Raw genomic sequence first — 71,570 nt, forward strand, 5'->3', positions numbered from 1 at the left:
TAAAAGCTAATTCAAAATATGAATGCTATAATAGTTTATAAACAATACTAAAATAACACTGCTTTAAAAGATGTTGAATTTTAAGCACAAGACAACTTTTTTTAAATTTTGTTATATTTGGAGTTTGACAGCCTCCGGGCCCCACCCACTGAGCTTCTTGGTGTTTGACAGAAGAAGACAAAGTCATACAAGATTGGAACAACAAACAGATGAGCAAATGATTACATGACGATAGTTGCATAAGTCATCTTTCATTCACTGATTCGTTTTGATTTGAAGTAATGATCCTTGTTTTTGTCTGTGTGCTGTATTGATTGATGTCTTGATTAACATGTCGGGCTGCGTGTAACCAGGTACCTGCTGTGTGCTATGCAGCCCCAGTGTCTTGTGAGGCCCTCACTCCGTTTTTACCAGCCTTGAGCACTGAGCCGTTGTTTGACTTGGCAGAAATTGGGCCCTCCCAGGAGCCTTACCACAAAAGAGGTTCTGTTATTCAAAGGAGTTTAAAATTGAAAATTACCCTGAGGAGAGAAAAGGGCATGACAGAATACTGCATGAATTATTTTTTAGCCAGTGATATCTTCTTGGCTGGGCCAAACAGATTGGTCTCTGATGGGCACTTGGAAAGAGAAATGAATCAACTGGCACTGTCAGAGAATACGAGTGGCCTATTCTCTATATAGTGTTTTGGGGTCATTCGATGGGTTGGTACAATTTATCCTTGATTGTCCTGTGTGTGAAGAGATTTCCAGGATTTTGAGTATGTTTCAGCATAATCTCATTAAACTAGAAAAAAGGAAATTTTCTGACCATGATTTTTTTGTGCATAATCGAACGAGACGCAGGATACATTTTCTTGGATTATAAATAATGGTCAAAACAGTCTTTTTGTTTATCCAAACTCAGATCATGTGTTAGGTTTAATTAGTAGCCTATGGTGTGTTTAATAATTATACGATTTAATCTAATTGTATATGACTAATACAGGTTTTCCCATAGACTTAATTACGTTTAATGGTATGCATTAGTAAATTTTCGATATGTCTTGCTGATGAAAAAAAAAAAAAAAAATCATCTACCTCAGATGCCATTTAATTGAAGTTGCATATTATTTACAAAAAAGTTGAATTTAGGTATATTAAACTCAACTTGCAATCCTTGAAAAAAATTCACGAGCGACACTTTTTTAAGTTGCCATATTTAAAAAAATGAAGGTCCTGTATTGTTATCTCGATTTCCAAAACCTTTAACATCATGGAACCTTTCCATTGCACAAAAGGCTCTTTACAGTGGAAAAAAGTTTGGAAAACAAAATGGTTCTTTTAAGAAACTTTCACTCAAAGCTCTCACTGAAAAATTCTTTGGGGGAACCCAGGTTGGTTCTTCTATGGTATCTCTGTGAAAACCCCCTTTTGGAACCTTTATTTTTAAGAGTACGTCTGTGTGAATAGTCACTTATGTTTTGGATTCACGCTATGTGTGAATTTTTGTTTTATAAGATAAAACAAGAATCAAATGTGAATCTGTTTGTTTCTTCAATGCTTAATTATTTTGGCATCCATCATCTAAACCTCATCCAAACAGGAAAGGAAACACATGAAAATCCCACAGTGATCCACCAAGTCCTCTCATTCTGGTTTTCCTGCCATCCCAGATAGAGGCCTTAAAGTGACTCTTTTGTCAACATTAGAGGAGTTCTGGTTTTTAAAAGTGTCAAGATCAAAAGGCACTTCTAACAATACATGTTTTTCTTATTGCTGAAGAGACCATGTAGCTTTTAATGTTGCAAAGCAATTACTGTAATTTAGAACAAGCTTTACAACTCTTGGATGTCTGCAGAGGCTTTGAGGAGAAACCGCAAGCAAAAAAGAAAAAAGAAAAAAAGAAGAAGGAAAAAAAAACGAATGACGATAAAGGGGACTGCATATAAGTACGAAGTTCTTTTTGCGGAAGAGTAAATATAAAGCTAGATTCAAGGGTCTCTCATCCATTCAAAGGGTTTGGGGCTGAACAAATTAAAGGGAGCGTCGCTCAAGCATGTGTTTACAGTGAGAGAGGAGGAAAAAGAGAAAGAGAGAGGGTTGGGGGGAATGGAGTAACATGTCTATGAAGTTGTTCCAAATATCTCTGACAGACAGTGTGCTGTCAGCACTCCATTACTGATCAATTAGAAAGAGGCCATATTGTTAGACTATATGGGATAGGTTGTCACAATAGTATCTACTTGTTACAATAGTCTTTTCTGCAAAACCTTAGGTCACACTATATTTTAAGGTGATGTAATTACATTGTACTTACTCAAATAAGTACTGAGTAATATTAATTAACTACATGTACTAACTAGAGTTAGGGTTAGGTTTAGGGTTAGTTACTTGTAATAATGCATATTGCAATTAAGTAGTAACATGTAACTACTTCACCTTAAAATAAAGTGTTACCAAAATTAGTAACAGGTAAAACATAAAAGCAAAACATACAGAAAGGAAGAACATTGGTTTGGACAACAAATATTGTAACTTTTATAGCATTTAAATGCCTAAAATCCTCAAAAATATTAATATATATATATATATATATATATATATATAAATATTTTTTTTTTTTTTTTTTTTTTTTTTTTTCATAAAATGACATTATATATATCTCCCCTATGTAATGTGTTTGTGTGTGTGTGTGTGTGTGTATATATATATATATATATATATATATATATATATATACACTCAGTGTATACAGACGGGACTATCTCTTTATTCAGCCAATCTTGGGTAGCACTTGAGAAACCTATATGGAAACAGTCTTGTTTTTTTTTCCAATTCTGTGAGGTGCCACTAGTTGCATCTTTCATCTTTAGTATACATTTTTAGCCTGACTACGTCAGACTTCGTACTTCCGCTCAATTTCATTTCGCTTCTGTACTCAGTCTGAGACAGCGTCGTAGCTTTCCGTTTTCCTCTGGCCTGAAAACAGCCGGGCCAATCAACGAACAGAGGGCGGGCTGAGAGCCGTGACGTAGACGCTGATTGTACCGTGGATGCGTAGATTTACTTCACATAATCTGCAAAAGTCGTTCACAGCCATGTTCACTCCGGTATTTCGCTCAATGGTTTTGGTTTCGCATCATACATGTTTTTACAGTGGAAGTTAGATGCGGCTAAGCATGTGCATAACACACGCAATAACCAAACGTTATGTGATTGGCTTACGGGTAACCAATGATTTTAAACTTCAGACAAGCGACCCCCCGCGAGAGAGAAAACACTTCTCTATTATGCCATTCCAGACTCTGTCTACGAAGAAAAGCGAAGTAGCAGAGTTTGGTATTACCAGGCTAATACATTTTATATATAAAGAGGAATATTTAAGTATAAAAAATAGAGAGACCTACATCCTACATTTATTTTAAATTGTTCTTGACACACAGCAGAACAATAAAGTACACAAATTTTTTAACGTAATAGACCACTGAATGTAATTTATTCCAGAAGTGCTGCCGTTTCAGGTCAGAGCTATTCTTCAGCCTGCCTTGGCGGTCTCTGTTCCCCTCTACACTAGTGTGGACCACTCTGAAAGCCTGTCTGAGCTGACCCTGACCTGCAGTCATTGTTCATAGAGCTTGGTATTCCCCTCGCAGCACGCTCCAGCCTCTAAAGGATGGCCTTTTAGGACCAGTGTTCAATTCAGTCCCCCCTACATTCACTTTACCAAGCATTGCAGGCTTTTTCTTTAACTTGCACTTTTACTTTTACACAAACTCACATTTAAGTCTGTGTAAATGGTTTTATTCGCACTACCTTGCACTATACAAGAATTTCTCTTTGTTTGTTCCTAACTTGCCCTACCTTTTGCACTAATTTGACACAGATGGGACACGCTCTTAACCAAGAAAAGCTAAATCGATCAATTATAGCCATGTTTTCTGGGTCAGTGAAGTGTAAGGGGTCACAATGGAAGGCTTCTGGTAATCTTGAACAATGCATAGATATTGACAAGTGACAGATATTGATTGTCAGTCGCAGTTTGACCTAAATACACACACATGTCTGCATTAACAACATTGCAGATATTCCTCTCAGAAGGAAATTGTTTTAAATTTGAAATTATTTGAATTTTTTAGAAAATCACTCATATCTGGCTGCATTTACAATATACTGTAGCAGGAAACTGTTAAATGGTGAGGGTTTCGCCTATGCAGGTTTTTTGGGATACAGGGAAGAGTAGTGAGCAGGGAAGAGGTGGAGTCACATTTACAGAGGAAGTACCCTGTCTGGCATTAGCTGTGGAGGGTCTGTTCTGTGTTTGTTTATTTGTCTGAGATATCTAGACCCAGACCCTGGACAGTGTCAACACATTCAGCCACTGATGCTGATTCAACTTGAAAGTGGTGAAGGCAACCAGATTATGTTAGACAACTAACATGTTTTATAACAAATTTCAAAAAGAACTTCTGTCTGTTTAGGTGGTCACCTAACATATTTTGTTGATCCTGGAACAATATTCCTGTCTCAAAAATTTGTCCTAACCCTGTCCCTACCCTTAAACCTTACCCTACCCATTACTTATCCCTAAAATCAGAGGGAAATGATAGGTGAATAACACTGAAATGTTGATCCAGGAACATGTTGTACTTGGTGAAAACATGTTCACACTGTTTATGTACAACTACCATTTAATACGTTTTTTATACTAGAATATGTTTTCATGCTTGATTGTTCAAAAAACATTATTTTTCACATATTTTACATTATTACAACACCTCTCTCCCCAGTCTGGCTCGAATGCGCCATCTATTTCCTGTTTCGATGAAGCCCCTCCTTCCGAAAACTGATGAATGGTGATTGGTTAGCTGGCCCAGTGTGTTGTGATTGGCATGTCTTAGCGGGTATACAGGAAATGTTTTCTAACATTATAAATGTCTTTAACTGTAACTTTTGATCAGTTTAACTCATCCTTGATGAATATAAGTATTGATTTATTTGATTTCTTTCCCCCCAAAATAAAATTAAAATTCTTACTGACCCCAAACTTTTGAACGGTAGTGTTTAATGTTACAAAAGCTTTAGATTTCAGATAAATGCTGTTCTTTTGAACTTTCTATTCATCATTGCATCATGAAATAAAATTGTAAATAACTGTTTTCAACATTGATAATAATCATAAATGTTTCTTGAGCATCAAATCATCATATTAGAATGATTTCTGAAGGATCATGTGACACTGAAGACTGGAGTAATGATGCTGAAAATTCAGCTTTGATCACAGGAATAAATTACACTTTACTGTATATTCACATATAAAACAGCTGTTTTAAATTGGAATAATATTTCACAATATTACTATTTTTGCTTGCATTTTTAATCAAATAAATGCAGCCTTGGTGAGCAAAAGATACTTCTTTTAAAAACATTAAAAAATCTTACTGACCCCAAACTTTTGAACGGTAGTGTATATAATTAACTTGTGTTGATTATCTCAGTATTGTTAGTTTAGTGAAACCACGTAATTGTACAGAATTCCACAAACTGCACATGTTCTTTGTGGCTCCGAGTGCATGTTTTATAAAGGGGTCAATCTAAAGCTTTGAAACTATGTTGAAGATCTGAGAGCTGTTGATTTGAGACTGAACAATATGGTTTACACAGTTGTACAAAAATGTCAAAACAGTCCTAATTTTTTTATGGCACAGGAAGGGCGTAACACGGTATGTAATATTTACAAAGTTCATTGGAAATAAACAGGAACTACAGCTGTTGGTTTAATCTCTTCATTCCTGCCATTGTGTATAGAGCCAGAAAATGGCATCATTTCACAGCCAACATTCTCAGCTATGAAATGGACTTACTTGAGAATTTCGAAGGAATGTGAAGTCAAACAAACATACATTTAAAGTAGCTAGGCAAATCTGTGTAAGCGGGTAAAGGTATTCAACGTTCCCACCACGAGCTTGTATAAGCCCCTTAATGAAATGCACTGTGCAGTGGGGCCGAGCGACCGCCTTCTTGACTGATGGAATCACTCATACCAAGAGATTAGTCAAATGCACACAGGGGCCTTGACCCCGAGAAGTGTTGTACGCTCTGCCCTGCACCATACCTGAAGTGAACATGCAACAGCAGGCACAGGGTCCTGTCTGAGCCTTTTTTATGGATCAGAGCAGGATGGCTGCACCATTCCGGCATCAGCCCCGGTCAGGAATGCTGAGCTAATCTTCAGGTGCTGGAGCAAATTCCAGCCTTCACTTTCTTTCTTCTTTACAGGACCTTGCCACACAAGTTAACAAGCTAAAAGTGTTTGTAAGTGCTTGGGGCTTGATGAACACTGTGTACCAAGATGACTAGAGATATAATGTGCAGCTGTGTTTGGACGTACAGTAGACATCAAACACTTGGAAATAAAATTCTAAAAGATTCTTAATGTTTTGATGTTAAAATGCTCTCAGTTTAATCTGCAGATTGGCTCTGTTGCGCTTTTAATGGAATGGTTCACTTCAAAATGAAAATTCTCTTATCATTTACTCACCCTCAAGTTATTTCAAACCTGTATGGATTTCTTTCTTCTGCTGAACACAAAGGAAGATATTTTGAAGAATGTCGGTAATCAGACAGTTGGTGTACCCCATTGACTTCCATAGTAGGAAACACATACTATGAAAGTCAGTGGGGTACATCAACTGTTTGTTTACCGACATTCTTCAAAATATCTTCTTTTGTGTTCAGCAGAAGAAAGAAATTCATACAGGTTTGAAATAATTTGAGGGTGAGTAAATAATGACAGAATTTTCATTTTGAAGTGATCTAATCCTTTAACATTTGCTGTTAGTTGAAGTGGCCTGACAATGGCATGAGTTCTGGGCAGGACAATGTCCTAAAATGAGTGGAGTGTTTGGAAATCCAAACTACCATCCGAGTACCGTCGCTCACTATACACAGAATACGTGTGATCGCTAATTTGAAAGTGAAAAACGGGCGCAAATTCAAAAGTGATTTCACTACGTAGGCTACAATAACTACCTGCCCCACCCAGTGCTATCTGTAATATGGATGTTGTCACAAGTTTATTTACCGGTGTGAAAGTTTCACTGTGACATCCTTAAAGTGGACTTCCTGGTTCTAGTGGTCTTTGCTGAGGATCTGTGCCGATGGCTGTCGTGTTGACGAGGCCTTCACAGGGGATTGTCTAGTTGACAGGATCTCTGCTGACATTCAGGGATGCGTTGTGGTCGTGTCAAGATGTAGGTCCACCATCTGATCTGGATATGGACCAGATGCGGCTGACAACGGTATAACCTTGGGATAAACAGAAACTAATATTAGCATAAATGCCATTCTTCTTATGATTCCTAACAATCCTTTAACATATATGAATTATAGAAATGTGATAATGTGTTATGTGTATGCCAGGTTAAAGAGATTTGTTTTTGATCTATATTTAAACTTACATAGTGTGTCTGCTTCCCGAACAAGGTTAGGAAGACTGTTTCAGAGTTTGGGTGCTAAATAGGTAAAGGATCTACCGCCCGCAGTTGATTTTGATATTCTAGGTATTATCAACTGGCCAGAATTAGATGTGAAGGACTATAATGCGTTAAGAGCTTGCTCAAGTACTGAGGAGCTAAACCATTTAGTGCTGTGTAAGTAATTAGCAAGATTTTAATGTATGCGTTTAATAGGGAGTCAATGCAGTGTTGACACAGCCGGCTAATATGGTCATACTTCCTGGTTCTAGTAAGAACAAGAAGAGCATTACAATAGTCTAGCATTGATGTTATGAACGCATGAACTTTTCTGCATTTGTCATTGAGAGGATATGCAGTAATTTAGATATGTTTTTACGATGGAAAAACATGGTTTTACAGATATTAGAAATGTGGCTTTCAAATGAAAGATTGGTATCAAAGAGCACACCTAGGTTGCTAACTGACAACGAAGACTTGACAGAGCAGCCATCAAGTGTTAGACTGGAGATTTTTAGTCCAATTATTAAAACCTCTATTTTTTCAGAATTAAGTAATAGGAATTTACTAGTCATCCATTATTTTATTTTTTATATATCAACTATGCATTCCGTTAATTTTGTGAATTGGTAAGTTTCGTCGGGGCATGAAGAAATATAGAGCTGAGGATCATCAGCGAAACAGTGAAAACTAAAGCCATGCTTCCTAATGATATCTCCCAAGTGTAGCATGTGCAGGGTGAACAGCAACGGTCCTAGTACTGAGCCTTGTGGTACTCCATACTGAACTTCGATAAAACAATTCTTCATTTACTGCTACAAATTGATAACGGTAAGATGATTAGAACCGTGCCAATTCAGTTCCACTAATTCCAACGTAATTATTGAGTCTATTCAAAAGAATGTCGTGGTTGATTAGTATCAAATGCAGAACTAAGATCCAGTAACACTAATAGAGAGATAAAACTATGATCGGATGATAAGAGCAAATCATTTGTTACTCTAATGAGAGCAGTCTCACTGTGATACGGTCTAAATCCTGACTGGAGATCCTCGCAGATATAATTTATTTGTGAAAAAAAGGGAACATAGTTGTTGAGTACTTTTGTAATTTTTCTACTTAAGACAAAAACAAATTTAATTAAAATAAAACATTATTTGGGTTCAAAATGTTTCATTTTTAGAAGCAAATGCTAGTCATCTCTTTTTTTTCTGGAGTCATGCCTTTAAGACTTATGAGCTTGTTCAAATTTTCTTTAAATTGTCTGCAACATCCAGTTCAGAAAAATTTCATTTGGTAATTTGTTTACTTATGTCTTAGTGTTCCTTCCTTTAAAATGTCATTAGTCATAAGTTTGATTTTTCCCCATTGTAAACTTGACATTCCTTCTTGAAGTGCCTACATTTTTTTTTATCATCCTACTTTTTGTTTGCTCAATGTAAAAATATAAAATAAAAACATTTATGATGTGTGAATGCCACAATGTTCCATATTCAGAGCTGCCATGATATAACCTTCCAAATAAGCAGTAATGAAGGCACATATCCAACATGGAAGCCTGTCGCTACGGTCAGTTTGTGGTCAGATGTCTTCACAGGCACTCTCTGTGGTCTGCTGGCGCAGGGATGAGCAAATCCTGTTGGTGAGTCATGGGACTTTGCAGAAAGCTTCATTCCTTCCCTTATCTCCGTTGTTGTTGCCAGAGTTTTCATGTTTACAACTGGACAGCTGAACATCTGCTGTGAGGAGTCCTCCTTCACTGTGAAACTGACTCACTCAGTCAGAGGCTTAATATCAAGGTCTGAGTAACTGGCTTCAGAAAGCAAAACAGATCTATCTATCTATCCATCCATCCATCTGTCCGTCTGTCTGTATGTCTATCTATCTATCTATCTAAGGATTTATTTTTATCATTTTAAACAAGGCTTTAAAATTTAAACCAAAATCGGCCAGTATGTGCATTTCATAAAAATTTAATTTTCTTATTCAATTTTTCTTTCTAATTGCAATTCTATGTTAATTTTGCTACTATAATTCAAATTTAATTTAAGAATTGAATTGTAATTTAAAAGGAATTCAAATTTCGGGACATCTGGTCAGTGGTCACCATCGGCACAGATCCTCAGCAAAAAACAGCAAGAACCAGATAAGACTAATTTTGTCTCCATACTGGCGTGATGAATCCAAACTTCAAGCAAAAAGAACTGGATGAATGCTACAGATCCACAATTTGATTTCTGATTTGTGATGCAGCCTGAATCATCACACCGTCTTCGTTCATTGGCCAGAGGACAACTGGCCCCCCGACTGAGCCTAGTTTCTCCCAATTTTTTTCTCCATTCTGTCACCTGATGTAGTCCGGGTCGCCTCTGGCTTGCTTAGTCGGGGACACTTATTATTCAACAATATTATTGTTTTGACTGCACTGACACTATTTGATGAGAACTGAACTGAGCTGGACGATGACATCACTGTTTTCTGCAGAACTGCTTTATTGATGAAATGAACTAATTTGATAATGATCTTTACAACAGAACTGAATCAACACTGAACTGACTTTGAGCAATGACAACACATACATTCATTTAGAGCCGCTGTACAGCCAAAATGAACTCTGTGTGCATCATTGAATCATTCTCCTGTTATCACTGTAAAGCTGCTTTGAAACAATCTGTATTGTATAAAGTGTGACTTGACTTGACATGCTATGGATAATAATGTCTCACCTTAAATGTTTTCATCACTTATTAACATGCAAAAGCAAGTGTATGGAATTATTACTGTTGCTATTTTTTAAATGAGACATGCCTATAACATTTATGAGGTTTCCCTACCTGCAATCCACAAATCCCAAAGGTTTACTCCACCCTTAACATAACATTGCATCAGATACATACCACGTCTGGATCTTCTCACACTCACACACATTACAGCGGCATGAACTTAGCATTGGAGGCAATGTCTTCTTTTCCTGTGAGTGTCTATGTGTCAGTACCGATACGGCAAAGGCCTGCTGCTGTTGAAGCACACACTGCATATCTTTCTCATTGGCTCTCAGCATGCAAACAGCTGTCCAACTTCCCAATCTAATCTTGACCCTGGCCTGGTACTCGGTCGCTTGTCTGCTGGCCTTCACATCAGCTGATAATTGTGGTCAACATGAGGAAGTGGCTGAGATAACTGAGGGATTATTCAATGCTTAAGGGCATTAGGTAAGATGTGTGGAATCCAGTCATTACCTCAGTCATTCGCGCTTGAGCAATCCACACCCAATGCCACCTTTTTTGGGCAAATGGCTCATGTCATCATTGTGGAACTGGAAAAAACAGCATTAAAGATTGACATGTGCTTTGTAAGGTGGGATTGAGCTTTGGCAGTTGTTGAGCTTTGGTTGCTGTAGAGTGGGTAAAACAATCTGAATCACCACATTATTATGCCTCACCTTATTATTGAGTAAACCGGGATGAGACGGGTCAGGGACAATGAATATGAATGTAACATTCAAAGGCAAACATTTCCTAAATAGAAACTGCTCTCTTGTGGTGTGCTTGTATGCCCTCTTCACAGCATTCTTGTTTCTGTTTTCTCCCATTAAATAGTTACCTGTGGTGTGGTTCTGGCACAGGGCGTTGGAATGTTCTGTATGCACCTGAAAATATCATCAATCAAAGTATTTACATTAAATCACACAATGGGATCCATATTAAAACAGAGGCTTTTGTTGCGTTCGCTTCCTTGGTGGTAGATTATGGGCATGCTTCCAATCTCACATAGAGCAGCCTTTGAGAGTGGAAAAAATTAAGATGGTATCTCGAGCCAAGGCATCATCATCAGAGGCATTGGAGAACCGCACGCTGTGTGTGGTTCTCTTTCCCTCTTTGACTCAGCGCTCTGTGAAATTCATTTGAATCGGGTGATAACCGTAGCCTTTGACTTGTGTTGTACCCCCGAGGGGAAAGCCCAAAGTATGACAGATATCTAGTCCCGCAGAAGTCCAGCTCTCTGTTCTTTGATGCCGTACTGTCCTTGGGTCCCTCACTGCTTTCCAATTAACATCCCATTTTGGTTTTATCGCTGTGTGTTGAATCAGATAACGGCGGAAAATAAACATTCTCCTAACATAGGAGTGCATATCTCCAACTGGCAGTAACTGTTTCTAAATGTTAAAAGGCATGACATTGCTTTGCTGCTGTCTCTTTAAGAGGACTGCGTTTAATTATTATTTTGGTAATTTGATTAATCTGTTGATTATTTCTTTGATTACTTGAATAAAAAGCAACATTTTGCTGATTTGATTGAAGAAGAAAAAAAGTATTATTTCACATGCTGTCCTTTTTATAATTACATTTTATTATTTTGTTACAGGTACTGCTCTTATAAAAAGACAATAGATTCATCCCATGCAGTTAATGCACTTATGTACTATTCAAAGCAATTTTTGTGTTCACACTTAAAATTCCAACAAGAAAAAGTGCATTTTAAATGCCCTGAAAATACACTTACTTAACTGAAATGTTGGACACCTCACGCACCTCTTTTTTCTTTTTGGCGCACAGACCTGGCAAATTAAGGAAATTCTTTCAGCCCTATTCAGTCAGCATGCAGGACAGTCTTGGATGCACTGTAACCTGTCGTGTGTGAGAGCTAAAGATTCAGGGATTCATTCAGTTTAGGTCAGTCAACGTTTCATATATAATTCACACAACTCAGGCCTTTATTAATGAGGCTTCATCCACGGGAAAGAAGCAGTGTGCACAACTGTAGCTCACTTGTCAATTTTGCAGTTAGACCTACACATTGTCTCCAGGCACATTTTGATGATATGATGCCAAATATTCCCTTCCATGTAGACCATTCCCTCCATATATATTGACTTTGTCCACATTCATTAGCGTAGAAGAGCATGTCAAGCCTCTGTGTGTCTTTTCATCTGATCAGGTTGCCTTCTCTCTTTGTGTCTTTGTTTCTAGCTTCCTTTTAACCAATAGGCGTGTCACCCAAGAGCGACATTCCGCTACTCTTTCCACTACCCTTCTCTCTTACAGGTCTCTTCCGACATCAGTTTCTCCTCACAAAGGTCTTCTTTCTTCCATCCGTGATGGAGACGGCAGCATCTTGAGACGCCCACAGTCAGCATCTCTGTTTTGGTCAAATCATAAAAATTCCCTAAAAGCTGAACAATGGAAAACAATAAGGCACCTGCAAAATAATGAGCCCTCAGTCAGCCGTGATGAGGCACGCAGGCATGATGGTTCGCTTTAAAGTGGCCAGCGATGAATGTACAACCACACCTGAAATCCCCTCCAATGGAATTCCCCCTATCACAAACACACAGTATGCTCGGCGATGCAAATATGCCCTAATTTGCCCCCATATTTTCCTTGTGTTGTGAGATCAGAGAGTCGCAGGCCTTTGTCTGTGAACTTGAAGGCAGAGCTGTGCTGAAGTTTCACTTGTACGCGTCATTGTCACTATCACCATCAGCGGTTTCAGCCCTTGCATGCACCACGTCACATGAATGCAAGCAGAAACTCTGCCTGGCTGAACAAAAGGCCAGCTGTTTGCTCTTGGCTCCCCTTTTAACTGCGGTGTACGCGCGGGGAATTACTCACAAGTTCAAGTCTTCTTTCTGCCTTTCTTCCGTTCTCCAAAGGTTAAAATAATCCTATCCTTCAGAACACTGCCACAAAGCAGCTTCATTTAGCTCAGCCAATGGCCAGACCTAAGCCAACATCAACATAGTGTTTGGCTATGACGGATATTAAATGAGTTTTGGATGCCAGACAGAAGGTTAGGGGTGGTTGACTGTGGGCTTTCAGTGTTTAGTTGCCCTTTTTATGCCATACACTGTACTATCAGCTCTTTCACAGTGGTGACTCTCTCCTAGGTTCCCTATAGAGGTGACCCTCGTTGATCCCTGATCCCCCGGTCGGTACTAGGTAGAACCATGGCACAAATGGAAGCTTTGTTGGCTTGAATGTACGCTAGTGCTCAGGGAGTCAAGGGGTCAATGTGGAGGGGAGGAGGGAGGTGGAGAGTGACAAACCTTAAGTTGTTTCCTTGCAGAGTAAAAGGTGTTTCCTTCGAACATGGCAGTTGGGAATGATCTTTGACCATTCATTTTAGATTTAGATTTGAGCTTTAAAGTCAAGCTTTTTGGTTTTGTTTGTTCGTTTAAATGTTTGAAGTAGCATAAGTGTGCAGACGTTGGAGAATTGCTGGATTAATGAACCTTCTGCTCATTGGGCCACTCAAGTATGCTTGCAAGTTCTCAAGCTGTTTTACCCTGGCCTGTAATCCCTCTCTGAGTGTTCACAGGCCTTGTGCAGGTCAATTCTAGGGTCAACATTTCTGTGACAATAAATTGCATGTTTTTCACTTCTTCTTCTTCTTTTAGAATTCAGAGCAGGATAAATTTGTAGTTATTCATTAATGCAATAAAACCAAATGCAAATCTAACACTGCCTGTTGGAAAACTATCTAGTATGTCGTAGCACTGCAAAAATAAAAAGGGGAAACACACAGGGAAATTCTTGATAGATTTATACAGCTGAGTCACAGTTACTCTCGGTAAAAAAGTTTACAGTCGGTAAGATTTGAAAATGTTTTTAGAAGTCTCTTATTAATAAGGCTGTGCAAAAATACAGTAAAAGCAGCACTATTGTGAATATATTATTTAATATATTTTAAAATGTAATTTCTGATGGTAAAGCTGAATTTTCAGCAGTCATTACTTCAGTGTCACATGATTCTTCAGAAGTCATTCTAATATACTCATTTGAAGCTCAAGTAACATTGCTCATTATCAATGTTGAATGTTATCAAACAGTTGTGCTGCTTAATTGTGGAAACCATGTTTTTTATAATTGTTGAATGTTAAAAATACAGCAGTTATTTGAAATTTATTTTTTTAACAATGTGAAAGTCTTTACTTAATGTTTTATGTACATGCATTTCATGTTTTATAAAATGTTGTTTTGTTTGAAAAAAAAAAATCATGCAATTTATTAACACAGCAACACTGTTTTAGGAACTGCCCGCACTTGGTTCACTTCGAGTGCATGCAAGTATATCCATATGTTTGCTTATGAAATTCTAAACATTTTTACCCATAATTATGTCCACTTTAATGACAAATTATGGCAAGTATGTGTCTATATGTTGTTTTACATTCAATTTAGTCCCCATAAATCTCTTAACACCTGTTAACCTCAGATGTTGTGTACAGATTGTATTGTATGTATTTTGCAAGTGAGATGGTTTGAGGTGTTTTCTTAACGTGTGTGTGGCTTCATGAGTTTGCCTGCAGCGTAGCTATGGTGCTATTAACATTCCAGCAGTCATAGCGGCACCGTTAACACTCTGCTGCATGACGGGACAGCTCTGCCTGTACCTCTCTACCTGCTGCTCCTTCTCTCTGAACGTCGCTCTTTTTTTTCTCACGCGGAACACCCACCTACACAAACAAATACATATAAACACAGACCAATCTCCATAACTTAGAAACTAAAAGCGAAATATTTATTTTTGTTACATGTGGGTGTCAGTTCTGACTCATATCTATCTTGTGCTGTCATTTTGAGAGGACTTCTACAAACAAGTAATTTTTCACACCACTTCATCTGTCTCTCTTGACAGATGCAAGACAGGTACATTTCAGGTAATTATCTGACTTGGGTTATGTGGTATGTTTTGGAAAGTGCTTGTTGTTTTGTACCAGGATTTGTCTGAAACGCCCTGACCATTGGTAGGTGTGCTGGTCTGGTCTCTCTGTTTGCCTAAGGTTTTTTTTAGTGCCGCATATTTAGCATTTATACCTGTAGGGCTCAGAAAAGGCAGTACTTGTTGATAGTGCTTTCAGGGGATCCACTCTGATGTAATCAGTCTCTGTGCCTACATGTTGTGCAGTGAGAGTCCTCTTGACTCTGAGCCAAGAATGTACTAAGAATGACAAATATTGAAACCATTGCATTTATGTGCAAAGTGTTAACTGGTGTATATATAAGTATATACTGATACTGTCTCAATTTGTTGATCGATATCTCAGTGTGCGGTTTAAGTTAAGGCAGTGTGTTCTCTTAATTATGTTAACTAAGCGCTCTTGCAGACTTGCAGAACTTCAGTAGTTGCACGTCTTGTAATTATGTGGGGTGGTGCAGGCAGTATATTCTTTTAAATGCATGCAGAAGTCAGACTGTCAATGAACAATCTGTATTGTAGTTTTGATACGCTGTTAAAAGCAACTTGTTCACAAGGATGCAAAGTAAGAATTTATTTTAAAGTTACAAAATATTTAAGAAAGAATATCTTTATTTTACATAATCTGTACAGAGATGACATCCGTTTAACTAAATGACTTTGTAACAACAGCTAAGAAATAACTCTTATTAAATAGAAGACTGGAAAATTAAAGACAAGGAAGAGATTGTTTCATCGGTTTGCTGTACATAGTATAAAAAATTAGACAGAGCTACAAATGGAATCCATAATGTTGTACCCTGATTATTAGGCCTCTTGAGAAGGATAATAATTATTATCAATAATTATTTTACAAATATTGGAATGGCCTTGCCACCTTATTATAATAGCTAAAATATTGGCCTCTTTGGTACAATTAATTAGGTACAATACATTTTTCACAAAATTCAGTTTTACTATAAAAATAACATTTTCAATGGCATTTTTTTTTTTTTTTTTTACTAATCCCGCAACTTTTCAGTGCAAACATCGTAACAATCATCCGCTTTGGAAAGCAAGCGAAAGATCACATTTCAAGTATTGATAAAGATTTAAAGACAAGCAGGAAGAAGAATTCAGTTTGACATAGTTCAGGATTACTATACATTGCATAGTTCGTGCGGCACTTTATATTAAAAGGACTATGGGCAAGGGTAGGTCCACCTCTTTATACCCTTTTGAAGGCTTTGCATTATGCAAGTGCTTTAAATTGTGCATTTCGAGAGTTTTCGCAAGTGCTGTACTCCCTGTAAACCAGCTGGACAGAATGGAAGCGGCTCCGTGGAATGCACACCGCTGCAAGCGTTTGTCAGTCACAGAGCTGTGCAGATGAAGGAAGTGGTGAAGTTTGTGCTGTACCGGTTAGACCTCAAGATCTAGTTCAGAAGTCGGCCGCAGTCGAGACGTGCACACATTAGTAGAACAGCAGAAGTAGTTTCAAGATGATCTTGTCCAGAGGTGTTTGCAGTTTGAGTAGAAGCCTCACAATGGTTTAACAATGCCGCAGACAACTAGAGTCATCGCTAAGGGAATGCCTCTGACAACGACTGGGATGATGACTTGCACTGATTTTGAAATCTCCCCCTCAGCTGGAATGATTTGTCATGTTGTCTTAAACAAGCTGTTGAAGTGCTGGTGTTCTGAAGTAGAAGGGACATTGAGATATGCCAGTGCTTGTAAAACAGTTTCTAAGTACTTGTATCAAAGTGTGACACCAGTTTGTCTCCTTTTTTGCAGTCGGAGAGGAAAGTATTGAGCCATTTTTTTTTAAGTCTAGAAATGGCAAACTAGAGAAAAACCAGGTTGTTGTTCCATTTCCCTTATCATCCCAAAGCCTTTTTGTTCATTAGAAGGACCCACCTGTCATACATCTGATGATCTACTGCTTGATGCACACACACACACGTGCGTGATTGTACTTTGTGAGCGCACAAATATTAACACAATCTATATGCATGTGGTTCAGAAAGACTGTCACTGCTTACGTAACATGTCCTAACATGGATTTTGTTCAGGCACAGCCACACTCCTCCACAATCATGTTAGGCACGTCGCGCTTGACGATGTTGTACTCATCATCGAAGTAGAGCATGGACATGGTGCTGAGTTTGGTAGGTATGCAGCAGGAGTTGACCGATCCAGGACTCATGCCTCTCAGGCGGTACTGGTTAACCACAGCCGTGTGAAACGACGAGGCAGAGCCCGGAACACCTGCCATGTAAGCTGGGCAGCTGCCTTCACAGTAGTTCCCATAGTACCCTGCTGGCGCGATGATCCAGTCGTTCCAGCCAATGAGCCGGAAGTCAATGTAAAACTGCTGTCGGCAACACAAACCGCCATTGTTGCCGTCACACTCCAGGCCTCGCTTTCGGATGCGGTGCTTCCCTTCTGCCTGCTGGGCGCGAACCACCAGAAAGGGTCTGTGTGAGGGGTCGCTCGGGTCCACCAGGATGGGCAAAACGTTGGCAGCTTCGCATCCCTCGCAGTGGATGTCGAGGTCCTGACGGCGACCCCCTTTCGCCAGCATTTCCCTTACAGCCTCGGACACAGGGAAGGTGTGCCAACCACTGCGTTTCAACTCCACACGTTTTTCCATCACGGGCCAGTGCATGTTCTGCCCACCGGGCTCATAGTAGTGCACTCTCACTGTCACTTTCCGTCGCAGTCCCTTTTCCTGAGCACCTGGCAACAGCTTGAAGTACAGCCACAGGTGTGCCTGCAACACGTAGAGGTTCTGATTCCCCTCACTGGAGATCAAGAAGTACAGGCTGGACTTAGATGGAGTCACATCATCTGTAAGAGACCAAATAAGTTTGTTAATGGTAGTTCTTTCTTACAAAACAGTCTTGTTTATGCCTTTTGTCAGATTTGAAAAGGCACAAACAGGTTGTGATTCTGCTGACGGCTACCTCTCCTTAGCCACATTCACTGACATAAACCCCCCAACTTGTCAAGATTTACTAGATGCCACAGGTCTGGGCCCAAGTCCAATTGGCCTCATGGTTTGGGCTGAAGATGCTGGACCGGGTGAAAGGCTGGGGGTTGTCGGACGTGGGGCTTGCCCCAGGGGGTTCATTGAGTTCACAGGGAGAACTGTGAAAACCCAGAGCTTCTGGAGCCTCAGAGACTGACAACACAATGCTCTGTGAAAGGTATTAGGAGAGTGCTATGGCACAGCCCAGCATTGAGCGTGTGCCCTTCAAATGAGAAGCATTATGAGGTATTTACATGACACTGGCAACTAGTGAATTGCGTAGTCCAAGATGCAAGAGTTAATTTATGTGTGTGTGTGTGTGTGTGTGTGTGTGTGTGTGTGTCTATAAAAACACACACACATAAATTAACTCTTGCATCTTGGACTACTATATATATAATTTGATTGCAAAGATTTATTTGACCACCCAATAAAATTAGGGAAATCCAGATATATTGAAAGCTGCACATGAATCATGTTCTCCGTAGCCCTGATTTGAATGCCAGAGCTGTTTGGCATGTTTTGAAATAGTAAAACAACCATGCTTGCAAACAGATTAGTTTGGTTTAATGTCAACAACTTGCCACAAAGGGTGGCTTCTTCATTTCATAGCTTGATCTCACATACAGTAGCAGTGGCTTTACATGCACTTGGCTCGCCCTGCTTTTCAGAACATTTTAAAAACGATTGTCTTGAAAAAAAATTCTACAAACTAATCAGTAATCATTTTATCACACCATACTGTGTGACTTAATTTTCCAGTAAAAGCGTTATAATAGTTATTCTAGCTGTCAAAATTTCTGATAAACCCTAACCAAGTTTGTAAAGAAAAACTGAAAAAAATCCAAAACACATATAAATTTGTATATATACATTTATATTTTTTGAACAGGGCTGTCAAGGTTTGTTTATATCCCACAGTGCAGAAACACAGTCAAAGTTTATCTGACAGAGAATCAAGCCCTGGAGAGGTGTCAGGTGTGAACAAGTACGTTCTATGATGATAGGGAACACATTCACTGAACTGATTACTCCACCATTTACCTTGTTACCTGCTTTTATATGCCCCCTGGATACAAATATACTTGTATGGCCATGTGCTCAAGTGTTTCAGAACCTGCCTCAACAGCTCCTGCTTAAACTGAATTTAACAGGGCAAGGCTTTGTCCACTTTGCACTCTTCCATGGCAATGCGAACAGGGAGACAAGGTGCAGTATGTGTTGTGGCATACTTTCTCTCCATCAATATCAACACACTTACCTACATCAGAATTCTTTCACTACATTGACATCTTTGCATTTGCATCAAATAGCTTTTAATTTAATAAAAACAGTCAAAACATTACAATTATTTTATATTTTTAATGAGAGGAATTTAATGGTTCAGCTGTTAATTTCAAAATATTTAAAATATTTTTTATTTTTATTTTTTCAGTATGCTTGCTTCTTCTGCATCCTGTGGTTCACAGTCTGCGTTTAACTTTGATCTTCTCTGAGCTAGTTGATTGGCAGACCAGGTAAAAAGGTAAGTTATCTAATCAGTCAGCATGACAAATATTCATTTCAGCAATGCATTTCACATTTCACAGTTATTTCTGTTATACTGTAGTAAAACGCTATACAATTTTTTTAGCTTCCACTTCCCAGGTAATTATATATTTTATTTAATTGATAGACTCTAGATTTGTAGTCATTTCTTAACTTAACAATGTGTTTATTAATCAATTAAGCTAAAAAGCCAATGGCCTACAAGACACCAAGCATGCAGAATACTGTCAAAATAAGCAGTCAACAGTACTTTTGAGAAAATGGACATTATGTTTGTTTCTGTGTTTCACTTAAGATTAATCTCGTGTTAATTCAACTGCTTGTTGAAGATCAATAGATCAAGACCATGGCATGCTGCCTGATTAGATTTTGACTGTCAGCCAATCAGTTAGCTCTACAGGCTCTAATTTCCCTGCTTGGATCAAATGTCAAAAAACAAAGATTTTCTAAAGAGATCAATTTGGCTCTTTGACCTTATGGACACTGTGCCACACTGAATAATGTCTAATAATGAAGTCTTAATATCCCGTGTTGAACTGGTCCTGAAGAGTTCAGCGAGTCCGAATGGTTACGCTGACAAATGAGAAGCGAGCATCTACCGCTCCGCTTCTGTGGCTACGGGACACCAAATACTTCTGAAATGGCCCATAGGACAGTGTCAATAGAGACCTGAAATTGGCAGCCGTCCTCTCCTGTACCTTGGCAGTCCTCTTCTTATTGCTCTCCTTAAGCATGGAGTGAGATAGGAGCCACCTTCTGGCTTGCCATCATAGCGCATAAGAGCAGGGAAGAGCATGCAACACGTGAGGCAGCCCAATTGCCTGCAGCTGCAGTGATTTGCACATTGCATACCTCACAAATTCCTCTTTTTGTACCTCTGAGCAGATTCAGAATAGATCTAGGGTTGTCCTAATGCTATGCCCTGGCTGGCAGCCTTCACTTGAGGGGTTAGTGCCAGCTGGCCTTGAGGCAGATGTTCAGTTTCATGATGCATTGCTGCTCAGTGGTTCAAAGGTGTCGTGAATAATAGGGGACACTGAAAAGAGGCCTTATAGAGCTTTGATATTTGAAATGCATTTTCAGAGTAGGATATAAGAAGGCCATCCCCCCACCCCAGCCTGTCACCCACAACGACTCAAATGTCTCATGCATTATTCTGAGTGATTTCTTTTGTTGTTTTTGTTCCCAATGTTGACATATTGGGTTTAGCAAGAACGCACAGTACTCGCTCAATAATTGCTTTCTTTTGTTGCGCTGTCATGAGTGTGTTCAGATCATTCTTATTGGAGCAAAAAGTCTGAATAATGTCCAAGCTAATTGTGCTGCAGTGTGTAAGACTAGAAGATGAAGAAGCCAGTTTTACAAGATTGAATGTGCATCAAACCGAGATATTGGAAAATGTATTCAAAAAATTATAAAATATTTACATATCAATTATCCTTCCTAATAATGACGACAGATTACTGCTTCTATCATATAAGTTTGTTCATGCAAATTTACAGAACTTAATGTGCAAAATGTTATCCATGTTTTTTAACACTTTACAAGCTCCATACATTTCCCTGTAAATTGAGCTGAACCGCAGATCTATAATAGATGAACTGGAATGACAAGAACAGTTTTAGTGTTAGATCGTCATCTGCTTGGAATAAATTGGACTTAAGAACAAGGCATATATCCAACATATGTAATTTTAAGAAGACTCTAAAACAGATGACAATTAATAGTATTACACCAGTTAATTTGTGACTGTTATAGGTATTGACATTTTTGAATGCTGTATGTGCATGAATGTGTATATGTGGATAAATGTATATGTGTGATTATGTTATATGTATGTTATATTTGTGTATTTTAACTGTACACACGTTTCAGCACTTTTCTGGGCCCCAGGAAGACTAGCAACCACATTGTGGAAGCTAATGGGGATCCAAATAAATAAATAAATAAAACTGGTTCAAAAAATGAAATCCAGAGCTTCATCACTTTGCTCTTTTGCACTTTGCAGGGTTCCCATTCCTTTTGACCAATGAATTTCCATGACATATTCAGGTGTTCAGACAGGGTTACTTGCTGCATAAGTGTTTTTAAAAGTAATTGAATATACATTCACTATATTCCCATTACTTTTCTGACCATTTCATAATTACCTCAAATTTCCAGGTTATCTATGACCATGGGAACTCTTATTTAAGTGGTATAAATTCCTTTGAAGTAAATACAAAGGCATTAGTTTTATTCATTTTAACAAGTTTTTTATTGCTATATTGTCTGTTATTAAGGAAAAAGGCATGGCATGTCCTTGCCCTCTTATTAACAAATTATCTGTAATGCTTTGATTGCCGTGTTTTTTATGCTCTTTTGGCGTTCCCGAAGATGATCCAGGAATTTAATTGCCTCAACACCCACCTAGCAAAATTCATCATTTGACAAACTACTCATTCTTTTCTGTCAGCATATCTAATTGTATGTTAAGAGAGGGTCATGTATTCTAATTGCTCCAGTTACATAATCATACACATATTAGATCAAGGATACATGTCTCATTAACCCTCAAAGACCCACAGTAGCAAAATTACAACACTTGTTTAAAGCAATTCAGTAATATTCAGTACTGTAATTTACTACATCACTGCAAAAACTGTCATTAAAATCTTGTATTGGCTAAATTATAATCACAGAATGCACACACATACATGCCTATATATATATATATAGAGAGAGAGAGAGAGAGAGAGAGAGAGAGAGAGAGAGAGAGGCATGTATGCGCGTGTGTGTGCATTCTGTGATTATAATTAGTAAATCTATTCTTTTTTATTATAAGTATTAAATATAAATAGTGCAATGCATGAAACTGGAAAATATGTTCCCTATGACGGCAGTAGGCAGTGGTTTTGGAACAGGAACAGACCCACTGAATGTCCCAGCTTACTAAAGTCAGACAAGGAGGTCACCATGGCATGTACTGACACCATGGTAACACTTTATTTTAATGTGTCCTTGTTACACGTTACATGTATTCACTATAGTAATAACTACAGATTTGGCATAATTACATGCAACTAAGCCTAAACCAAACCCCAATCCTACCCTAACCCTATAGTAAGCACATGTAGTTAACTGCTAATACTTTTGGTACAAAGTATTGATAACTATTCGACCAGCAAATGAAATATTTGATCTGTAAAACATGTTTGGTGATTGATGATTACATCCTCTAAAATAAATCCCCTCCATAAATTTAAGTTACAGCCAAGAAATTGAAATCTTTGTACTTTGTGCTCAACTGCAGTGAAATGTTGAAAGTTTCAGGTATTCCAAAATATGCTTAAATATGATTTCATAAGTAATATAATACACAATATCAATACTTCTACAATTAAGGTAAAAGTAGCCATGCAGCATGCTATTTCTTGTACACACCTGACTCGGCGAAACTGATTATTTCCGACGTTTCTTCTTGCACCTCGTTGTAAGCAGCATGTCCATCTAAGTTGGGAATTTCAACCCTCCCGTCCTCCCTAACTTTACCCGCGTGAAGTTTGCGCAGCGCCGTTACCATGGCAGCTTTGGGAATGGGATGCGTGATATTTGGTCTCTCTCTCATCTGCAGTCGGTTCAATATGTGCCTTTTAACTGCCTCCAGAAAGTCCGTGTCCATTCGCCCCGAATCATCCGAGTGCCCAAGTCCACAAGAGACACACTGAGACTCCTGAGATACTGTCTCAGCTCCCAGACCACACTGAACTGAGAGCATGCAAGCCATTAAACAGGTTAGAGAGAGGATGTAAATACTCATTTTCTTAAATAACGTGTCCATACAACAAACAAATCAGTTCATTAATTCAATTGATCTATAAACAAGACAGAGTTGTACTTCCAACAACCTCCTTTGACAGATCTCCATTCATCATCATGCTCGCGGTCATTTTTGAGAGACGTTCACAGAAAGTGTAAAGACGGTAAACACATTGATTAATAATGAGGGCTAGTCGCAAAAATATCAGTCTTAATTGATGCCAGTTAAAAAGCGCGAAAACTCCGCATCTCCGGGGTAACTGACAAATTGACTTGTGTGAAGAATCAAAACAAACCGGCTATTAGTCTTGTATTCCTTTTTCAGTGTAGTCAAAACTCTTTCTTGTTTGAAGACAAAATTGCACTTTCCACCGAATGTCAAGTGCTCGTGCTCCTCTTCTCTCTGTAATAGTGTTGTGAATTGTGTATGTTCTCTCGTATTTCTTCAGCCTCAGGAGGGATGTTGTCCTTTGGTCTTTTCTCTCGTGTAATCACGACACTAAAGCACCTCGCGCTGAAACTTTTTTATAGTTCAAACCACGTGGGACGCCCAGCCAACTGGACGCGAGAGATTAATATACGCCAAAACAGGTTACGCTATTAGCGTGCTGCATGACCACTGGATCTGCAAATGATAGGCTATAGCAACCTTTTTCACATTAACCTTTTCATTGTCAACATACAAGACTGCAGTGTTTGTCATAACTCAACTTAAATCTGTTTCTTTCAAAAAAGCAGCACAATAGGCTACATTTAAGCATAATATCTAAAGTAGGCTATAAGCAGTTGTTGCTTTTGACGTCAGTGTTTTTTTTTTTTTTTTTTTTTTTAAGTAATAAAGCAGCACCTGTATGGTTTGATGGTGATTATAATTGTCATTCATTTTAGATTCAATTTATAAAATATGCACTTAAATGATGGAGACGCTTTTGCAAGGCCTGAGACAATTCTTAAGAAATTTCTCTCAAGTGTCGCTTTGTTTGGCAAATTAACACACCGGTTTAAAATTTCAGTGTTAATAGACTTTTTGTAATGCGTGTGGGAGCGGGATTACCACGATGTCAAATTTTGTTCTTAGGTGATATGGTGCCATCTATCGCTTCAATAAAAATAAATACATGTTACATTGTCTAGGTAGGTACTAGGCAACATTAATCCGTATACATTTGAAAACGGCCTTTTCGACTTTACATTTTAATTCTGAGCTTTTCTCTTTATCAGAGAAAATCTTTAACAATTTTGTCGTATAAAATAATGTAATATTCATAGGTATCATATTGAATATAGCGTAGGCTACATATTTAGTAGGCTAATAATGTAGCCTACTTAATATTTATTTAAATAATGGTTCTGGTTTCTGTATTTGTAAAGTAAATTGTTTAAAGAAAAAATTAATAACACTGCTTTTGCATTTGTAATTCTTGTGTATTGATGCCATCTCTCTGCAAAAATAAACAACATAAACACCTTTTTGTGAAGTATACAGGCTTTGTGCCACTGCAGAATATATAATTTCTGTGCCACTTCTGCAAAGATGACTTAAGTGGCATCTTCATATGGATTATCAGCATATATAAACACGTTTTACCCACACATGTGGTTTGTCCTAATATATAACAATTGTTATTAATTCCCAACAGAATGCAGATCAATACTATTTAAAGATGACACATTGTCTTGTGTTCAGTTCTTTGATGCAACTTGCAACTTGGATTTTTCATAATGGAATACCATTTACTTGGTAAATTATCCATTTATATTGTGGATGAAGGATACTGAGATGGTCTACATCTGTTTTTTTGTTTTGTTTTTTCATTAGAATTAATTGATTGAATGTTGATCACATAATATACTCAATATACAAAAATACTGTATAGAATAATCCCAAGAGTTAAGATGATTGTTGAATATGCTAAAGATTTATGCTAAATCTGTTTGATTTGTACATTTGTTGAATTTTTGTATGGCGTGACTGGCATAGTTTGTCTCCCTCAAGTGGTAATAAATACTACATGCATGTAGAAATGTATGCACAGGTAAATTAATTTATAATATATTATATTTGGTATGATATATATATATATATATACACAGTCAAACCAAAAATTATTTAGACACCAGATGTAATTGTGTATATTTTTTTACTAGTGGGTGCAGGACACTATAGTTCATTTATGGAAGTGAGGATAGCAAAATAAAGTAAATTGTGGCATATTATAGCCAAAAATTATTCATACAGTGGACTACCAGTAGAATTGATAAAAAATTTGGGACCAAAAATTATTCAGACACTTTGACCTGACCATGTTTTGCTTAAGTGTTTTTTCTTTAATTGCTAATGCAAGATTTTTACACCACATACTGAACAAAAATAAGCAGTGCTGGGTATTTTGTTGACCTAGATTGGTATTATCTAATTGTGTTCTTAAATTTAACAGCTGACAGCTATTCAACCTAATTCATTTGTGAGACAGTCTAACAGAAGGATGGCCAAAACCAGTGGAATATCAACTGATTTGATAACTCTACGTTCTTGTCATATTTTATTACCATTTTCGAAACTATAGCGAATAAACTGTGATATTGTGAGAAATGAAGTGAGAAATTTTGGTTTGACTATACTGTATATGCATAATTTATATATTTTTTAAATATATAACTATTTTAATTTTTTTTAGCTAGCATAGTTTATTTAAAACAAACATGCTACAGATTTAGTTTTCTAGGAATATCTGTTCTTAAACATCGCTAGATTATTTTTTAAATCTGAAAAAAAGAAATAACAATGATAACATAACTATTGCTGTAACAAATTTGAATTGTTGAGAATGGATTCCACATTACTCGTGTAATGCATTACTTATTAAAACATTTAAGTGCAGCCATCTTGAAACAATGTGAAGGCAAGAAAATAAATGGTTGCATGATGCTACTCTTCTGCCAGCAATATCCGTGGATCTTACAAAACACACAGAGAACATTACAAAATGTTTTGTTCAATGTAATGTAATGACAATGTTTGGATTGAATACTATCATATAATAAAATACAAATCAGCAGTTTTGACCGGTATTTCACATTTAGTTAAGATTCTTTCACGTAAAACTTTGATACACAGTAAAATATTGGTAAATAAGGCTAACCAATGAAGTGTGGCTTTTACAGAAATGACACATTCTGTAGAAGTTAAAAGCCCAAATTGGTGGTTTTTCAGAGTAAATGTGAATCACAGTCGAGAAATATCGCCGTCTGTGTCAATGAAACTGTACCTCAGCACCTCAGAGCGCAAGTATTTACATTTTTCAGGGAAATCAAGCTAGAAATATCGAACTTATAGTTGTTGATTATTGTCTATACACATTAAATTGGTAGGAGAAAGTATTGTGCCATACAAAATGACAAACTTCACCTTCAAGGTAATAATTACAGACGCTGTAAAGAGTTTGTACATGACTGAATTCCATTTTAATGCAAACGTTCTCCTGCAAGGATATGGGTATTGTTGCTAATGCCTTTCCTTTTCTCACAGAGAAAGTAGAATGCACTGAAAACATCAGATTTATGCCACTGTCATATGCCACACTGAAATCATATGCTGTCCTTGTAGGGGTTTACCACCCAGGACTAACAGCAAGTCAGGCATATGGAGAAACATGGCGTCCTCGTTTTCCTCTGTCAGGTCACCACTATTTCCCTTCTTGCGAACAGCCTCCTGATTCTCAAAGGTGAGACAGCTTCCTTTTAGCTTAGTGTCTTTCAGTGCAGTACTCAAATCTGGTAAACACTTCTTATTGTCCATGTAGAAAGTCTGGAGCTCAATACAGGGCTCTTGCATTGTGCTGTGGGATGGTTGGCACTTGTTCTTAAAAGGTCTCAGCTTGTTATTGATGTTGTGAGAGTAGGGTATTTCCCTGAAAAAGATGTTGCTTGGTGCTGTTGGCTGGAAACTCTGGCCAAGGCCAATGCTGCAGTGATGGATCCGGCACAGAGAGGCAGATCCAGGGAACAATGCAAGCTTCTTCCAGGTCTCTGTCTTCAGGTTGAACCTCCACAAGCTGTTCTGAGGGGAACTCTGGGTTTCCCATCCACCAAAGATGAGCATGCTGTCTTTGAACAATACAGCAGAGTGACCAACCAGCCTGGAGGGACCAGAACTGCAGAGTAAGAAATATGTGTTTAGATGCTTCTGATTAGTTTTTCCTCAGTCGCTTTGGCTCATTTTTTGAAACAGAACTAACATTCTCTAAACTGTAGATCCAATTGCAAAACTGTTTTATGGGACATCTCAACTCTATCCAAAATATGTCGTGAGTCGTACAGGTTAAAATGTTTAGATGTTTTTTTCACTATGGAGTGTATCCTGGAAATGTTCGTTACATACAAATGTTTTGTTCTACTTTTTTGTTGATACTGACTGCTTATCTTACTATACAAGTATGTCAGTTTTGTTTAGAGGAATGCTATTGTTTACCACACTGAGCTTTTTTCGATTCAATTTAATTGAATGGATCAGTTTACATGTGACGGCTCACACGATGAAAGAATGTTTAGAAGTTGTATGACAATTTTACTGAGAATAAAGTCATTGTGATCATGAAGCCAGGGAATTTAAATGGATATTACAGGCAGAATTGAAGAATGAAGGAACGATGGATGTTAATAAAGAAACTCACTGGAAATTGATGCGGCTCCAGGTTTGACTGGAAAAATTCCAGCTCCACAGGTCCTTCTGTTCTCTAAGACCCTGCAAGCCACCGAAGAGGTACATACAGTCCTGGTGTGTCATAGCTGTGTGACCATGTCTGGGACCAGGCCCACCTTGTGCACTGCTTAGTAGTGACCACATCCTGGAATCTAACATGTAGTAAATATAATTAGTTTGGAAAGGTCATTCAGCTACATGCAAATTACAAAAATCATCCCTGAGGTGGATAACAGTAAATATTCAGTCTTACCAAAAAGCATAAATATGTAATAACACTCACCAAAATCAAATTTCCAGAATTCTTTTGTTGATCCTCTTATATCAATGTATCCACCGTAGACATACATAAATGACCCAAAGATGACAGCACTGTGCCCTTTTCTGTTTGCTGGTGTCACTCCCTGCAAAAACAGTTTACTATAATAAAAGGACCATCAAGTGTTTCAGCTGTAAGTCTTGTAAAATCAAAGATGTTTACCTGTAAAGTTTCACTCCCTGTTTTCCAGTTAATCCAACACTCTTTAACTGCAGATAATATAAAACTGAAGAGGTGAACAACTAAGTGACATATTGCTGTGGTAAAACAAAATCTTCATTTATGCAATTCAAGTGTTGCTGTCAGTAAAGCAAAAGGCGACAAAACAAATAAAAAAAATCTGAAATTCAGATTAATTTTGACCAATTAAATTTGTCATAAAATTGTAGTACAAATTGTAGTAAAATTTATGAATTTTCTAGTGGACCCCACTGAATATGCAATAAAAAAATACCTGTATCAAACACCCAAAAAGGAATTTTTGAGTTAGTATACGATGAATCTTGCATTCCTCCGAAGACATAGAGAAATTCCTTAGAAGAAAAAGTAAATAATTATATGATTATAAGAAATATGAAAAATGAAATCTATGTAAATATATGAAAATGTACATTTTACAATGCCACATTGTTCCTCATAACTGGTGAACACCCAATCCCCAACTGTGAGTTTGTTATTATTAATAAATTAATTTATAATTACCTGATGTGCTACCATGGTGTGCTCCTCCAGTTCTTCAGGTGCTTCTTCACTATTACAAGGAAGCTCGGTCCACTCATTACAGACTAAAAATATAGACATTTCCCCTGAATTATAATCAGTCAATGCTGCAGGAACTAACCATTGACTGTGCAATAACAAGTGCAAGTGTCCAAAGCAGCAGACAGACACAGATAAATAACAATAACATACCCACATTATATTTCCAGAAATCTCTCAGTGAGCATTTTTCTCTACCACCTAGTAAGTAAACATGTCCTCTGTGGGCACAAGAAGCATGCTTGTAACGATCAGATGGTGCAGGGCAGTGCTGCGGCACTGGGGTCCACAAGCAAGCACCGCTCCCCTGGTTCATGCTTGGGCTTTGAGAGTCTCATGGGTTAATCCCTGTGAAGACAAGCATGAAATACACAAGGGCTACTAATGAAGTCAGGTTAACAATACTTGCTAGAATAGCAGACACAGCAGAACAAGAATATTGCAATGAAAGGAATTTTTATTATGGGGTTAGGTAATACATTAGGTAAGTGTTGAGCAAATATTTGACTAGAAAATAGGTATTTAGTAAGCAACATTGGAGATTTTAGACCATATAATGTAAAAAAAATGGCTTTTATATAAACAGTATAATACACAAAAGAGAAACATACATTTTGACACAATAATGTTCAAATTGTCTATTCCACCATTAAAAATAGAGCCACGGAATTGATTGAATGACTCGAAGTGACTCTCACCCAAAATAAGTTACTTGTTGACACTACTGGCATAATGTATACTGTATGTATATGAATATACACAGTATAACCAATTATATGCTTACCAACTGATAAGGGAACAGATGTTATTTCCTGTTCTTTCTTTTTTTGTTTCTGTTTACCGACAACAAAACAATAGCCTACAGTTTCCGATGTAGGCCATGTATCTTCTCACTCACACTCTTTTCTAGCTTTGTAGAAGAAATTGTTGAAATTGTAATGTTTGGTTATGGTTTAATATCTAACAAAGATTTTTTTTTTTATTAACTTTTTGAAAATGAAATCTCTTCCATCTTTAACACCTCACATTAAACCTAAAAAAATCTAAAATAGCCTAAACTAGACATGTTAGGCGACGTTTAGTAAGTAAATTCATCGTATTAGTCTTAAAGTAAACTATAAAGTAAATACAGAAGACCTAAAGGTCCACGTTTATGTTGCCCACCACCGCGTGATCATTCTTAACTGTAAACGCCCAGTCCGTTATATATCTAAGTTACTATTATTGGCATTTAAAATGGGCACGTGAAAGTAACTAAGATACATTACCTAAACGCTTTACAGTGGTCGCTGAGTAATTACTTGCATACGTAAGTTATATAAACAAGAAGTTTAGCCTATATATGTGACTTGTTATTAAAGAAAGTGCTGAACGTGTCACATGACCGCGGTGAAGATCTGTTTAAAAACTGATAGCAACGAGTGGATAGAGGTCGTCGAGAGAAGCGCAAATGTTTGTTATTTTTTGCCTTTTTGCTGACTGTAATATAACCGTTTAGATTGCGTTGTTTACAAATGTAGAACAACTTACCGCTAAAAATCGTCGGTGAATGTCTGTGTCCTCCCATTGATCTTCATTGGAAAGATTTTGTGAAGTATCGCTGCCAAACAAGAGTACAAGTACAAGTAGAAGAGAAGGAGGGGCGAAGAACCTTCTGTTGCGTTAATTCTCTCTCAAGAGGGTCTCGACTGTAACCCATAGACTAAAAAAAAGGAAAAAGAAAAAGAAGAAGGCTGTACACTCGCGAGCACACGAGCTTGTAAACTCTGAAGCAGCCTGGTCTGTGAAACCGGGGGATAGAATATATGACCAGTCTTCCATTTCCTTGCATACCAGAAATGAGGAAATTTGCTTACCACAGCCAGAACATCCAGGATACAATACAAACATGCTGAAACCTGCCATGAGGACCTAGGAGTATGTCAGCATCGGTCACATGCTATTTCAGTAAGAAGAGTGTCATAGCCTCACAGTTCCCCACCAACCAAGAGGTCTTGGCTAAATGCAGACATTTGCTCCCATGATGCCAGGCATACAGACAGAGCCACTCTGCTGTGGATGAATGAGAGGGTCATGTGAAGACACTTTTGTCATAATGCTGTGCACTGACTTCGGTTCTTCATTCAGCATCATTATACTTTAAACACGTACCAGGAAATGACTCCATTCTTGTACTTAACACTACGCTCTGCAACTGGATCCTTGATTTCCTGACTAAATTTCCACTGTCCACTGAGGACTTCTCCTGTAACCACAACACCTCCCTAGTGAAGAAGGCCCGACAAGTACTTCACTCTCTGGAGAAACTCAAAACCATACAGTAGACTAGTCTTTAGTTTAGAATCTGTTAGGCTCACTTGTATTTAAACTGTCTAAATTTTATATTGTTATTCGTCTGTATATGGTATCATTATCATTTATTCATTCATTCAAGTTCAACAATAGGGGGCATCAATAACCTATTTACTGTACGGTATCTTTGCTATTACCAGTGGGTAGACTAGAAATAATTTACAACATCAACTTGCAATGTTAATATTTTTCAGATAACATTTTAATAACTCATTTTAATAAACTTTTTTTTCTTACACAATATAAATAGATCTTTATAAAATATAATATCAGTTTTTAATAGTTTAGGAACAGGGCCCTCATATTTGGTAATCCTTGGCATAAAACAGGCTATTTTAAAGTCACTATAAAATAAAATTGACTACAAATATTTTTTCTGGTATATGGCAGTATTTATTATAAATTATTTATCCATGCATTATAATTATTATTAATTATTATTATTTCAAATTCATGTCCCCTCATAATCTTTAATAAATCAAAATAACTTCCCTTCTCTCTTGTAACGACATCTCTTCTCTGATGACGTGTTCACTGGTGCAAGGGCGTGACAACTTGTCACTCACATGAGATCATCACAGCAATAGCAAACAACAATGGTCCATACCAATTAACCCCCGATGGGGAATAAAAGTCCCACCCATCCTTAATTTTTCTTGATCAAGAAGCCGTTTTACTTGGATACACATCACAATAGAGAAGATAAGACTATTGCAACCTCCGTTTCATGCAGACTTTTAAAACCAGTGTGTGTGATATGTTATATAGCTATAGTTTTGTATATTAGGGTAGTTTCTGTGACAGTTATTCACTACTTTTGAATGGATAAAAAAATAATTAGCATATACGAAGCATTATCACACCTAGGCTATATTTTAACAGTTTTTGTTAACATTTGTTAGTCTTAAGGTCAACACTGAGGTAAAATCATGCATGAAGATTGCAAACTTCTGTATAAAAGTTGAAGTTATGAAAACAGTATTTTTCTATTAAAGTCATACCATTTACTATACACTGACTCTCTAAACATAACATACATCACAAGTTATGGCTGGTATCTCTAGCAGCATATCTGTTCATTACATCATATCCTGTTCATTCCTCCTCTCGAGGGCGGGGTCTACGGTTAATGACATCATATCCTGTTCTTTTGCATGTCCAGAGGGTGGGGTTTATGACACCAGCAGCTTCAGCTTCAGAGGAACTACAGGGTGTATCGGAACTGGCGATTAATGCGTTCCACGAGATAGCAGAAGAGACTGTGGAGGACAAAGTCACCGAGAGGTAATGTGTATATTGTTGGTCCTATTTATCCATTCCTTTGCTCGTTTTTGAAAGCTAGAAATTATCTTCTACGCCAGCTCGAGCTTTTGTTACTGTTCGACAGTCAGTTACTAGAAGTCCATCTGTGCATATTTCAGTCTTTATGAAAAATGTCAGTTGAATAAGACAGCCGTTATAATTATTTTGCGAGTTGGACCCAAGCTGATGACAGATCACGCGAGACGGGCGTTTTTGCGGATGTTGCGCGTGTTTGATTGATGTGGAGGTTTATTTTCAAAGCACCAACGTTTATGTTCTGCTTAGCCAAATATTAGTTTGTAGTTGGACCAAATATTAGTTTGTAGTTATTGCTAAACTTGTATTTCCCATAAGTAAAAAAAAAAAAAAAAAAAATAGACCTAGGTATATTATTTTTGTATTGTGGCTTTTTTGTCTTTCTGTTGGATACCGTTTAAAACATTAAACAATATATATATATATATATATATATATATATATATATATATATATATATATATATATATATATATATATATATATTATTATTATTATTTTTTTTTTTTTTTTTGGGACACCAAAGTGTTCATGGAATGTTTCACTTCCATTTGTGTATGAAAAGTGTTAATTTTACTTCTTACTAATCTTTCAGGGACTTCTGAGCCTACTATATTCACCTAAATAATATATAATGGTAAAAATGTAGAATGCACTACATACGTTTCCCTTCTTTTTTCCATCTCAACTGTTTCCTTTATGTTTACACAAAACAGTCCAGCTCTGAATCGTTTTGACTTGCTACCCATTATAGTTGATGTTTAGTAAACCATATTGCTTTTTTGACCATTAATGAAAGATGGCTGTAAAGATGTGCTTCTCTTTCTCAGTAGTTTGATTATTATTAAATATAGATGCAGATGTCCTTGTATCTAGCATATTAACCTTGAAAGCAAGCCTGCATGTAGGCTGACTTGAGCAAAATCTCTAATGTCAGCTACTTTGGTTTGTTTTTATTTTAAATTCTGAGTGGTCACAGTTTTTACCAGTCACTAGGTTGTTTGGGTGTGACCTCTCTGGCAATAGTGTCTGTTCCCTTATCACCCTTCAGTATGGGACTTGTAAAGTCATGGACCAGTTACCACAATGTTTTTGATCTTTACATTTATTATTATAGTATTTTATGCGCGTATTTAATCAACTCCCTGTAGTACCTGACCTGTTCATATTTCTGAACTTTTGTATACCTTTTAATACCTTGATTGATAGCATCTTGCTTGACATTAGCTTGGAAGCTACAATGCTTATTTAATGAACAACAATATAAAAATACGTATACATTCTTGAGCAGTGCCACACATTGAAATAACAGTTTCTCCTTAGGTTGATGGGGCTTGTTCAACAGGTTTTTATTTATTTTTTAGGTGGCTTGCAGTGCACTTGAATTGGCTAGTTTGAAACAAGTCAAGCCTCTGGGTTCAATACATGTTTGAAGCTTTGCTAATTTTTTTTCTGTACTTTGTTCCAGACAGAATCTGTCTTAAGTTTCCTCAATTTACTTAGCTATTTAATAGTGTTCAGCATTAATTAGGTCAGTGATTCCTAACCAGTTGTCTGTGTAGCATTGGGTACTTGAGCAGGTTTCGAGTCTTGAGCAGGTTAGAGTCCGAAAGATTTTGAGACTTTGTTCCCTGTAGTCTTGTTATATCATTAAAATCTGGACACATGTTTACTTGTAGGAAATATTTCATACTTTCTGAGCTCTCTGGTGTTTACATTTTACTATTTAATTACTTTTATATCTGGATTTCTTTTATTAATACATTTGCCATCAGGTCTTTCTCAAATATAGTTTCTGATGGTCCCTGAACTGCAAAAAATGTGGAAAAAGCTGAAGTGTTAGAAAGAGAGTCATTGCAAAAATGGCCACTTTAATAATATTGATATCACTAATTCAATCAAAAAGGAACACACATCTGCTTTTGTGTTGAACGTGTACTAGAGGCTTAGGCTATTGCTGATGTTGTGTGGGTATTTAAGAGAAAAATAGGTTAAGAAAGACCAGATTTGATGTTGAGAATGGCTGTAGAATAATCATTCATTGTTTTGTCAGTAATCACCTGCTCAGACGCTTTTTTTAAATGTTCCTCAACAAAATATCCCATTTTAACAGTGAAGTCATGTGTCTCTACTCGGTTTATGAATAGGATAAAGTTTAAAACTTAATAGGATTAAACCTAATTCTAGATGATTGAGTGAACATTCTCGCTATCTAAGTCATAATGTTTCAGATGTCATGTTGATGTGAAACTATGTTGACCCTGTCGGTGTAGAATTTCATCAGATTACTGGGGGAAAATATAGGCCGAAAAGTTGAATCATTCATTGTACGCCCCTCTTTGTTGATGCATATATTATGTTTTATCTATAATATTGTATTTAAATACCCCGTTTGCAGGTGTATAGGGCTGGGTATTGCCAAATTCCTCACAATATGCAATCTTTAAAAAGTATGGGGTTGGATTTGTTTTTAAAAAGCCATGCTCACCAATAATATTATCACTATTTAAAATGGCTGTTTTTTATTTTAATTTTAAAATGTAATTTATTCCTGTGATGGCAAAGGTGATTTTAAGCAGCCATTACTCCAGTCTTCAGTGTCACATGATCCTTGAAAAATATTTATATTTAGAATAGAAGCATATTAGAAATCATTCTGAAATGCTGATTTGGTGCTCAAGAAACATTTCCCCACACATTGTGGGTTTTTGAACGTATTTTCAGTTCACATTCATGAATCATGTCTTTGTGTCAAACTTGTTTGTTAATGTTTTAGAGCTGGGCTTCTTCCCCTGAAAAAAAATCTGTGGTAGTGATTGCTTGCTGAGGTGAATCAGGGTATTTTTTGAAGAAACCAACCTAGTCAAGTTTATGAATGTCATCAGTTTCCCTTAGATTTGTTTCTCTTTTACTATGTCATGTGATCTTCTGATAAAAAAAAAACAAAAGGTTGGTTAAAGGGCAAGTTCTGCTTTTTATTATAGGCCGTCTCATACCAGCATCATTAGTATGCTCTGTGCGCTTCCTTTTAGGCAATAGGTGCTGATTTGCCACATTCCCCAGCAGGTAGCAGATCCTGGTTGGCAGTTAATAAGTTAAGTTAATGCAGATATTCTCGGTGTTAAGGAATAGTTCACAGAATGTTTTTGTTTGTTTTTTTACACGCTTTGATGCGCTGTCGATATCTTCTTTAACAGACGCGATGGCGGAATCTACAAATCTCAGTTCTCCAGCGGCAGTCATCTTTGTTGTAAACGAATTCACTCTTTGGTGAAGTGGATGGTTCATTACGTTATTGTTGATAATCTGTCCATCATCGTATAAAGCCCGCCCTGACAATTTGATTGGTCCGAACAGCTCTGGTTCGAGCATAGTTGCTCCACAACGGATCAAGTCCAGACCGAACTTCCCGACCTCAAATGTTGTGGGCGGGGCTAAGTTCGGCGGGCATCCAGGCTATTGAAAATAATTTCTGGAATGTTCTGTAGAATTTTTTCTTTTGTGTTCAGAAGTCTGGAATAATATTAGGGTGTAACCTGACTTTTAATTTGTGACAGTAATCTTTTTCTTAAACTTATTTTATTTTGCCATAATGTTCTGGTGTTCTTAATGTCATGATCATTCACTTTATAGGCTAGGCTAATTCATTATTCTTGTGTAATCTGGATTGCAGAGGGTCATGATGATGAACTAGTCATACCAGCGGGGAATGTGAGGCCAGGAGCTGGTTCAGTAATTTGTCTCTTGGGTTTGACTTTGTGCTTCTAAATGCTCCCACATGGGATGTTTCTCTTGCCCTGCATACCCCTTGAGAGCCCAATGGAGTCTGTCTCTGAGTATGTGTTAAAAGGGTTTGAGATAAACAGAGAGGGATCTGCTGTGTGGTTCAGTCCATCTTTGTGAATCTACTTGGAGGTCTCTGCCAGTGTTTTCTTTAAAAAAATATTTGCTACAGACTTATTTTAAAACTTTTATATACGTATAATTAAAGGTCATATAATTATCGGTTTTGCCAATAATTGGGAAAAATATCAATAATCTCAATTATCGGCAGATGCCTTTTCACATTTGCTCATTATAGTAACTTAAGTGTAAGATTCATTTAAGTAACAATTAAAAAAAAATGTCTGTTCCCACTTCCCAGATTGGTTGCATAAGGTTTTACCTGTAATTTATTTGAATGGAAAGGTCCTCATGTTTGCCTAACAGCTAAGCAAATAGTTTTCCCTCCCTGTAAATGAAATGGGGAGATACTTGAGACGTTTATTTCACTTGCTCTGGAGAATGTTTTCACAGTGCTGTTGAAATGAAGTCCACCTTTCCCACAGAGCAGGGAGTAGTGGCAAGTTGGAAATTATTTTGCTACTCTTACTTGGTTATTCACATTATAGAGTGAAAATATTATCCAATAGCAATGTGTAAAGAGATTGTCCGTCAGAAGAGATTTACCTTTCTCCATGCTCGTTCTGGATAACAACATGGCTGTGGCGTCCCAGTTCAACACCATAGCCTTTATATATCTGAATGAAGCCTCTGTGTCCCAGCTCTAGATGGTTAGTATTCAGCAGAGATGCTCACCTTGAGTAAGAGGGAGAAACAAGCTCTTTGGGTGACAGATTATTTGCTTTTCTACACAGATTTAGCACATTTTTTAGCACATTATCAAATCTGACAAAATATAGCAGATCCTGGTTGGCAGTTAGGTTAAGTTAATGCAGATCTTCTCTGTGTCGAAGAATAGTTCACAAAATGTTTTTGTTTTTTTGTTCTTTTGTTTTGTTTTTAACTCGCTGTCATATTGTTCCAATTCCAGACCTGTTTGGCTTTCTTTTTTCTGTGAAACACAAAATTACATTTAGAAGAATTTTATATTGAAAATGATGGCCAGAATGTTCTATAGATTTTTTTCTTTTGTGTTCCTAGGGGTCTGGAATAACATGAGGGTGTAACCTGACTTTTAATTAAAGTACTATGCGTAGAAGGCTGTATTGACAGATTGCATTGACAGCTACCATTCTTTCCTTTCTCTCTCTTATTTTTATTTCAAAATTGAACCTGCATCTCCCAAATGAGCACCACAGATCAACATATTTAAAGGCTTCACCTATTTTATCAGTAACCGACAAATCAATATCTAGACCTTCTTTTATTGCCTTTTCTTTGATTCTACGTCATGAAAGAGCTTGAATAACAGAGCATTATAGGAACTACGGTGGCTTCAAAAGCATGCGTTGATGGTTACATTCTCCTCCAAGTATTCAATGTTTAAAAGAATGCTTCTTTTTGGAGGTTCAGACATAAAATCGTCTCAAATAAGATTGCTGATGACCCTCTGCAATCCAGATTACTCAAGAATAATGAATTATAAAGTGAATGATCATGACATTAAGAACACCAGAACATTATCAGGGAACTACACTAACCTTTTCCACTGGTGGCACTTGCGCTACTAACTTTTTCAGTTACTGGCGCAAAACATGATTTGGTCGCACAAATTATTTATAGTAAGCCGCTCTGGATAATAATGAACAATAATGAAACTGTATTGCATACAGATGTGCTTTTTATTTTACTTGCCATCTTTTAAACCACATGCCTTCTTGTTTTTGTTTTCTTTAACATTGGTTGGGATAGATTTACTGTAATAGAAAATACAGTACACAATAAAGTGCAAAATGGATTTCAACATGCTATGGTTGGCAAAGATGGGCAGACTCCTGAACTCTTAAGTAGTGATGCATCGATGTGAAAATTGTGGCCGATACCGATAATAACCGATATTAATATTGCTGTTATGGCCGATACCGATATCTCTGTATAGAAAACAAATTTACTGATAATCAAATAAAGAGATATTTTCCAAAACACTTTTTTTTTCTTTTTTTTTTTTTTTACTTTAGAAATGACTGATATTGGGCACCTTTACCTGTATGCAAAATATGTCACATATAGGACACACATGCATTATATTGCATTGCATTAAACATAATGTGTGCTGGTCAACTTGTCTAAAATTAAGAAACCCCCAGAAAACAGTGAAAAAAAAAACAGGAACATTGTGTACAATTAAGACTACTTAAGTAAGGCTACTTAATTTATTATTCCAATATCCAAATATGATACTAAATAGCACAGGGAAAAGGGCTTCTATTCGTGACGTGCTGTCTTTGCGTTCGAACATTGCACATTTTAAACAGGACACGCATTAGCTGCATAAATGTTAGCCAATACAATATGAAAGTAAAATAATGTCAAATGTTTTTGAAACAAAAAGCCTGTTGAATTGCACTACTTGAAAAAAAAAGGCATTGCATTAACCATGCTTGCATTTTAATGCATTGTATTTTTAGGGCTTGCATTTTTATGGCCTGAAATTCAACATGGTTGAATATTTAAGCTGTGAATATTTCAATGAAAAACATTTCAAACACATTTTCATTATTAAAAATTCAATAATCCATATTTATTGGATATCCATATATATCCATACCTTTCAAATTTCACTTCCAAAATATTCAAACTGTTTAAAAATACAACCTATAATATTCAACAGGCAATTTTCGGTCCATTTTATTTCGCTTTGCAAATTCGCTTCCACAAATTCAGTGGTTCAAATTCGACAGTAAATTCAAAGGAACTGCAGGAAAAGCAGTAGATTACCGAGATACTCTCCATCTGCTGTTAGTCAATCTCACCAGCAGGAGGTGCAAAAGCGCTTGTTGTTGACGAAGACAGAGCAACAGTTAGAGCAAGTCATTCATTCATAAAATGATAATGATTATCTGTGTCAGTATATATGCTGAAAAGATGATAAATACACAAAAGCTGTGTTGCCTAACGAGGGCTGTCCATCATTTAACGAATTTTAAAAACACGGATGTATAATAGGCTACAAAATGCTTTCTGGCATTTTGACAGAAAAAACAAAACAAAACAAGCAAGAACAAAATTTAAACTATAGCCCGTCAATTTTCATTTTACAGTTATCTTCTCTCTCTGTGTGCGCGCGTCCGTGTTTGTGTGAGAGAGAGAGCTCGCGCAGCTACGGAGCCCCCCTAGTCCCACTTTGGCAAAAAAAAAATTATTATAACTATCTTGTGGCCTCAAGATAGTAACTCGTGGCCTCAAGATAGTAACTCGTGGTCTCAAGATAGTAACTCGTTGCCTCAAGATAGTATCTCGTGGCCTCAAGATAGTATCTCGTGGCCTCAAGATAGTAACTCGTGGCCTCAAGATAGTAACTCGTGGCCTCAAGATAGTAACTCGTGGCCTCAAGATAGTAACTCGTGGCCTCAAGATACTAACTCGTGGCCTCAAGATACTAACTCGTGGCCTCAAGATAGTGTATATCTCGTGGCCTCAAGATAGTAACTTGTGGCCTCAAGATAGTAACTCGTGGCCTCAAGATAGTAACTCGTGGCCACGAGAAAGTGAGTTTTTTCAAGGCGAACGTTTCCATGTTAATGTTTCCATGGCGACGCGTCACGCGATTGACCGCAGCCACAATAATACTGTATGACAGATGTGTTGCTTTTATTTCACTTTTCCTTTTTTATTCAAAATATTCACAAACTTGCTTGGAAACATTAAACATTATGGAATTTCATTGATCAATTTAATGGAAACATTAAAAGGAACGTTCCTTGAAAAAAATCACTTTCTCGTGGCCACGAGTTACTATCTTGAGGCCATGAGTTACTATCTTGAGGCCACAAGATATACTATCTTGAGGCCACGAGTTAGTATCTTGAGGCCACGAGATACTATCTTGAGGCCACGAGTTACTATCTTGAGGCCATGAGTTACTATCTTGAGGCCACGAGTTACTATCTTGAGGCCACAAGATAGTTATAATATTTTTTTTTTGCCAAAGTGGGACTAGGGGGGCTCCGTACGCAGCACTGATACAATGGTACGTTTTATCTAACGGTCGCGGGGCTGAAGCCAACTTGTGTTGAATGCTCAGAGCACGTTATAAAACGTATTCTTAAAATATACATTTCTGTTTTAATAAATGCTCATAGTAAATCATAGCATATTGCCTAAAACATAGATACAAAAATAATCAGTGATACATTTGCGACCCATTAAAAATTAGGGTCGCAATGGCATTTCAAAAGGTGGTCGCATGGGACGGTATTAAAATTTCATATCACGATTATAGTGACCAAAATTATCGTGATTATCAATATTATCACGGTTTTGTTAAAACGAGATGAAAGTGTTCAAAAAGAACTGATGCTCACACTAAAAACAATTTAATATTTGAAAATCAACAAACAACAAATAAAACAGCAGCTCGATGCACTTTTTTAAGCAAGATTGTATTCTGTGGCATTTCCTTCCTTATAATGACGGTCGTCAATAGCAACGCATTATAACGGCGCACATCCATGTATCGCAACGGACACGCTCTCTCGTTTCATTCAAATAACTTGCCGTCTTGCGTCTCCGTTTTTGGACGATTGTTTTGTACGCTGTACAAAATGGATTTATAAACAGGTAAGATTTAAAACATTAATCTCATTTCAATATGTCCCCGTAATTGTGTGGTAAAAAAAAAAAAAAAAAAAAGTAATATTTGTAGCCTACAATGATAGTCTTGTTTGAACTTGATCGTTCGTCTTTGGCTCAAAGCCACTTGCTGCGAACTTTTCTTCACGGAAGCTTTACGTTTATTTCAAGTGAGTGAGATAAAATATTTCAACTCAAAACAACATTTTGTGCCCAATTATTTTCCCAGGTGATGGTCACACAAGACGACTCGGCAGATTTGAAGTGTTTCCCCCCTATTGTAGTGACCATTCTCGATTAAGTTTCACTCAGGACTTTTGTAAAAGCCAAAATATGACCACACCTCAGATTTGGTCCTCTTAAAAGGCTGAAAAATCTCCCGAGCACGGTCACTGCCTTCCGCTATTCCTTATCGAATAAAAAAACAACAACATTGCGCACTGCGCCTGTGTCAGACTGTTGCTGGATGGACAGGATTTACAGTGAGTTATTAAAATCGCGATAATCAAATACGGTTTTGATGATAATTAAAATTTTAACGATAATACTAACCGTCATTACATTTTTATCGTGGTTTAGTGAAACCGGTAATCGTCCCATCCCTACAGTGTAGTTCCCTGATTATGCCAGAATAAAATGAGTTTAAGAAAAAGAGTCCTGTTACAAATTAGAAAAGCATTGAGGAAGGCCACTTTTATCTTGAATTAAGTGTTTTTTGCTTTTTGTTTTTTACTTTTTTTTCCAATACAGATGCAAAAACATCTGATCATAAATTGACCAATTTAATATTTGTAATATATGTTGATCTGGGGGTGGGCAGGCAAGTTTGAAGGAAGTGAGTGGTGCAATGGAATAATTAAATCATACACCATCCATATCAGGGTATCCGCAGGGTCTTAAAAGGTATTAAAAGGTGATAAATACATTTTGGGAAAATTAAGACCCTTAAAAAGTATTAAAAAGTCTTATCACGGCTTTATAAAGTCTTACATTTTGAAAGTATTTTTTCTGAATTAGCTCTAACAGTTTGAGTCCCAAAAACATCGTAAAAGTGTGTGAATTTAGTTATTTTTATTAAAAAAACGAACAGGTAAATTGCCTCTGAGAGCACAAGAGCGGGCAGGTGGGTGGAGGTTCAAAAGCACAATGTACGCTCTGGCGTTCCCAGTGTGTATTACGAACGCACCGAAATGTTTTAAAGGTGAACTAAGTAACTTTTTTATCTTAACCGAACAGCTTCGGGGTCATTGGAATGGTTATATGACTGTTTTCGGGTTGAATGGTGGTCTTCTCGCACCCCTCGAGCGCCTGTGAGACGAAAAACCACCCTTGCAACTTTGAAAATTGGACCGGCGAACCGCCCAACCGCCCAACCCAGGAGGTTAAGTGAAAACTCTGAGTATGTTAACCCTGAAATGAGGGAAACTCTGAGTTTTCTGTTTCAGAATGGGAGGTATGTTAAAGGTCCCGTTCTATGCCCCTTTTCACAAGATGTAAAATAAGTCTCTGATGTCCCCAGAGTGTGTATGTGAAGTTTGAGCTCAAAATACCCAACAGATCATTTTTTACAGCATGTTTAAATTGACATTTTTTGGGGCTCAGAAAAACGAGCCGTTTCAGTGTGTCCCCTTTAAATGCAAATGAGGTGCTGCTGGACGACACAGGGGGCGGAGCTTCATGAGCTCGCGCTCAGTCTGTCAGGACAAATTCATCTCACGGAATGATGATAATATCAGAAACTCTCAGTAACGGCGTTCATTTCGAGTCGGACAATAATGCCTACAGAGTCAGATTGCTGTATAGAGATGAAACAGGTATAGTTTAGTAGTTTAATTACGGTTATTATAACGTATTTGTCATCTGCTTGTAGGCTATGTATCCATTATTTATTAATAGCCCACAAGTCTGCTGTCTGAATGATGATCAAACATGTACTGATGAGTTTAATAAAGTTTATTGTACATCACACAAAAGATGAAGCGTCAGTTTTACTTCAGAAAATCACCGTAAGAGCTGAGTAAACACAGTAGGCTAAGTTATAAGAAGTGCGCAAGTAGCCAGTAGAGTTGAGGGAGCATTCCTGTGGGCGGAGGTTAGTCAAGAAACGGTTCTGGTGATGTCACTAATGCAGGATGTAGAGGGGTGTAGTCCAATCGAGCCGTTTTTTGTAGTCAACTTCTGTTAAATAAAATATCTCGCTTGGCATTGAACTTTGAGCTTTATAATTTTACAGATATTATTTATGCTCTAACAGCAACATTACACACTAACTAAAGTTTGAAACATGGAATCGCATGCAACGGGACCTTTAAACATGAGAAAGCAGAGTAAGTCAAGCCCGTTTCTGAAAGAGAGGTAACTTAAACTCAGAGTCAGTTACCATGGTAACTTACTCTGTGAACCTAACCTGGTCGGGAGCAGGTTTTCTTCAGTAAACCCAGAGTTTCTATTGGTCTCCTCCCCTTTTTTAAAGAGGAAGTAGTGTTTAAACACCTTATTCATTCTTTCAGTATATTTTTATTAATAAAATTAATATTTTATTAATAAATAAAATATTGCTATTTTTACTGCAGTTTTTTTCTATTTTTTTTTATAAGATGAAGTCTATATAACTCCTTAACTGGCAACTAAAAATACAGTAGTAGATTAGAGTTAATGTAGTTCTAAACAAATTCTACAGAATTAAACTGTGGCATTTACTGGAAATCACTGAACTGTTCATCTATGCAACAGAAGTTAATGGACCGTCCTCCTGCTGTTCTTCCACACTCTGGGGGCGCGGGGAGAGATAAGAATACCCGTTTATACTTAGATTTAAACTTAGATTCTATAGGCTACTCCACATAAAAATGTGAAAAAATGTGAATGTGTAGATTGCTACTTACAACTGCCTGGGCTTCTGTTGGGACAGGAGACTCCAAAAGACAGATTACCATCAGAATCTGTTGGGACCAACAAAAATCCTAACTCAAAGTAAAATATATGAAAATATAAAAAATAGCCTATGTAAAAAATAACACATATGTAAACCCATTTTATGAAGGCCCTTGGATCTTTGGGACTGGCTCTGAAGTCCGTCCAGGAATTCCCTCAGCCAAAAATGCTGCTGCACTACACTGGATGCTATTTAGTTATTTAATATGTCAAATGTTTGTAAAGTCAGGTAGCCTACACCCATGATATGCTCAAGCCTTACTTGATTGAATTATGTTTTTATATTTAATTTTCAGCTGCTGCCATGTTCTTTTAATACCTGCAGGATTGCACCTACATGAAAATTAAAATTAGGTTGAATAACATACTGTTCTTTCAGTTTCACCTCTGATATTATAACAGTTGGGTAAGTTACTTGTATTACTAACTACAAATGACATCTTCAACAGTGTAATTAGAATAATGTAATAATGACAATATTTAGAAAGCATTGGTTTACTTATTACTAATTACCATATCAACCTCAACCACTTGAACAAAACAAGGAGAGACAAGAAACAGCACTTTTAATGCTTTCAAATAAACAATATACAATTGCATGAATTCTTTATGAGAATTAAATAAATATGAGAAGGTTACATTAAAAATATACCTTTTAAAAATGTATGTTAAATATACAGAATTGTTCTATAGTCTAATGCAATTACATCAGATTTTACTTTAAATTACAGAAGAATTAAGAGTAATCCCTTTAATTAAATTACAGAATTAATGTTCTAATACTGTAAAATTACAGTAATAATGTTCGCACTGGTGAGAAATATGAAGACCCTTTTTTTTGTCTGGCGCTGTTGATTGGTGACTCATAATATCTGTGCTCCATTGATAATGGCTTTTTATAGTTGTGGTGCACGTGCTTAACTCAGAGTCAGTCAACTCAGAGTTGATTGATTGAACTAACTCAATTCAGCTGTTCTGTAACCGAAAACTCAGAGTTTCCCATCTCAGGGTAAGTCAACTCAGAGTTCAAGTTTTAACTCAGAGTTGGTTGAACCTCCTTTCTGAAACAGCCCCCTGGCCATCATTTTTAATGGTATTTTAGTGTTTACATAAACAAAAAGTGCATATTGATGCTAATCAATTTGTTATTTGCTGTTTTTCGACATAAAACTTGTTGAGTTTACTTCATTCTGTAGTATTAGTACTTTTTGAACAGGATTCTGTGATAACCGTGATAATTCTGGTCACTTTAATCATCTCATCATTTCCTCTCTAGTTATCTTCAACTGTGATCAACTAAAATCAACAATAATTGTGTTTTTACAGTATAATATGCAAAAGTACAATTTTCAATAAAAAAAATCTACCTCTCCCTCTCTCACACACATCAGATAATCCTAGATAGATAGAAAGATAAATAGATAGATACTCTAATGATCCCGAGGTAACTATCTATCTAACTTGGATAATGCGTCGTGTAGGTCTTAAATTTCAATCTTTATTGTCTTAAAATGTCTTAAAAAGGTCTTAAATTTGACTTACTGAAACCTGCAGAAACCCTGCATATGTGTCCAAATACCAACAGGCTCATTGAAAAAATGATATAGGGTCATTCAGTGTCAAATCAACCAAATTGCAGAAACTTCCCCGGCTCAAATTTTTGATTTTGGTTTAAAAAAAAATCGAAAGAAAGAAAGATAAATAGTGATATAAGTCAAAATATTAAATGTCATGGATGTATATTTACAGTGTAATCCACTATTTTGTAGAAGGGGGTCAAAAATGACTATTTTCAACTGAGACTTGAAAAAAATTGTGGAATAATTCTGATACCAGACTTTTAAGACAAACATGCAGAAAGGCCAAGCGCTGCTATGTCTGCAAAAGCTACGTATTTTTTAATAAAAAAAAATCATTTTAGACACACAATTTTGTTTTTGGTTATTAATTCTGTTATAAATCCTCCGGTCAATACGATGTCTGTTGCCTCTGATGCTTTATGTGAAAGCTTCTTGAGAGGTTTTTTTTTATTTTTTTTTATGACAAAATCTCTAATTTATGACCCAAAGTAAGCTCCTCCCACATTGAACGTCCTATCCCTTTGTTGCATCCAGGGAAGTTTTTGATCCTATCTCTCAACAAATACTTATTGACACCCTCGCTAATCAAAAACCCTCCTTTTGTTCTCTTGATATTATAAATCCAAGATTTTTTTTAATTAATTGTTGACTCTGTTGGGCCGGGTTTGGTGTCTTTTCTTTGTGTCTCTTGGTTCTGTTCCTTCCTGCTACTCTTAAAGTGGCTTACTGTCACTTCCTTGCTCAAGAAGCCTTCACTGGACCCTTCTGCTTTGAATAACTTTCGTCCTATTTCTGTCTTACCATTCATCTCTAAGGTATTGGGAAAATTTTTTGACCAACTTCAGTTTTTCTCAACTGTAATTTTATTTCTGATTTTTTTTTAAATCTGGTTTTAAGTCTGCTCACAGCACTGAATCCGCCCTCTTGAGAGTGTTAAATTACCTTTTTTTTAGCTACTGACTCTGGTGACTCTCTGGTCCTTGTTCTTTTAGATTTATCTGCAGCTTTTGATACTGTGTGTTGACCACTCAACACTGATTTCTAGATTTCTGAAGTCATGGGTGGGGTTAAAAGGAACAGTCATCAAATGTTTTCAGTCATATTTATCTGACAGAAAGTTTTTAGTCAAGTTAGGTAGTTTTTCCTCTTCCATTGCTCATCTCGCCTGTGGTCTTCCTCAAGGTTCGATGTTGGCGCCTTCCCTCTTTTCTTTGTATAGCTATGTTACCTTTGAGTTCCATTCTAGGAAGACAAGGGATGTCTTTCCATTTTTACGCCGACGATACCCAGATCTATTTACCGATGAGGTGATCGTTTTTGGTCCCACAAATTTCAGGCCAACAGCGTTGATTTGGGAAGCTTATCTGCTTTTAGATTGTCGTGTGTGCGGAACTTAGGTGTTCTTTAGGATAAATCTTTAAAACTTGACAAACATATTTAATCTGTAATTGGATCTAGCTTTTATCAACTCAGTCTTTTGTCAAAAATCAAACACTTTCTATCTAACAAATCTCTAGAGATGGCTGTTCATGCTTTTATTACTTCTATACTGTGGTATTTCCAAGTCTCAAATTGCTTGCCATTGTATATCGGCCTGCAAGCTGTTTTATTGACACATTTTCCCGGTTGAAACACTGATCGATTTAAGAGACAGGATTCATTTTGGTAAGTTATACTGGATCTTTTAACGTACCTTCTGGTGTTCACTCATGTTTATTTTGAGCTGTATAGTAGTAAAGAGGGCATGAGATGAACGGTTTCGATGCGCTTGATCCGTGCTGCCGAACTGAGGCGGCTACCGTGATCTGTCACGGCGCATTAAAAAGCACCTAAATGACTTATTGTTTGAATTTCGTAATAAAATCGAAAATGAAATTTTCGAACAGAATTTTAAAGTTGAGTTTGCTTCATATTAAAAGCAACAAAATTTCGGTGCATCCCTCAACCCAAACCTAAGCCAAACACAGGACACCCGTGTGCTTAGCATCACAAGTGCAGTTCTGTACCAGGTACACTGCAGTGGGGGCAGTTAGAGAGTCAGACTGGTTATCCGGAGGTTGTGGGTTCGATTCTCAATAGGCAGGAAATTACTGAGGTGCTCTTGAGCAAGGCACCTAACCCCCAATTGCTCCTTGGGCGCCGCAGCAAAAATGGTTGCCCAAAGCTCTGGGTGTGTGTGTCCATGGTTTGCAGTGTGTTTGTGTGTTCACTACTCACTACTCCTAATGTGTGCATTAACTTGGATAGGTTAAATGCAGAGGGCACATTCTGAGTATGGGTTACTATACTTGACCTTCATATTGTATGTCACTAATATTATTACCAAGCAAGTTTACTACACTAGAAAACCCAAATGGAGCTGATTATGTGATGATGCAAGTGTGAAAATGTGTATGTTTAAAAAAAACATGCACAGCATCATAGGTCATTGTAAGTGTAGTGCAAGGAACCACACAAAAAGTCTTTATTAATAAATAGCCTAACATGCCCCTGTAATCATAATTTATGAAAAGAAAACTTTTTTTTATTACTTCCTTTAAGGCCCTTTCAGACTGGACGCGATTTTTACGCACGAATAATTTGCGCGATGGTTTTATTTTTTGATCAGCTGTTTGTGTAAGGAGTGCTTTCACACCGAATGCGAATGTGCTGCGGCGAAAAAACGATTTTTTTTTCGTTTCGATGTCGATTTTTTTTTTTCCTTTTGCTGCGACAGAAAAGACTTCAGCCAATCATATACTACAAGGACAATGATTGTGTGGCGTAGCATTGCCAACCAACTCGGTTATCACGACTGTGAGTATGTTGTGTGATAGTTTTAGTTGTTGTATAGTCCTGTGCTGTGTAGGCTACGTAGATAGAGATAGAGACCGTGTTTACGCGGCTCATGTGATGGGTTTTGACGCGAACTATTCGCACACGAACTATTCGCTTTTTCGTTACGCATCCGGTGTGAAAGGGCCTTTAGTGTCCATTTCAACTGGAAACCACAATGAATTGTATGTGTAGTAGGCTATGTTTTTGGAGTTTAGTAATGTAGGTAGAGGTACGGGCGGGGTTTTTTCCCCCCTGTTTTTTTCCATTCTGATTTGTTATTTGTAGCAGGACATTAACAAATGAAACTTAAAATGAACAGTGCTATTTTGTACTAAATGGTTATTAATGTCTTTTTTTAAATGTTATTCTAGTATGTGTAACAAGTAAGAAATGCAGACTGACTGTTTGTACGTTTCTATAGCCTATATGTTTCTTGATCAAAATTGTTTTGTTTTAATCATATATTTTAGGTCCAGAAAAAGAATCAGTTTATCCGTGAGGTGATCTACTACCCCCGCTGCACTAAGTCCATGTGCATTACATTAAGTTTAGAAAATAGGCCTATGATGCAGTTTGGCAAGAAAGTCCCATGAATACATCTAAGAGGAATGCTCTCATCAGTATGTCAGAGGGTTTTTTTCTGTTTTTTTCATTGCTCTTTTGCTAATGTATTATCTTTTTCCATTTCTTTTCAAACCTCTTTTTAGCTTTTCACTGTTATTATACTATTACTGAATTTTATCATTACTTTTGGTGCTCTGTTTTATTTCGAGGCATTCCTCTATACTCACATTCACCTGAAAGATCTGATAGAGAATGCCTTCTGCTTCTCAGGTGTGTGTGTGTGTGTCCATTGTTTGTTTACCCATTCTTCACCAGGGCATTGCCGTTGAATCACATCTTATAACCTGCCTGTACTAGCTCATGTTATTTATTTGTACTGTAGCTTATTTGTTCCCCCGCTGTACATTCCTTTTTTTGGTCTCTGTTGTAGATGAGAGCTTATCTCTGCTTTCTGTTCCCAGCTGGTACTGGTCTCGAGGGTATGAGAGCGTACAGGGAAAGTATGCAGGGAAGTGAGTGGAGAGAGGGGGATGTTTGGAGCCCTATCAGGTCTTGGCCCAGTTTTCCCCTCTGTTTTTCCCATCAATCCGGGCAGGAAGTTCCATACAAGCCTAGCTCAGTGAAGAAAGTCATCTGGTTTCCTGTAGGTTAGATATTTCCTCCCGCACAGCATGTCAGAGGATCTATATAGTTTTTTTTTTAATTATTATTTTGTAAAATCAATTCCAGAAAGACAACTTCAAGCTAAGCTTCTTTATAGCTGTTGAAATATTTATTCTCTGCTATCAAGATAGCTTGCCTTTAATACCCCAAGTTTATGAGCAGAGTTTAATGTCAGCTTTGAGCACGATCATTTCATAAGTATACAATCTGTATTTATTGAGGCTGTCAACCATTAAAAAATAACAATATTAAAATGTACTGTGTTAATCATTGTACACTACCGTTTATTATTTTGGGCTCTGTTAATTTTTTATAAGAAATTAATACTTTTATTAAGCATGTACTTATGCATTTTCTGTTCATCAAAGAATCCTAAAAAAAGCATCATGGTGTCCACAGAAATATTAAAAAGAACAACCTTTTTTTTAACCTTGATAATAATAAAAAGAAATGTTTCTTGAGCACACAGTAGAATGATTTCTGAAGGATCACGTGACAATAAAGACACTTAAACAGTAGTAAATGTTAATTAATTGCTTGCAGTAATTTTGACAAATTTAGTATTATAAACCGAGTCAGGGTCAACCTCAATGTTTTTGAAAGTTGACATTAAAACACTCAGCAAACTCCAAATAAAAGGGGTAATATTGTCTTGATTTGCAACATCAATCCAAGGTACATTTATGTATTTGGCAGGTGTTTCCATCAAAAAAGTTGTGTTTTTCAGTAACTGTGATAACTGGCAATTGAACTCATGATCTTGCCTATGGCTCTGGCTGGCAACAGCTGATTTTTAGGAACACCATTAAAATGGCACAATTAAGTGGAACAATCACTTCCTTTTAAAAAAGACTGTACAATCAGATAAAAAGGAACTACACAAAAGGGGACAAAATAATTTATGTATCCCAATACCGCACTGTTCTCAGTCAAGTGTGAACTGGTATTGCACTAGATATTACATTTTTGTGTTTCTCATCATACCAGGGTTTTTACTATAGTTAAAATAATGATGATAATTTAGCTTGTATGTATTCTGTCCTTTGTAACAATTACCCTTAGAATGCTTTATCAGTGAATGAAGTGTGCCATGTGAACTAGCCTAATGCTGGCCCTGACCCATTCACCGTCACCTGCTCTGCTTTGCTCTGGCCTCTTCTCTATCCTTGCCTGAGCTCTCCTGACGTGTCCCATGATTGTCCCCAGCAGCCCTGCAATCAGAGAGGGTGAAGCTGAATAGGTCAGCTTGCCACTCTACTCAAGCAGAGGGCATACCTCTCCTGTGCACGAAATCAGTGACCCTCTTCTAAACTGGCATCCATTTAAATGGCTGAAAATGAGAGAAACTGTGCTGCGTGGGAATAGAATCATCATTGATCTCTGAGCTTCTCCCTCAGCTGTAGAGAGGCTCACTGGGCGACACAGCTGAAGAATGCTCATCGCTTTTAGTGGCATGGCAGCTCCACAGACCCTACTCACAGGGGTTTGGTGATGAACGAGTGTAGCAGAATGTGGACAGTACTCAGGGAATCCTAATGAACTCCTCCAGCCTGGGGAGGAGGAGAAGGGCCATCATTAATGTTTCAGATGCTTAAGAAGCATGCATATGTAGGTCATATCCATATCTGTCATCATTTTAGTTTGCCCAGCCCCTGTTTAACCCTGTTTAACTGGCATTTTCTGTAACGCCGATGACATTGTGCATGTATTATTCCACTGTTGTCATTTGGATTTTACCAGTACAATCTTTTAGCACTATTTTCCTAAGTGTTCCTAGAAAGTGCTGCTATCTACAATCAAATAAAACCACTGACCATTGTTTTTGTTACATTATTGAATATGTTTGGGGTCGGTTAGATAAAAATAATAAAAAAAATTAATAGTTTTATTCAGCAGTGATGCATTATATTCAAAACACATTCATTTTAAATCAAGTGACAGTAAATACTTTTTAATTGTTACAAAGCATTTCTATTCCGAATAAATGTCATTTTGAACGTTTTGATAAAAATCATGGTTTCCACAAAAATATTAAGGGAGAACTCCGGTCAGTTTTAACATTGAGCTCATTTTTTTGTACATTTGGAGTGCTGTCAATACAGAGAACAACGACAAAAATATTTTTAAAATTTGCACCCTGTTGACTTCAGTGGGGCAAGTACTAAACCTGCTTTTAGCCTCTTAACATCCTTGATGTGTCATTACAAGTGCACAGCCAATGTGAGTGATTCCTTCTGAGTGAACACGAGTGAATCTGACTGCAGTAGATGTGAAAGATATGAATAAAAATGATGTTATTTAAGCCAGCGCAAATACCTGTGTTTACATCCTGTTTTCGGTTGAAGTCCAAAGTAGTCGATTGCCGAGTTCACGCGCATGATCATAGGTAACTAAACCTATGCGCGTGAACTCGGCAATCGACTACTTTGGACTTGCGCTGGCTTAAATAACATCATTTTTATACATATCTTTCACATCTACTGCAGTCAGATCCACTCGTGTTCACTCAGAAGGAATCACTCACATTTTCTGTGCACTTGTAATTACACATCAAGGATGTTAAGAGGCTAAAAGCAGGTTTAGTACTTGCCCCATTGAAGTCAACAGGGTGCAAATTTTAAAAATAGAATAACTCGCTGTAGGCAACACCGATTTTTGTCGTTGTTCTCTGTATTGACAGCACTCCAAATGTACAAAAAAATGAGCTCAATGTTAAAATTGACCGGAGTTCTCCTTTAAGTAGCACAACTGTTTTCTGTAACAAGAATGTTACGTTAGCAGTAAATATTTGAGGTATATATTATAAAATGCATGATCTTATTGGTCAAATAAATGCATCAGTGGGGTCTTACTGACTTACTCTTGTCTAAACTTTTGAATGGTAGTGTGCAATATTACATTTTATTATTTTTTGCTATTTTTGGGATATTGCCCATCCCCAACATGACTAAATGGGACAACAAGCATCTTAAATGGACAGCTTTAAATAAGCCTTCGTTAGCAGATTCCTGCGTCTTCCTGCACGATGCCCTAGTTTCCTATTGAAGCGTTTTTTGTGTGTGTGTTTTTTTGGGACCACCAGGAACAATAGCTGGAAGCAGTGGGTCATGTTCCCCTTTCCTCTGCTCAAGAAGACTAGTATGAAAAGTTCTTCTGTGGTCTTATTATTCTCCTATGAATGGTCTTATGAATCATAACAAGATGCAGAAATAGCCTGTTTGGATTTCAGACCTAATGAAGCTTAAGTATCATCCTCATTAATCAGCTGTGGTTCTCCAAAGATAATGCTCCACATAACAATAGTGCTCAAATTACACATGACCGTTCGCAAAGACCCGCCCCCTTTAGTTACTGTTGCTATGTCCGACAAGCTATGCCACTCTTACGCGGCGCCACACATCATGTTCTCACGCAGTGAAAAATACATCGCTGAGCAAAGAGGACTCTGAGAACACGCTGACAGACAGGGCAGAGCAGGTTACTTTTGATATGGAACAGTCAACTTTCAAATGTGTTCATTTTTTTAAATATAAATTTAAACAATAAATGCCGTTTTGTGGCTCTTTAATGTGTTGTGACTGTTCGCTGTAGCGCCTCAGTTAAAACTACAATATGTATTTTTTTCACCTCTAGGGGTCACTAACCTCTTACAATAATAAAGGTGTAGGTTGATGATGCATAAGCAGAATTATGGAACTTGCCGTCATGCCGAAGGTTCTAATAACGTTTATGGATGAGTGAATACATGGATGTTTTTTAACATGACTGTGGAATGAAGCAGGTCGCGATTGCTAATAAGAGACGGATATCAGCGTCACACACGAGTCCCGCGGATATAAAGGAATAAGGACATTTCATTCTACCGAACTACCCACAAGTGCTGAATTACTACTCACACAGGTCAGTTTATTTGACGAATGAAACTTGAGGTAATGCAGCGGTTTCATTTGGTCTACACTATCATACTAAACTGCATCTGAGTGTGTTGAAAGTTAAAATGTTATTCTATGTGTTAGTTTGTTGGCTATATGAGACAAGCAGTAAGCTAGATCAACATTAGAATAGTGACCATTGATTAGTTTTATGTATATTTGCTCACCTGTCAAATAAAGTACATGCAAGAGTGGCGTCTCTGTCAAGTCGAAGTTAGTTGCGGACGTGGAGCTCTTGGCATCTCAAACGCCACGCTGGTATTGATCCTCATTTTATTTCTCCTTTTGTCCCAAAGTCTGCTTGCCATGGTTCATGATGTTTGAACGAAACAACAACAGTGTGACGCTAGACGTAACGCAGTTGTCCACGTCTGTCACCATGGTTACTATGGCAGTACGAGGGGAAACCAGGGATAATGCGGATATTACGTCATTGACAGGTGACAATGACCAGGGACGAGTCATTATTTAAATTCGCAATTTCTCTGAAATGAAAAATCTTTGGGAACTTTTGGGATATTGTAAGTACAAAATTGCAGGAAATATATCACACTGTGCAAGTGATTTTTGTATATTTTATTACAAAAATCTTACATATTGTACCTTTTAAAGCTGCTCGTGAACTGATCATCTCTTCTAGTTAATTTATAGCATCAAGTAAACATAAATGAACATCATAAGGAATGTTGTTTCAACCGCAGAAAGACGTCAGTACACATCGTTTTTCAAGTTTTAAGTGCCATTTATGCAAGAATCAGTCTGTTGATATGATTTTACTTTTTATTTTATTTTATGGTGTGTACTTTTCAAGTAATGCATCATAAGTGGTTTATTGTGCTCATCTGTAGATGTTGTGGATGGGAAAAGTACCAGTGCTGCTCATAAAAATAAACCCAGGGCTTTCCTTCCACAACATTTTAATTTCATAAATGGGTGTTTTCCCTGGTGTTGCGTTGGCAAGTGAGAGCCGTTGCTACAGATGTCCAGAAGAAGAAAGATGCAAAATAAAAAGATACCCTTACCAATGTTTTGTGAAATGTATTGATGTATTGAGAAATTCACTCAAGTGATTATGAAATTTTTCTATACCATCTGCACTTTGAATGGCTGGATTAGTTCCACCTTGTTGTTGCATTGCACACACTACAAAATTATGTTGCAATAATAACAAACCGGTTTGAAAATATGTCAGCGTCTATGACTGTTCGAGACATGGTCAGATCACTTCTCTGACTGGCTCTTACTTGACAAGCATCGGTGATGCAACAAGCACTGATTTAGCGCAATCCGGGGGTTTTGTCGCAGACCTTGGAAATCTGTCTGTGACAGCAAAGTCCAATTAAAAGTCATGTAGTGTGAGCTTCCCTTAGGCTTAGACAACATATTTTGTTGATCCTGGAACAACATTCCTGTCTGAAAACACAACCCTAACCATAATGTATCCCTAAAATCAGAGGGAAAATATTGGTGAATAACTGATATAGAAGCACACAGCCCTGGTTGTACACCTAAACTTCACATAAATTGTAAACTTGTCCTTCAAATCTGATTGGTTAATTGGAATGTTGATCCAGGAACATGTACTTGGTGCTCCAGTGTACTCCAATTGCATTTGATAATTGCGTGGGAAATGTTTTTGTCCTCCTTTTTAGGTTATTGTGGCATTAATCATGTACATGGCAAAAACATATGTTGCTTTTTTTGTAAATGTGATGTGAGTGACAAGAGGAAGCCTCCAAAAATAAAAATAAGTTTACTCTTACTGGTGCTGAGCAATAAACCCTTTTTTAATCCAACAGGCTTTGTAGTAATACTAATAACTTTCTACATAATTTGCATAATTTATTAAGAAACATGCCATATGGATTACCTTTTCAAAATCTGAAAGTTTTATTAAAGTATAGTGTTAATTCTAAAATGCTTTGGAACCAGCATGATAAAATATATTTGTTCAAGTTCAAATGCACACCTGTTCTAGTGTTGATGGTTCAGCTTCTCCATAATACTTTTGTTTCTCCACAGGTGGTGCCAGTTTGTCTGTGGGCGTCTTGTGGTGTACCTGAGGGACACAATTAGAAATGGCAGCCAATAAGAGTAGGGGTCAGAGCTCCCTCGCCCTGCACAAGGTCATTATGGTGGGCAGTGGGGGCGTAGGAAAGTCCGCCCTCACTCTTCAGTTTATGTATGATGAGGTAAGTCAACAGACCATATGTTGAACAAAATCTGGTAGATGCAGGATATTACTTACTCCATAAGTGTCAAAAAAAGTGTCTAGTCTTGTAGATGCTTTTGTTCTCTGCATTGCCATGTTTTCTTTTACTTTATCAGTGATATTGGTATTTTTTTTTTCTCCTTTAGTTTGTTGAAGATTATGAGCCCACAAAGGCTGACAGCTACAGGAAGAAAGTGGTGTTGGACGGAGAAGAGGTGCAGATTGACATTTTGGACACAGCTGGGCAGGAAGACTACGCGGCCATCCGAGACAATTATTTCCGTAGCGGGGAGGGTTTCCTGTTGGTGTTCTCCATAACAGAGCACGAGTCTTTCACAGCCACAGCAGAATTCAGGTCTGTGTTATTGCACCATTCTTGCTACTTGAATTGTAAGCTACTGTAGCATAATCAGAAAATTGGATCTCCCATTGTGGCCTTGTATAATCGGAAAATTGGACCACTCAAACTTGTTTGCAGGGAGCAGATCCTGCGGGTTAAAGCTGAGGAGGAGAAGATTCCACTGGTTTTAATTGGAAATAAGTCGGACCTTGAGGATCGGAGGAAGGTTTCAGTGGCGGAGGCCAGAGGAAAAGCAGAAGAGTGGGGTGTGCAGTATGTAGAGACTTCTGCCAAGACACGAGCCAATGTGGACAAGGTACATTTTCTGCTTGTTTTTTTCTAAATTTAGATGATTCATTTATAGCGTTTAAGTTTCGGTTTAAATGGTGTGTGTGTGTGTGTGTGTGTGTGTGTGTGTGTGTGTGTGTGTGTGTGTGTGTGTGTGTGTGTGTGTGTGTGTGTGTGTGTGTGTGTGTGTGTGTGTGTGTATTGTGGTGGGCTGAATGAGGACACAGACCAAACTGACTTGCAGAGCACACGTCCCCAGTGGGCTTATATTGAACATATAGTAATAAATTATCATGGCAATTACTGTGCTCAAAGGTTGATGAAGTGATGAAGGTGCAGAAAAGGTATGTGGCTTTCCAGTGTTAGAAGGCCAGTGCTGTTCAGTTAATCCTCACTTGAATCTGGAGAAGCAGAGACAAAGAAAACACACTATTAGCATTTCCTGCAGTGGAGAACTAGCTCACCGTTTCATTCTCTTGCTCTGCTAATATTCTCTCTTCTTAATGAAGCACAGGTGTGCCAAATGTCCCATTGACCCCCCTGACCAGTCCCAAGCCACGCCCCCGTCCCACGAACCCACTATTTGTCCGATTATCCACTATAGTGACCAAATGACCAGTCAGTCCCCGCTGACCACTCACAAGCCACGCCCTCGTCCCACGAACCCACTATTTGTCGGATTTCCCACTATAGTGGCCAAATGTCCCGTCGAACCATGCTGAGTTTTCAGTTTGCAAAAATGCAAATACATTTAGATAATTCAAACTTCTTTCCTTACAAATAAAATATACTGTCAAGTATTCAAACCTACTATGCCTGGTATGACCTTATGTGATTCCATTATGGTACAATGTTGCCTCGAGGCAACATGCAGTTTTATGTAATTTCCTATAAAATATTTGATGATATATAATGCAAAGTTTTTGAAAATACTTCTTTACTTACCAATGAAGGTGACTCAGATTTTTTGTAACTGATTATCTGGACAGAAATTAGTGAAAAATGCCCTTTTCAGTGGAGAAAATATGGAGCCATGTGACATGTGCACGTAAGCTGAAAGAGGGACCAAAATGGACCCCTGTGGGTCATGTGGCCACTCTTTTACATTTTCATAGCAAAATATTTTTGCACTGATAATTTTCGTTTTCATACAACCTTGTCATACTGAGCAATAATGAACCTTTTGTTTTTCCAAAGGTATTTTTTGATCTAATGAGGGAGGTCCGTGCTAAAAAGATGTCAGAAAATAAGGACAAAAACGGGAAGGGAAAAAATAAGAAGAATAAGAAGAGCTTCAAAGAGCGATGCTGTTTACTTTGAACTACACATGGACTTTTCCTCGCCAAATCTACTCGCAACTCTGTGGGGAAACTCCAGCAGAGCGCTTTTTCTTTATTAAAATAACTTGATGCGTAAGGTTTTGTACTTGGAGAGGTAAGCCTTTATCACAATCGTTTATTTGCTTAGTTAATTTCAAACAACTAGATTTAAGAATGGTATGCATATGTTTTAATGGACGATGATGACCACTATATGGCTACTGGTTAAAGAAGACTGTGGCACTTTAGGACTTTATAAAATGTAGTTGGCCAACATGCGCCCAACACTAACTTGATAATATCTTTCCCTCCACAGTTTTTAGTTGGCAAATTTATCTCTTTTTTCTTTCTTTTTTTTGCACATCTTTTCAGTATTTTTGTGTCAGGTTTTTTCAAATCTATCCATTTTTATTTCAACTCCTGTTGACACCATCATGGTATAGAGAGCAAGAAATGTTGTCAGTACTGTGATTTTCAACTTTGAAAACCTGCTATGAATGACGCCATTGAAAAGCACACGTGGTACTGAGGACAGAATGCGAAGCATTGATCAATAGCGCCGACTGGTGGTTTAAAAGTATGTATTTCAGGAAGTCCTCATGCCTAACTACAAGTTACTAACCTCTGTGAACTTATCTGCCTTTATGCTTTGGTGTTTTATTGAAATATTTTTGTAATACTTGTTACATTTTCACCACTGTCTTATGAGAAGAATGTATTCTGTGTGAAAATGTGCCAACAAGCTTCATGACTTTGCAGCATTTTCAGACTGAACATAAGACACATTTTATTTAGTGTTTGTTTAGCACTCTGAGCTTGGAGCTGCGGTTTCACCAGTAATTTAAAACGGCTCTTTTATACAAATATCACCTAACCTAAACTGCTATTTGTATTGTAGTTTTCCACTGCTTTTAGAAGAACAATGTCAAGTATGTTGCCAAATAAACATTTTTTCCTCTTTTGTATCACTTGTTCTTCACTTCTAAGATTTAAAGAATTTTTAGCCATCAAAACTCCTGTATGATCCTGTATTAGGTTAAGTCAAATCAAGTCATTGATGTCATCGTCCTGCTCAGTTCAGTTCTCATCCAATAGTGTCAGTGCAGTCAGATCAATAATATTGCTGAATATTAAGTGTCCCCAACTAAGCAAGCCAAAGATGACGGTGGCAAGGAACCCAGACTCCATCAGTTGACATAAATGGAGGGAAAACCTTGGGAGAAACCAGGCAAGGGTCGAGGGACCAGTTTTCCTCTTGAAAAACAGACCAACATGTTGTGATTATGATTCCAGGCTGCATCACATGATTCCAGGATACATCACGCCAGCATTTGGAGGGATGAATTGAAGCTGGTTAATAACAATTGTGTTTTCTAAGGATAATAACTTAAGACTTCGGTACTTTATTTATTGGTTTATACATTTCAAATATTTAATTTAATAATTATATATTGTATATTATCAGTATTATAGATATTATCATTATTAACAGTATATATTCATTATTATTAATAAACAACAAACCATTTAGAAAAAAAGAAAAAAAATCCAACCAGGTTTTGTTGGTACCTTGATGCTGGTCATCATCTTTCTCTGTCAACTCAGGCTTTGATCCTGAGTTTAGGAGTTTAGGTGTGACATCAGTAGCGAACGGCCAATCACATGCTTAGAGTGAAACTGCGATTCATTTCTCGCGAGAGAAGCATCGTGATTCACTTCTCTCTTTACAGAATATTACGAGATTGAAAAATATAAAAAAAATTAACAAATTTACACAGCAAGAACAACTAAAAGAAAAAGTCTTGCTATATCAGTGCAAGTAGAAGTTGTGAGGTTAATTTGTACAGTTGATAAAGATATAGAGAGAATTGAACATTTAAGCTCATTTTATAGCTTTTTCTATTGATTCTAAAGCGTATTTATATTACCTTTATATATTTATTCATTTAAACTGTGCATAATAATAACTAAAATTGAACGTGTGATTGATTAATAATTACATAAACAATATCTAAATCATACAAAATTATTATTCTAAATAAGTGTTACTAAAAGCCAGATGTTACTAAAAATCATTTGCTATAGTGAACTTTAATTTGGAGAAACAGGTGGAGTGGAGTGACTTGGTCCAATTTCGGTTTGAGATCTCTTACCTGGAACATAACCTGCCCCGGACCAGGTTAGCCGTGGAGCCTGAGTTACTATGGCGATGAACACTGCTAAAAGCCAAACCACTTTCATGGTGCCTAAAACCCAGGGTTGGCGCAAACTAAACTGAAACATACCTGACTAGCCACCTAAACCGGCTTCATGGTATAGGCCCCCAGTGGGCCACACTCCAATATATTTACATTTAGAAAAGCTAAAATTATAATTTTATTTCTAAATTGACTAGGCATGATTTGTTTCTATTAGTGTTGGATCTCAAATTCATCAGCAGTAATATCTGTTAGAGGTAGATTATATCAATATTTCATCACAAGGTAATAATCAGTTTGAAACTTTATTTTCACCACTGCATCATGAATATTCTGCTCTATTGGCAGAGCAGCAGAAGAACAAAGACAGCGGTGTCCTATCAGTAGTGCTGATAAACCTGCAGTTTTCCACTGGATGGCAGTCATGCTGTATCCACAGATTCAGATTGTGCTGCTGGCTGCCACATGCAACTATTTCTGAATATATTGATCAGGATCAGTGGTTCGCATGAACAGTTTCTAATGCATGCCATTTGTTACACGTACATGGCATTTGGTAGCAATAGCCAATAAGTACCTTAATGGAGACTACAATTAGGCAAGGTTATGCATGATTATACGGTATGATTTCTTTTGTAATTAAGAAACATTAAGTTTTGAGACCAAGCAATTTTGCACTGATATCCACCCTTTGCCATTTTCAGTAAAGGAACATATCATGCTTTTCCATGCCTTGCATTTCTTTATACATCCTCTCAAGCCATTAGAGTGTTATCAGGGAAAAGCTAAATCAGAAGATTTGACATTAACATTATACTTCAACAGATAATCTTATATTGAAACTATGAAATAATGATTGCTGTCAAATATTTCATTCAAAGTGGCTTTTGTGTTACCATACATGTATGCATATGTGTGTGTGTGTGTATTAAAGGTAACAGTTTAATTTAAGATATGCTATTACGCTTTAGACAAGGTCTCTGCTTCTTATTATTTGGGTTGAATTAAGTATTATTAGTACAAACCCATAAAGAACGACAAAATATGTGAGAATATTATGAATAATAGATCATTTACTTTCTGTGTCTTAGGCTGTTTCACATTTTTAAAAGATAGTTCTGTTTGGAAGAGAGAAGTAGTGGATGAGTGGATATAAGATTGCATATTGATCAAAAGGCTTCTTTCAAATGTCATTTGCATTCACCCTGTGCACAATGTGTATTCATAAACCTTGCATTGGTACATGATTGATGTTGTCATCATTTTTATTTTTTTACAACTTCTTTAATCAAAAGGAGATGTCTTGATGTTTACAGTATGAGAGCTTGCTGTTGTTTGTATTAAAGCAACCATTACAACAAAAGTATGTGCTGAAAACTGAACTGAACTGATATTAGTCTTATTTTAAGACAATCTTGGGGAACATTTGCGGTTGTGGTTACAGTTCAGAGGCAGAATCAGCCAACCAAATGTCTCAAGAAGTCTCCCTCTGGGCATGTTTTATAGTTCTCTGTGAGTCTATGCTCCCATATCACCATTATGAATCCCATAGCCAGTGAACTAAGATTATAGAGGGATATTTTCCACAAAAACATCCTGCTTTTTTTCCACGACTTCTGTCTTCTGATAGAATACTTCTGTGATTGATCATGCTTTTTTTCAGTAATGATTTCTGACTAAATTTGAGTTGCAAGAAAGCAAAGAGGCCAGCCACTGATTTTCCTCTATATCCACAGATAGACAATATATAGGTACAAGACATTTTCCCTGATGCGATCACACCACTGTGTGGATCTGTTGCACTGCTCTTAATATTCACTCAAGTGTTTGGAATAAGACTCTTATTAAAAAAATCTGCTGTTTTGCTGAGGATTATTAGAGCCGTATTTTTACTAATGTCCTTTACTAATATCCTAATATCTCAAGGCTGAATAGTTCATCTCTGGTTTCTTCGCTGAAAAATACTTCAAATAAATCTTAAAGCTATTATTTCACTGGCTGTAAATTGCACATCTTAGAACAGAACTGATAAATGCCATCCTCCAAGGTCTAAGGGGGGAAATCACTGAGAATGAATTGTACCCGCCAATTGTGTTTATTTGCACATGATTTCTGCATTGTTTGAAATACATTATGCAAATTATTTAATTATGCAAAGCAGTTCATGAAGAAGCACCTTATCTATCCATCCATCCATCCATCTATCCATTCTTTCTGTCAGTTGTTCTCATCCATCCATTCTGTCAATTGTTCACCATCCATCCATTCATCATCTATTCTTTGTCAGTTGTTCTCCATCCATATATTCTTTCTGTCAATTGTTCTCCATCATCTATTCTTTCTGTCAATTGTTCTCCATCATCTATTCTTTCTGTCAATTGTTCTCCATCATCTATTCTTTCTGTCAATTGTTCTCCATCCATCCATTCTTTCTGTCAATTGTTCTCCATCATCTATTCTTTCTGTGAATTGTTCTCCATCTATCCATTCATCATCTATTCTTTCTGTCAATTGTTCTCCATCCATCCATCCATCCATCCATCCATCCATCCATTCTTTCTGTCTGTCAATTATTGTCATCCATCCATCCATCCATCCAATAATATATTTAATCATCATTTGAAGAATAACTAATGCATGACTGCTAAATCATCCTTTAAAGGGGTCATATAATGGTACATGCACTTTTACAAGTTGATTGTACTGAAATGTGTGTTGGCAGTGCCTGTACACAACCATCATAAAATGATAAAAATCCATCCAGTGTTTTTTTTTTTTTTCTTATGTTTCCTCCCATCTCAAATCAAGCTGTTCGATTTTATGACGTCACAAAATCGACGCCCCTCCCACGATGGTTGATTGACAGCAGCGTTTCAACACAGACCCGCCCTCGTGCCCTCCTGAGCGAGCTGTCAATCATAGCACGCGCCGACGCGCGTTCACTGTTGATAGCTGGAGCACTGTCTATGAGTAGAATGGCGTCGGTCTAAGAGATTGTGGTGTTCTGTTCTTGGGTGTAATAAGGAACACAGCATCATATTGACGATGTTCCTAAATCCGTAGCCTACAGCTGAAGACGCAGTGGCTGAGTTTGTTTTCGAAAGGAATATTCCCCACGATCAACGTCAATGCTTTCATGTTTGCGCGAATCATTTCACACACCAGACTGATTTACAAACGAGGATCAGTAAAAAGCTGGTTATTTGCTAAGAAGCTGCTCCTGAAAAAAGGATCGGTACCAACTATTCATGTTCCTGCTGCACCTCCAGAAGAACTGAAGTGAGTGTAATGTTTTATTGACCTTTATATTAATCTTTATATTAATCTTTGCAAATCGCTCGCACGCTTCACGATGAATGTGGCTATTTTTACACTCAGGTACATAACGGCATGTTTTCTATGTAGCCTAAGATGTTATCAATATAATTCATAATCCCATGTTTATAATAAACGATGCGTTATGGTTATTGTGTTACAAATGGTGTACGCACAGAACAGAGGGGCGGGGTGAGCAAAGCTCATTATCATTTAAAGACACATGCACTTAAACGGCGTGCTGAAAACAGAGCTGTTTTTGACCAGGTAAAATGAGTGTTTTCTTACAATACTAATGAGAATTTTTAATTAAAGTATATTACAAACTTTTAATTTAGGCCCTAAAGAATCATATTAGCTTGTAAAAAAATGACATTATATGACCCCTTTAAAGTTTACGTCACTGAAAAGCACTGCAACTGTTTTGAGAAAATTGTACTTTGCCTATAGCTTATGACTTTATCCATTACAACAATGTAATTCTGTTACCTGTGTGAAATGTCATTACAGTATTTAAATGAGTTGTTTAGCATAATGCTCCTTTGACTCAGTCGGGACAGATGAGGCTGTAGGCTGATGATTGAATCTCTGTCCATGGTACTGAAGATCACTTTGTAGTCCAGCAATCCTCCAGATTGATTCGGCAGCTCTCCGCAGGTGCAGAACCACAGTCTGACTCTCATTAACTGATAGCAGCTGAGATGGAAATATCAGCAGGGAAAAAGTGAATCAGTGCTCAGCCCAGAGACTGTCACACAGAGGCCAGAGCCCTGAGGATATTAGATGTAAAGGCCTGCATGGTCTTGCTGGGGCACAGTGTAAGTTGTTACTGCCACTGTCCACCACTTCTTTCCGGAGGATGAAATAGCAAAGTAGGACAGTAAAGCTGATAAGACTCTGAAGTTTCTGAAGTTTGACATAAGTACAATGAAACACCTCTGCTAAATGTGATTTCTGTTATTAGGTCAGATGCAGCGCTAAGTCAAGGCACTGCATGTTTTTCATTACTAGTCTAATAAAAGTACCTCCTTTTTTTTTAGCTGTCTATGAAAGAGGACAACTAAAAGAAAAAGTCTTGCTATATCAGTGCAAGGAAAAGTTGTGAAGTTAATTTGTACAATTCATAAAGGTATAGAGAGAATTGAACATTTGATTGGTCTAAGTTCGGTTTGCAACCTCTTACCTGGAACATAACCTGCCCCGGACCAGGTTAGCCGTGGATCGCGAGTTACTATGGCGATGAACACTGCTAAAAGCCAAACCACTTTCATGGTGCCTAAAACCCAGGGTTGGCGCAAACTAAACTGAAACACCGCTGGTTCTTAGTTTTAAATAGAATGCAATGCACTGTTAGCTGCATTTAATGGAAGTCATTTTCAAAGTCAAAAATGTAAATAAATTGACCCAATTTACTTTGTCAAAAGGATATAGTTTACTGACAAAATGACATAAATTCAATTCTCTCTGAGCATTATCTCAATTTTAAAATGATAAAAAAACAAATTGTCCTTCAGTTCAAATGGACTATTTCATCTCTTCATTTAATTGTTGTTCTTAAGACTCAGCTCATGCCTCTGACGACTGCCCCACAATAGGGCGGAGGGAATCTAATCATAGGAGCTCACTGCTTCCGTTTATCAGGCCTGGAGGGGACCGGCTCCTTTGCATATTCATAATGCTGTTCTCCATTGTTATGAGGACTTAAGAGATGAGCTACAGCATATAGCACTGGGAGCACAGCCCTGTTCAGCAACCAAATAAACAGCGTTCAGAGAAACTGCTAATTACCCACAGAATCAGGTCAAGCACAAGACGTCCGAGCTGAAAACCTCTTACGATAAGATCTAATTACAGCATGACCCATTAACACAGTGTAAAGTTAACATTTTGGTGAATAAAAATATTCAACATAAATGTGATGCGTTCTTGAAGATCTAAGGGTCAGTGTGAACTCATTAGTTGATCTCAATGGCTTTTCATTCATTTAGATATTTTCAAATAGACACTTTTAAAGGATATCCGACAGTGAATTTCAAAAAAAGCCTTGAGACTTAATTATGCTTTTTTTACTTTGTTGGATTTGCCTTTAATCAGCTGGGATATGCTTGACCGTTATGTCAAAGTTTTATTCATTAGTCTTTGCAATGACTGAATTATAAAAGTCTTCGATGAAGGCTTTAAATATAGATGCTGTTTTAGTTTTGAGGACTATTCAAATAGATGCTTTTTGAAAACAGCATATTTTCATGTTTTCCATGAATAACAAAAATGCAGTCATGTTTTCAAGTGTTTATTCTTCTTTTTTTTCCACACTGTCTAATTTTCCATCCACCTTGCAATTTAGAGACACTGCTTCTTATCCGCCTGCTGAAAGAGAGCCTCTGATGGAGCTAGATTGGATGTAATGACATCTGTTCATCTGAATCCCGTAGACCAATCATAAGGTTTAAAGAAGAGGTGGACAGCACATTACAGAGTGTCAGAGCTGTTAGTGTTAACACAGAGAATGGCAAACTCCTATTAGAGCCAACAGCCAGGCATTACAGACAGATGCCCTTCTCCCAGAGGAGGTCATTATTGCTCTGGCTGAGCTAGACTCACTGCAAGGAAGAAGTTTCGTGTACTGCACTCCTCTGAATGAAGTTGCTGACGAAAAACTGGAGTGATGTAGTTAGAGCATAAAAAATAATGGATTATCATGATGTTAAATTTCCTGGAGGAATGTCGGATTATATATCTAGATGGGTTTGAAATGTGATGAATCCAGCTGACAGAGTAGTCCTGACCTCAAGGCATTAGAATATGACAGCAACTAATGGTGAATTTTGACAGACCACAGAGGAATATTGTCAGACTTGAAACACCTGCAGCATAATGCATCCTTTTCCCAGTCTAAGCACATCACTTTCACATCTATTGCGATCTCAAAATTCCAGCCAGTTGATATTACCTAGAATATCAAAATCGACTGCTGGCGGTAGATCCTTTTCCTACAGTATTTAGCACCAAAACTTTGGAATAGTCTTCCTAACATTGTCTGGGAAGCAGACACACTCTGTCAGTTCAAATCTAGACTAAAAACACATATCTTTGGCCTAGTATACACATAACACATTATAGACTTCTATAATTCAAATTTTAGGCTGCATAGTTTAGGTCAGCCGGAACCGGGAACACTTCCCATAAATCCTGATTGTTACATCATAAGGAGGATGGCGTCTACGCTAATATTAGTCTCTCTGTTTATCCTGAGTTTTACAGCAGTCCGCCGGATCCAGGCTGTATCCAGATCTGATGAAGGACCTGTGCCTGGACACGACGACAAGGCAGTCCCTTTCCTTTACCTCTGTACAGATAAAACGTTGTCGAGTCACCACACGATAAATAATTCTGTATTATAAATTTTTAAGGCCAGACAAGTACTGTAGTTTGTGGAGGGTTGATTTGTAAAGAAGGACTACATGCCTGCATACATACTGTATATAATCAAACGCGCATACCTATGGACTGAACACTAAATATTGTTTTAATACTAATTCTTTAAAGTCCCCCTGTAGTCAATAATAGTATCCCTTAAAACTCATCTTTGATCACCAAAATTACATATTTGAACGTTTTTTTCCATGAAAAACAAAAAATCTTCTTAAAATAGCTTGAATGTAACTCTACCCTTGCCTCATTTAGTATACTGGTTCTATGAATATGCAAATTAGCCCCACCTCCACTCACTTACACCAGCTCAGAGACGTGATTGGTTACAAGGTAGTTTGTGACGTCAGACCAAGCGGGAAGGAAGTCGACCGGAAGTTGAAGCCGGCCGCGTGCCACCATCTTGTAGAACTTCACCTGCTGTTAGCATTCCATTGACTCCCATTCATTTTGACGTCACTTTCAAAGCGAATAACTTTACATCTGAGGCGTTTAAAGACTCTATTTGTCCATTATTTATTTCTAAAGAAACACAACAATGTATAAAATGCTCCGTTACCTTGTAGCTTATGTTATGGCCCCGTAGAAGCAGTTTTGTAAAAGTAGGCTAACGATTGCGTCATAACCACGCGACTCTCTGTCACACAGTAGAGAGATTACCGTATGGACAGGAGGAGAAGCTGGTGGGCAATCGGGGGGACGTGGAGGCAAAATGACAAAATAATTAATCAGAATACCTAGCAAAAGTTGCTCCTGCTCCAAGCTCATGGACACCTCCTACTCACACTCTCCGTCTCTGCAAGTTTCGGAAGGGAATGATTCAGATTTCTCATGCCACAGCCACTAGAAGACAGACGGGTTGCTCACGTCACATCTACGTCATCAAGCCCTGTTTGAGTCGGTTTGAGTCTGCGCGTCAGGAACGGAAGTCCAAAAAAATCGCTAAAAATGGGCTTCACTTGTCTCAATTGAGTTCCAATGAGATGGCTCTGTCCACTTCTTATACTGTCTATGCGTCAGACACACCAGTGTTTTCGAATCGCGTTTTTGAGACTGTCATTGGTTCACTGCAGTTTTGAGGAGAAAATTCACAGAAATGGTGTTGACTTATGAATTTGCACATGGTTTGTCTTAAAGTATATTAAAAACACCACATAGACATGTATATAAACAACATTAAAAGCCTGATTTTCACCACAGGGTGACTTAAATTTAAACATTACATTGAAATATTCCCCTTTTAAGCTGTCTTTAAATATAGCGCTAAAGTAAAACTCAATGTAAACAAGAATCCAAATTTGTCTCATGACCACTGTGGTAAAGTGGTAGTTTTGAGTCTGGGAGAGATACCATGTCCCATGGGATACAGAAGTTCACTACAGAGCCAACCAATTATGTAGCTTAAACTTTGGCTGAATACAAATGCAGCCTGTTCTTTGCTGCCACTGACTGCTGAAGCCCTTCAACAGTGTGGAAACTGACAGCCTGTCAGTTTTTGCTGTATCCTTAAACAAAATGTACAGCTACAGATCCCTCCATACAGTAGTTTCCACCCTTCATCTCAATTTTTTTTGAGTTTTGTTTTTCTTTTTTTATATTGTGCCTAATGTAAGATGTAGTTGCCAAGTATACGTTTGTGATTACTCACCAAAATCAAACTGACGTCAAACATCTCATTGTGTCCATAATAATATATGTGGTGTATTTTTCAGTGCATGACAGTTGGAGCTCTCTTTGGTGGTCTTAATTGCATCTTGCCGTCAAACAGTGGTTATCAGAGGGGCCTATGACAGCGGTGTATTCCATAGGGAGTGGTAATCACCTGACTGATAGAACAGCTCTGCGTGCATCTGTCTTCCCCTTGTTGTAACGTGATGATAAAGCATTAGGCAGCCTTTCATGCAGACTTTGATGTCTGCAGCATCTTAATCTGGCTCTCATTTTGCGTGAGCTTGCGTCTCGAATGTTTATTTCAAATGCCTGTGTCATATGTTCAGCCCAAATAGTCAGATTCAAATGTCAATATTTGTTTTTTAAGTGAAAAAAACTGGCTCTAATTAGAATTAATGATGCACAATATATTGGTGTCATATCTTTTTGTATTTGTAATATTGTTCATTTATCAGTTATTGGCCATATCACAACAATAAATAATTATCAACCTATCAGTAGCGGCCAGAGTGTTAAAGTGATAGTCCAAAAATGAAAATTCGGTTATTAATTACTCACCCTCATGTTGTTCCAAACCCGTAAGATTTTCGTTCATCTTTAGAACACAAATGAAGATTAAATCTGAGAGCTTTCTGTTCCTTCCATAGATGGCTACGCAACTACCACTTAGATGCTTCAAAAAGTTCATAAAGAGATCGTAAAACTAATACATATGAATTCAACGGTTTAGTCCAAATTTCTAAAGAGACTCGATCGCTTTATATGATGAATAGATTGAATTTAGGCTTTTATTTACTTATAAACATTCTTCAACTCACATATCAGTTGTGATAAATGGAAGCTCAAGCATATTCACTTGATGTGCGAGAAACAATGAGGTTCATTCTCGTGTTTCACAGCACGTTTGAGCATCTGTTTATGTTCTCTGATCAGTGTTTACATGTGAATAAAAGCCTAAATTCAATCTGTTCATCATATAAAGCGATCGTGTTTCTTCCGAAAATTTGGACTAAAATCCTTTGGATTCAAATGGATTAGTTTTACGATCTCTTTATGAACTTTTTGAGGTGTCAAAGTGTCAATTGCGTTGCTGTCTATAGAGGGACAGAAAGCTCTCAGATTTCATCAAAAAGATCTTCATATGTGTGCCAAAGATGAACGAATGTCTTACAGGTTTGAAATGACATTATGGTGAGTAATTAATGACAGAATAGTCATTTTAGGGTGAACTACCAATTTAATATTGGTGCAATTAGAACAATTAGAATGATTTTCTGTTGGTCTGAGTGTATTTTATTAGCTGAGGTTTCTTTCTTGGTAAAACATGAATGCTTTTGAGAATAAACTGAAAAACAAATCTTTTAAAAAGGTCACATTGACAGATTGCACTTATATGTCATGTTTACCCAGGCAAATTCAATAACGCGGCCAACATCAACAACGTGATGATTACTTAGAGCTCAGAATAAGCATTGACGAAGTGCATTAGTACATTTTTGGAAACACTCATTTAATTTCAAAATGAGAAGCGGGTTGAGAAGGAAGTCAAACAGATATGGAATCAAGACCCTGTTCCTCTGGGCACCATTCCAAAAAAGTTCTATTGCCGCTCACTGCTTACCAACCATGCACAATGCCTCTTTTGACTTTAAATGATTGTGGGTTATTCGGTGAACGTGACAAATGGCCTGGACTGAAACTGGGTCCCAGAAACACATAATGGGGGGCTACAGTGGCACAGGGGAATGAACAGAGGTGCCTTTGACTGTTGACCCTGACAGCACAGGGTAATAGAGGTGGAGACGGTCGCGCCGAGGAAAGATAGCCTAGACTACACCTCTGTCTCATGAAAAAAAATAAATAAAAAAAATCACAAAGTGTTTTTTCTCTCTCTTCATCGGCTCCAGCTGCAATTAGAGGCAAACTAGATGTCAGTCATGGAAAATGAGTAATTGATTTACTATTAAAATCAATATTACACACATAAACATGTAATTGAATGTCTAGAGGTGTGGCTTCATAATCGTCAGCATAAACTGCTACATCAATCAATCGCGATGAAATGCAGGGATGTTTTCGCAAACAAATCAGCCTCCTGTGTCGATAAGTCACACGGCTTGTATATTTTCTTGCGGGTTCAAGAAACAGCAGTGGACGTTATAGATAATTTGATATTTTTCTTGAATTTCCTACTTAGGAAAGACAAAGGGTCAGCCCAGTTCACGTGGCAAACTGAGTCAATTTAAAAGCAGATCACTAGAAGGGAGCAAACAATGGCAAGCAATCTCAAATCGTCATTCTCGGGGTTGAGGGAGTTATCGCACACAGAAATTATGACCAGTAATAACATTCACAGACAGACAGAGCCCAACACACACACACACATCACTGTGTTAGCTTTCCATTACGCTGCTTACTAATGGTGTTTGTTTGGAGGTGATTGATATTTTACCGCCAGCTTTGACTTAATCGGAAAGAGTAGAGCTCCAGGTAATGTGGTGTATACTGATAATGATTCATACACTAGAGCTGTCACTCAGGAAGTAACTTAAATAAAGAGGTCTGTTTGGGTGTTTTCATGGCCTGTTTTTGCTTTGCCCTTCAAGATTTATGTCATACAGCAGGTTCATTTCTGTTTAATGCAATGCATATACTCATATTCCGCTTTTATTTCCTGTTAGGGTTGGACCAAACTCAGAAATATCACCCTTTCGGTTCCCGGGTTGGCATTTTAATTGAACTGGCAATGTATCACAAAAAGTTGAATTGGAATTCGAATAGAAATGGGATCTGAATTATAAATCAACAGGTAAT

At 37.4% G+C, this 71,570-nt stretch overlaps 3 protein-coding genes across 4 annotated transcripts; 1 reads left to right on the top strand and 2 right to left on the bottom strand.

Moving 5' to 3' along the window:
- Positions 1-15,748: 15,748 nt before the first annotated feature.
- Positions 15,749-24,011, bottom strand: inhbb (inhibin subunit beta B). Its single transcript, XM_081368521.1, has 2 exons — positions 23,136-24,011; positions 15,749-17,983 (listed from the first exon to the last, which is right to left on the bottom strand). The coding sequence occupies exons 1-2, from the start codon at positions 23,530-23,532 to the stop codon at positions 17,202-17,204; spliced, it is 1,179 nt and encodes a 392-aa protein (XP_081224647.1). The 5' UTR covers positions 23,533-24,011; the 3' UTR covers positions 15,749-17,201.
- A 2,484-nt stretch (positions 24,012-26,495) lies between these two features.
- Positions 26,496-30,970, bottom strand: klhdc3l (kelch domain containing 3-like). Its single transcript, XM_081368167.1, has 8 exons — positions 30,821-30,970; positions 29,444-29,638; positions 29,234-29,316; positions 28,986-29,064; positions 28,694-28,740; positions 28,496-28,616; positions 28,184-28,364; positions 26,496-27,664 (listed from the first exon to the last, which is right to left on the bottom strand). Exons 2-8 carry the CDS (start codon positions 29,604-29,606, stop codon positions 27,070-27,072), a joined length of 1,269 nt encoding a protein of 422 aa, XP_081224293.1. The 5' UTR covers positions 29,607-29,638; positions 30,821-30,970; the 3' UTR covers positions 26,496-27,069.
- Positions 30,673-59,107, top strand: ralba (v-ral simian leukemia viral oncogene homolog Ba (ras related)). 2 transcript variants are annotated; one of them, XM_081368169.1, is made up of 6 exons: positions 30,673-31,575; positions 32,805-32,926; positions 56,007-56,176; positions 56,343-56,551; positions 56,675-56,852; positions 58,022-59,107. In XM_081368169.1, exons 3-6 carry the CDS (start codon positions 56,063-56,065, stop codon positions 58,142-58,144), a joined length of 624 nt encoding a protein of 207 aa, XP_081224295.1. In that variant the 5' UTR covers positions 30,673-31,575; positions 32,805-32,926; positions 56,007-56,062; the 3' UTR covers positions 58,145-59,107. The 2 variants fall into 2 exon arrangements, with proteins under 2 accessions (XP_081224295.1, XP_081224294.1); XM_081368168.1 differs by lacking the exon at positions 30,673-31,575 and having other exon boundaries at positions 32,114-32,926.
- Positions 59,108-71,570: the final 12,463 nt, after the last annotated feature.

Source organism: Scardinius erythrophthalmus (genome assembly GCF_964197995.2).
Source record: "Scardinius erythrophthalmus genome assembly, chromosome: 6".
Classification (NCBI taxonomy): domain Eukaryota; kingdom Metazoa; phylum Chordata; class Actinopteri; order Cypriniformes; family Leuciscidae; genus Scardinius; species Scardinius erythrophthalmus.

Coding starts and splice junctions, on each gene's coding strand:
- inhbb (XM_081368521.1), bottom strand. CDS start 23,532: ATGGACACGTTATTTAAGAAAATGAGTATTTACATCCTCTCTCTAACC. Junction 17,984..23,135: donor AATCAGTTTCGCCGAGTCAG/GTGTGTACAAGA, acceptor GGTCTCTTACAG/ATGATGTGACTCCATCTAAG.
- klhdc3l (XM_081368167.1), bottom strand. CDS start 29,606: ATGAACCAGGGGAGCGGTGCTTGCTTGTGGACCCCAGTGCCGCAGCAC. Junction 28,617..28,693: donor CAGGGAGTGAAACTTTACAG/GTAAACATCTTT, acceptor CTGTTTTTGCAG/GGAGTGACACCAGCAAACAG. Junction 28,365..28,495: donor ATTCTGGAAATTTGATTTTG/GTGAGTGTTATT, acceptor ACTACATGTTAG/ATTCCAGGATGTGGTCACTA.
- ralba (XM_081368169.1), top strand. CDS start 56,063: ATGGCAGCCAATAAGAGTAGGGGTCAGAGCTCCCTCGCCCTGCACAAG. Junction 56,177..56,342: donor TTCAGTTTATGTATGATGAG/GTAAGTCAACAG, acceptor TTTCTCCTTTAG/TTTGTTGAAGATTATGAGCC. Junction 56,552..56,674: donor ACAGCCACAGCAGAATTCAG/GTCTGTGTTATT, acceptor ACTTGTTTGCAG/GGAGCAGATCCTGCGGGTTA.